The sequence below is a fragment of the Theropithecus gelada genome, chromosome 14, assembly GCF_003255815.1.
Source record: "Theropithecus gelada isolate Dixy chromosome 14, Tgel_1.0, whole genome shotgun sequence".
In the NCBI taxonomy this organism is placed as follows: domain Eukaryota; kingdom Metazoa; phylum Chordata; class Mammalia; order Primates; family Cercopithecidae; genus Theropithecus; species Theropithecus gelada.
The window spans coordinates 119,378,608-119,450,696 of record NC_037682.1 but is presented as its reverse complement, the minus strand read 5'-3'; the positions used below and the strand labels follow the sequence as shown (position 1 = coordinate 119,450,696).

At 38.6% G+C, this 72,089-nt stretch overlaps 1 long non-coding RNA gene across 1 annotated transcript; it reads right to left on the bottom strand.

Moving 5' to 3' along the window:
- Positions 1-16,114: 16,114 nt before the first annotated feature.
- On the bottom strand, positions 16,115-44,036 carry LOC112607350. Its single transcript, XR_003115765.1, has 4 exons — positions 43,859-44,036; positions 41,069-41,149; positions 38,697-38,811; positions 16,115-16,277 (listed from the first exon to the last, which is right to left on the bottom strand). It is a non-coding gene; the product is annotated as an uncharacterized LOC112607350 (long non-coding RNA).
- Between the last annotated feature and the right edge of the window lie 28,053 nt (positions 44,037-72,089).

Here is a 72,089-nt window from a genome sequence, read left to right as displayed (position 1 = left end):
TTTTTTTAGATATAAGATCTTGTCATCCAGAAGGAGGGACAATTCAACTACCCCTTTTCTAATTTGGATACCTTTTATTTCTTAGATTGCCTAATTGCTCTGGCTAGTATTTCCAGTACTATGTAGAATAGTAGTAGTGAAAATGGGAATTCTTTTCTTGTTCTAGTTCTTAGAGGAAAGGCTTTCAGCTTTTCCCCATTCAGTATGATGTTAGCTGTGGTTCTGTCATATCTGGTCTTTGCTATGTTGGGGTTGATAAAATTCAACATCAATTCATGATAAAAAACCTTTAACAAACTAGACATAGAAAGAACATACTTCATTCAGGTATTTTTATTCTCCAACATTGCAGTTTTAATCTCTAGACGTATGATTTCATTTTTATTTATCTCAGGTGTCTATTACCTTTATGAACATTTGAAGCACAGTTATCCGGTAATTCTAACATCTATGTCAATTTTCTTTATTAGGTTTGATTGATTGATTTTTTTCCTTATTCAGGTCGTATTTACTTGCTTCTCTTGTTGTGTGTTATCTTGAATTGGATTCCAGATCTTATACATTTTACATGGTTGGATGCTGGATATTTTCTTTAAATATTTCTGAACTTCATCTTGAGACTTGAGATACCTGTGAACAGTTTGATCCTTTTATTGCTTGCTTTGGAGATTTGTTGGGTAGGAAAAGAACAGCATTTAGTCTAGGCCTAGTTATGTTCCACTGTTGAGGTAAGACTTTCTGAGACCTTTACCTAATGCCCTATAAATTATAAGGTTTTCTCTCTGTCTGGAGCAATCCAGGCAGTGTTCCCATACAGTGGGAATGTGAGCTACTATTTCTTCTCATCATTTTGGATGCTCTTTCTCCTGTCTCATGTAATTTCCTCATACACATATACTGATGAGTACTCTTTTGAATAATCAAGGATACTTTTCTGCTTGTCTCTAGTTTTCTCTCTGTGTGGCTCCCTCCTCTCTGGTATTCTGTTCTGGGAAGTCCAGTCATATTGATAATCCCAGATTTTCAGTTCTGTCTTCTCAACTTAGAATTTTTTCAGTCTTCATCTGGATTGCCTCTTCCTAAATTAAATCCTGGACACACTCTATAAAGAGTAAGGTAGGAAGGTCTTAGGCCTCAGCTCATTGCTTTCCTAGATCTCTCTGACAGATCATAATCTTTTGTTGCCTGATATTCAATTGTTCCAGGTATTTTGTCTGTTTTCTTTTTGTTTGTTTGCTTCAGGTGGCTAGGCAAAAATGACTTCTGTTACTTTTTCTTAGTGGAAAGTAGAATCTACATGGATTCCTTTTCTCTAATGGCTAATGAGTATATTTTGTTTTGTCTGTTAAATTTTTTCTTGAGGAGTTTTAAAATAATTTTTTAGTAAAAGTTTCATTACATTTAAGTTTTCAAATTTATTACACACTAACGTTCTTTATATTGTCTTTTAATTTTTAAAAACGCATGTCATCTGCAATTGTATCAAAAATTTTTTTTTATTATTATACTTTAAGTTCTAGGGTACATGTGCACAACGTGCAGGTTCGTTACATATGTATACATGTGCCATGTTGGTGTGCTGCACCCATCAACTTGTCAGCACCCATCAACTCATCATTTACATCAGGTATAACTCCCAATGCCATCCCTCCCCGCTCCCTGCTCCCCACAACAGGCCCCGGTGTGTGATGTTCCCCTTCCTGTGTCCAAGTGATCTCATTGTTCAATTCCCACCCATGAGTGAGAACATGTGGTGTTTGGTTTTCTGTTCTTGCAATAGTTTGCTGAGAATGATGGTTTCCAGCTGCATCCATGTCCCTACAAAGGACACGAACTCATCCTTTTTTATGGCTGCATAGTATTCCATGGTGTATATGTGCCACATTTTCTTAATCTAGTCTGTCACTGATGGACATTTGGGTTGATTCCAAGTCTTTGCTATTGTGAATAGTGCATTTTTACTCTTAGATTAATTACTTGAAAGTTCCATTTTGCATTGAACAATCCTGTCAACATTTTATGTATTTCATTTTCCTACTAATCTTTTCTGTTGTTTTTGATGGTTTGTTTTGTTTAATGTTTCATTAATGTATTCTTTCATGTTTATTATTTTCTTCTTTCTATTTTTCTTGGAATTAGTCAAATTTTCTAAACTATAGAAGTAACATTTTTAAGAAATACTTTTTACTTCCTAAAATAGACACTTAAGACCATACGTTTCATTTTAAGAACTTTAGCACTGCTTTTATTACAATTCATTTGAAACATGTTATCAATTCTCATATGATTTCTGTACTGACCCATGAATTACTTTAAAATATTTTAAAATAACACAAATACACAGAGTGAAGGTGAGAATGTAGTTGTCTACCTTTATTGGATTTGGTAGCTTTATTGTCTTATGATCTGAAAAAAATCTAAGCTTAAGGTTAAACATATTTTGTTGCATAGTTTTCTTAAATCTTATCAATTATTTGGTTGATTTAATCTGTTGATTACCAGTATAATTTTTTTCACTGTCTTCTTACCTCCCTTCTTTCTGATGAGAAGTTAATAGTTATTTGATCATCATTTTCTTCTTGTATGCAACGTGTTGTTTTTCTCTGACTGCTTTCAAAATATTGGTTTGTAGCACTTTGTGTGTGATATGTTGAGGTATGATCATCTTCATGTTTAGCTCCTTTGGGTGGCTGAATTTCTTCATTCTTTAAATTTCTGAATTGCTTCAAATTTGTAAACTTCAGTTGTTAATTCTTTGAAAAATATTTTTTTGCCATTCTGTATCCTCATTGTCTGAGATTTCAAATAATCATATTTTAGAACATTTAATATTGTCCCACAGGTCTCCGATACTTTCCCCGCTATTCTTTTCCTCTGGGTTCTTCAGATTGGATACTTTCTATTGATTCATCTTGATGTTCTTATGTTATTTTCATTACTTAGTTCAAACCGCCTCATAATTTTTTAGAATTTTTGGTATTGTATTTTTTATTTTTATAAATTTAAGGGGTACAAATGTAATTTTGGTCCATAGGTTTGTTGCGAAGTGATGAACTCAGACCTTTTTTTTTTTTTTTTGAGACGAAGTCTTGCCCTGTCTCCCAGGCTGGAGTGCAGTGGCACCATCTCGGCTCACTGCAAGCTCCGCCTCCTGGGTTCATGCCATTCTCCTGCCTTAGCCCCCCGAGTAGCTGGGACTATAGGCGCCCGCCACCACGCCTGGCTAATGTTTTGTATTTTTAGTAGAGATGGGGTTTCACCATGTTAGCCAGGATGGTCTTGATCTCCTGACCTCGTGATCCGCCCGCCTCGGCCTCCCACAGTGCTGGGATTACAGGCTTGAGCCACCGCACCCAGCCTGGAACTTTTAATGTATCTATCACCCAACTAACATACATTGTACCCATTAATTAATTTCTTTCATCCACCCTCCTCCAACCCCTCCACCTTTCCTAGCGTCTGTTGTCTGTTACTGCACATTCTGTTCATGTGTACACATTAGTTAGCTCCCACTTATAAGTGAAAACATGCAGTATTTGTCTTTCTGTTTCTAGTTGTTTTACTTAAGATAATGGCCTCTTGTTCCATCCATATTGCCACAAAAGACATAGTTTCATTCTTTTTTATGGCTAAATAGTAGTCTGCTGTGTATATGTATCACATTTTCTTTACCCAATTATCCATTGATGGACACTTAGGTTGATTCCATATCTTGGCTATTGTGAATGGTGCTGTAAGAAACATGCTAGTGATGGTATCTTTTTGATACAAGTATTTCTTTTCCTTCGGGTAGATACCCAGTAGTGGGATTGCTGGATTGAAGGGTAGTCCTATTTTTAGATATTTGAGAAATTTCCACAGTGTTTTCCATAGAGGTTGAAACAATTTACATATCCACCAATAGTTATACATGCTCCCTTTTCTCTGCATCTTTGCCAACATCTGTTATTTTTGTCTCTTTAATAACAATCATTCTGAGTTAGGATGATATCTCATTGTAGTTCTGATTTGCATTTTGCTGATGATTAGCAATGTTGAACATTTTTCATATATCTGTTGGACATTTGTATGTCTTCTTTTTAAAAATATCTATTCGTGTCCTTTGCCCACTTTTTAATAAAATTGTTTCTGGTTTTTGTTTGTTTCTTTTTGAGTTGTTTGAGTTCCTTGTAAATTCTGGATATTAGTCCCCGGTCAGATGCATAGTTTACAAATAGTTTATTTTATTGTGTAGGTTGCCTATTCACCTTGCTAATTATTACTTTTGCTATGCAGAAGCTTTTTAGTTAATGAAGCCCTATTTGTTTATTTTTGTTTCTGTTACTTGTGTGTTTGAAGTCCTAGTCATGAATTCTTTGCCGAGACCAAACTTGTTCAACCTGTAGCCCATGAGCCACATGCAGCCCAGGTCGGCTTTGAATGTGACCCAATACAAATTCTTAAACTTTGTTAAAACATTATGTTTCATTAGTATCTTTTATGAGGTCATCAGCTATTGTTAGTGTTATTATATTTTATGTGTGGCCCAAGACAATTCTTCTTCTCCCAGTGTGACCCAGGAAAGCCAAACGATTGTACACCCCTGGCCTACAACAATGTCTAGAACATTTTTTTCTAGGCTTTCTTTTAGTATTATTGTAGTTTCAGGTCTTACATTTAAGTATGTTATCCATCTTGAATTGATTATTGTATATAGTGAGAGATAGGGGTCCAGTTTCATTCTTCTGTATATAGATATCCAATTTTCCAATTTTCCCAGAATTATTTGTTGAGAAGGGTATCCTCTCCCCAGTGTATGTTCTTGTCTACTTTGTCAAAGATCAGTTGGCTATAGAGATATGGCTTAATTTCTGGTTTCTCTGTTTGGTTTCATTGATTTATGTGTCCAGTTTTACACCAGTACCATACTGTTTTGGTTACCATAGCCTTGTATTATAATTTGAAGTCAGGTAATGTGATACCTTCAGCTTTGTTCTTTTGCTTAGGATTTTATTGGCTATTTAGGCTCTTCTTTGGTTTCATATGAGTTTTAGGATTGTTTTTCTAATTCTGTAAAAAAGTAACGTTGATAGTTTGATAAAGATTGCATTGAATCTATAGATTGCTTTGAGCAGTATGGTCATTTGAATGATTTATGAACATGGAATGCTTTCTATTTTCTGTGCCATGTACAATTTCTTTCATCACTGTTTTGTAGTTTTGCTTGTAACGGTCTTTCACTTCCTTAATTAAATATATTCCTAGGTATTTAATTTTATTTTGTTTTATTTTTATAGCTATTGTAAATGATATTGCCTTCTAGATTTGCTTCTCAGCTTGATCATTTTTGGTGTGCAGAAACGCTACTAATTTTTGTCAGTTTATTTTGTATCCTGTGAATTCAATACATTCATTTATCGAATCTAAGAGGTGTTTTTGTGTGTGTGTGTGTGTGTGTGTGTGTGTGTGTGTGTGTGTGAAGTCTTTCCAGGGAAGAGCAAGTACAAAAGCTCTCAGGTGGGAACACAGGTGGAAGACCAGAGGAACAGCGAGGAGTCAAGAGCAGCTGAAGCAATTGCAAAGGGAAGAGTAGGACAGGAGGCACTGAGCAAGTTTTGGGGCCAGTCCTCTGGGGAGGCAGGAAGCATGAGGGATTTGAACAGAGACAGTTTAATATATAGAAATAGGGGATTAACAGGAGACTGGAGTGACAAGGGATGGACTAGTACAGGGAAAAGAGGGGCTAAAGAACACAGAAATAGTAGCTCCAGGGAGAAGTTACTGCCTGTAGGACTGAGACAGTGTACCTGTATTAGTTCATTTTCACATTGCTGATAAAGACATATGCAAGACTGGGCAATTTACAAAAGAAAGAGGTTTAATAGACTTGCCCCAAGTGGCTGGGGAGGCCTCACAATCATGGCAGAGGGTGAACGGCACATCACATGCGGCAGCAGATAAGAGAAGAGGGCTTGTGTGGGGAAACTCCTCTTTAAAAATCCATCGGATCTTGTGAAACTTATTCGCTATCATGAGAACAGCATGGTAAAGTCCTGCCCGCATGATTCAGTTAATTCCCACCGGGTACCTCCCACAAGTGGGAATTATGGGAGCTACAATTCAAGATGAAATTTGGGTGGGGACACAGCCAAACCATAGCAATACCCAAGGGAGGAACAAACCTGGAGATGGGCCTTCGTCCTAGGGCTGAGAGCTAGACCTCGTGGGTTTGCAGGATTTCCAGTGTTTCTTGATGCTCCTCTGTCTAATACATTTCTATGGTCAAGGTAAAAATGCAGTCTTCTACAGCAGGGTCTAAATAGCAAGCCCTGACCTGATTTGCCTGCATTCCAAATTGCAGCTGCATAGTTTACTCCTCTCATTTCTTAAGTGTCTTGCACAAGACAGTTAACCTCTCCGTACTTCTGTTACCTTATCTGTAAATAGGGATAATAATATTAAATCACATAGAATAACTGCTGTGAGAATTTATAAATTAATCTCTACAAAGCACTCAGAAGGATGTCGGGTGCCTAATCAGCATTCGTTCAGTGTAACTCTTATTAACATTATTGGACAGATTTCACATAATTTCTATGCCTCACAAAAATGAACAGATTTTTATGGTCATGATGATTAATTAGTTACGATAAATCTTTTGAGAAAAAATATCCTCCCCATTATGTTTTGATGCAGGGACAAGTTCAAGTTAATGCAGAGTTGATTGAAAACAGTCACTCCCTCCTCCAACCAATTAGTGGGAGTGAGTACAAGAGAGTCACATGTGACTATTCACCCACATGTGAATATTCCCCTAAATTTTTTGTGGGCATGGGCTGCTGGTTTCTGCTTGTACCCACTGGGTTAAAAAGAGGGGAAATGGAGTGAGATGGTATGGCTTGGTATCACTGGAGAAAAACTGGGGAATAATATCTATTTTAGAAAGAAGATAACTGCACAGTCATGAACCCTGGGTACAGCCCCTTAGAAGGAGTAAACACTGAACCCAAGTGCATTAGCCCTTCTCCATGCACTCCCAATCAGTGCTGCAAAAATAAACAGTTTATACATTCAATGTAACCCTAGAAGACCCCCCTCACCAATTATTTTATAAGTATTCCTCAGAAGATAAACACATTTCTCTTGCATTTCTGTCCCTGGCAGGCATTCTTCTGCTTTCAGCTATGGAAGTGGGATGGTAGCCTGCTTACCCCGGCACCCCAAGACCCAGAGCTATTTTGGGAAATAGGGTATCTATATATTTGCCACCCACTGGTGAAGCGTTTTATCTTCTTAAATTTCCGTCTCTCTAAAGCTCTCCTACCTCTCCGCCTGACTGAGTTTTTCCATCCTGGAGTATTTGAGCATGTTTGGTTGTCCATGGAGAGCACTGAGGTGGGTGGGGCCTAATGAAGCAGTGTCTGAAGTAATACTGGAACTTCTCTTCTGTTCTGCCCCATGGAAGTGATAAAATATCCGCCCTCTGTTGAATACATACTATGAGCCAGAGACTGGTGTCATTTGATTCAATTTGTATTAATGTCATGCCTGGTGAGTATTATTAACCCCTCTTTAAAAAGAGACAAGTGAGTCCAAGATTACACAGCAGGTCAATGAATAGCATGTCTCCGAAACTCCACCCACCTAATTCCAGTGCTGTCCTCTTTCTACTGTGACATGTTGATTTCCTATGAGGACAGGTAGCATGCATTTCATAATTCTCATGTGCTGGGTATGGTTCACAGAGATTAATGAGACCGATTGCCAACCATTGCAAGGAGCCAAACAGGTGGCATGGAATCAACAGGGAAGCTAAAGTTCATTTTATTAGGCAAATGACTCGAGGTCACATAGTTAGTAAAAGATAGATCTGAGGTTTGAACTCAGGTCTCTTTTCCAAAACACACTTGTTATATTGCTGCTTTGCTTTTTGAGTCAACGATCTTTTAACCCTGTCTGATCTCATCTTCTTCAAACTTACCGTGATCAATAGCTGTAGATCTGAGCACATTACTTTTTCCCCTATGAACCTAATTTTCCTACCTCACTGGGCAAATTTAATATGGTCTTGTTTCCCAACGTTTTTTCCTTTCATTATCTGGGAGGCTTTATTTTTTATTTTTTAACTTTGCTTCTTCTTAATTAAAAAAAGAGATTATATGGAAGTTTTTTCCTTTGAAGAACTCATTAAGCAACTATTTCTTCAAGGACATTTTGTCCTTTGTTAAGAGATTCTTTTAAAATATATGGAGTTTCAAAGTTCTTTAGACTTTGTGGTAAAGAACTAGATTCATTTTTATTAAGTCTTGGTTAAATATGAGTTCTGGGATAAGATACCAGAAGCTAAAACGGGTCCTGGGACTGAAAAAATATTTTGTTTTTCATCTGTACACCTTTGTACCCTTTACCCTCTGGATCATTTATAGGTTAAAGTGAGCAGGGTCTAAGAAGGGGATTGAGATTATTAATAGGTGAAATTATATCAGAAATTGTACCTGAGCTAGCTGGGAAATTGAGTGAATGAAAATAAAATGATATTATTTATAGAAACCTGACTTATAAGCTTTTTATTAGAGAGAAAGAGGCTTTCTTGAATTCAACTGAAGTTCCAACCGAAGGCTGAATAAAGGTTGTGAGGAGTCTCCTGAATAAAATATTGAGGCTTCAAATTTAATACCAACCTAAAATTAGGTTAAAACCTTTAGAGTTGACACTATGTAAAATTCTTTTTGTAGCAGCTTTACATGTAGGGTTTGTTGTGGAAGTAGTAAATCTAGTGGGTGATACTTTAAATGCCCAAATCCTTCTTCTCTCAAAACCTACTAACTTTGGGTGAGAATCAAGCCAATTACATTCTAGATCGATGTAAAACCAAATAAAAAATAGAGAAAGTTGATAATAATATTGGTTCTTGATGTCAACTCAGTGGTAACTCTACTTCTCAGTAAATAGGAACCCTTTCTTGAACTCTCTTGTAAAAGAGTCTGGGGCTGGAAAGAAAGCTCCTCATCTCCTTCCTCCACGAGTGGCACCTGACCACTTGTTTCACTTTCTTCACCCCCATTTTAGTGCTTGTCTCCCTCCCTCCCTAGACCATAACTCTAGCATTGCCCAGATGGAGCACATAACTTTTAATGTTGATCAAACTCTAACCACATGCTAGAGTTCTCTAAAGAATTTTTGGGGGATTAACTTATTAAAATCTCTTAAGACCCCTTTTGGGTAGCTAATATCATTATGTCTATTTCACACATGAGGAAATCATGACCCAGCTAGGTGAAGTAACTTGCCAAGGTCACACAATGATTAAGTGGATTTGAACAAGATTTGAACTTGAAAAATCAGATACCAGAGCCCAAATTCTAAACTACCAAGCTACAGTGCCTTAAATCGCTGTTGAATGAATGTCAGTAGTCTATATGAATCTATTACATATTGATTATTCTATACATTCTAGAATATAATTTTACATTAATTTTATATGCATCATTTTAACATGTTTGCATATATTTACATCATTCATACAATATCTACATACTATATATAGTTTATTATACATTAGGGTTACTAATATATACTGTCTTAATATTTATTGAATAAATGTGTATACATACATATATAACCTATAAGACATATGAATGTATAATTATTCCACAAATATTTGTCAGGGTGGAATATTACATATTGTTATATATAAGGTACATAATAAATGAAAGTTGCATTATTGATGTGGAATATATGAATATTAAATTAACATGAATACTTTTTGAGTGAATAATTTTCTCCTACTTGTACCTGTGACTCGTGTGTTCATCAAAAGGTTCAGGGGCATACAACATTCAGGTTGTTTTTGGAGAAGGGATGAAATAAAAGCATTTATATTCTCCATAATGACAAATAAACAACCTTTACTTCCCCAGTTCCTGAAAGAACAAATTCTTTTTATTATGGTAACTTCCTATCACTAGGGCTTTTTTTTTTATGATGACACAGCTTGTTTTCCAGGATCTTCTGGACTCTGAAGCTTTTTAAATTAATTCTTTCCACAACCTAGCAGTGACCTGTAAGATACAGGTAATGGCTTCATAACTATGATCAAATAGACTTCTCTCAAGAAGAAGCAGGATATTTAGCTGAGGATGTACCATTGCCTCTCTGTAGAAGGTCATCTGTATGCTCTGCTTGAAGGCTGAGCATACCACTAGTCTTCTCTACTAAAAGAAACCCACTGTGTATTATTCATCTTTTATTCTGACAATAAACTGAGAGACAAATAATGAAAATTAAATCCCCTACATTATTTTTCCAATGAGAAAAAAAAATCTACTGTTGTGATTAGACAATAAGCTGAAGCCAAAGACAGGAGTCTGGGAACGTCTACTCTGTTAATTCAGATTGTGGATGGAATTCAGGCAACATTCCCACATTGGAAATTGGGCAAGAGATGACCATCGGAACCAAGAATTAAGGAATTTAGAGTCCATAATTATATATTACCTCACCCAGGAACCAGTGTAGACAGATCCTCCATGAAAAAGCTCCAGCTTGCATATGGAAGGAGAGATATATATATATATATATATATGTGTGTGTGTGTGTGTGTGTGTGTTCCTTTGTTGGTCCAATGAAGTTGTTTGCATTCATGCTGTTGCTTTAAGACCCTAGCCTTTAGTGAGAGCCTCCATTTTCCCAGAACAGTTCAAATGAACATGGAATTGAAAACAGATGTGGGCTCCAGCATGTTATTGCACAAGGGCAAATGGGGCATAGGGAGGGAAAGGAGGGGGAGGTGGCAGGGACTGCGTGAAGGGACCTTCAGCAGCCCCAGGACTCTCATCACTCGAGGGGGTCTGAACTCTGAATTCCACCAGCCTGCACTCTGAAAATGAACTCTTAACAGAAAACAGATGGGAGTGGACCTGGAGTTGGGGGAGGGGAAATGGAGGGAGGCCTGAGGAGAAGAGTGTGGTGAGGAAGGCTACAGAGCAAGCAGAGTTGAGCAGTGTAGAGTGTGGGCTTGTTAACATTCTTGGTGTAAGGACTCTAAAGTGCTTGAGGAGGTGATGCGCGTTGGGGGCCACACATGCCTGGGACACCTACAGTCTCCTGCAGATAAAAATGCCTCTTGTTTTTGCTCTGCTGAAAAGCATCAATGACATTCAGAAGTTCCAAGAGCAGTGAGAATCCAGCCAGATTTTTTTCTTCGTTTTGCCTGGGAAACATCTCATCCAAACAGACCACTTGCTTTTGCAAATGCCAGTAGTCCTGATAAATCAAACTCACTGGAGTCAGCACAATCCTCATGTTACTTTCCATAAGGGCTCTGTCTGAGCCCAGGCATGCCAAGGTCCTCGGCAGCGGGGGAGGGAGGAGGGAGCAGGGCTGGAGCATCGTCTAGACAATAATACCTCCTAGGGCTTCCCATCCTGGGAGCAAGAGCTAATTCACTTCTGTCTCTTTGGACTGGCTTATCAGAGGTTTGACAGTTCCCAGACTTGAATGAACCTTTCCACTTTTTTTTTTTTTTTAAACAGCTTGAATCTCCCTGCTCAGTAAGTGAGAAGAAAAGGCAGATTGCTATAGGGCTGCGGTGAACCTAAGGAGAATGTCATTTTGGGGTTCTGCAGTGTTAGAGTTTGAGGGTGCTGCTTGCGAGTGGGGGTGGTATTTGGCCCTTGATGTACTTGTTTGGCAAGACAGCTTAAATGTTCTTGGACAGATGCACACTATGTAATGACAAAGCAGTGGTTCTCAATGGGAAAGTGGGATTGGAGAGGAGGATTTTGCCCCCTGGAGTTTGGCAATGTCCAAAGACATTTTTCGTTGTCATAACTGGAGAGAGGGTACTACTATCTTTTCATGGATAGAGGTCAGACGTGCTGCCAAATATTTTATAATCTACAAGATAACACCCCACAACAATGAACTAATTATCTGGCCAGAAATGTCAATCATGCTAATGTAGAGAAACTATATTATAAAATAATTTTTAAACCTTGTGATAGTTTGAGGACAAGGATGGTATAGATATATAAAATTCAAGGATTATTCTTGAATACTGTTTTAAGGACACAACTCTAAGATCCTACCCCACTAAAAAAATTCTTTATGATGATGATCATACAATAACAATAATAGCTATTAATTGTATTGTGCCAGGCACTATTTCAAGCACTTTATACATTAGTAAACTTGCTTTCACAACAAATTTATAAGATAGGATAGGTAAGATCATTTTCCTTTTCCTAAATTACAGAAGAAGAAACTGAGATACAGAGAGGTTTACAAATATACCTGAGCTCCCACAATTAGTAAGCGCAGGGCTGACTTTATGGGTGTTTAGCCCGTCCAATCACACGAGGCCCCATTCTCAGAAGGATTACATGTTTGGTCTAATGCTCCGCTGTTACTGTCTTGGAAGTTGTAATAATTTTATCTTTGAATTTGTGTTTTGTAATTGAAGCTCAATGTGACAGGAATGTGCGTGTGAGCAGAGGAAGTACGTGCAATATAGATGTCCACTGTTTTTTATTGCTCCAACCACACATAGTGTTGATGATGTTCCCTGAACACAGAACTCCAGTGGATCCCTAATGCATGTGAGGGCAGAGAGACTCAAAGCAAATACAAAGTAAGCATGGTGGATCTGGGACTAAGCATGGGCCCTGCAGCCCCATGAGGCCGCACTTTCTGTTCAAACCAGAACTTGCGCTGAACACAAAAAGAAGGCAGTGGCGTGTCTCTAAGGAATGCCCACACATTTTATCACACCCCTGCTTACTCACGTTATTTCCCTGTATTAGCCAACTACTTATGCTTGTAATGATGACATAGAAGGAAAGGGAAAGATAGGACGAGCCATAATTCCTTTTTCTTTTCGTCCTTCTTTACTTATCAGTAAGCCAAAGGTAGAGAGTGTTGGTAGAATGTGCACATATCGAGAAGTACAGTTGAGTTAGTTAAGTGCAGTTTCCACTGTTCTGAAAAGAAACAAAACACATGAATGTCTGAATTGTGGAAGACAAATTGTGTAATTTAAGTAATTCTGCACACAAGTTAAATGGTCTTAGATTTGCATTTAAACTGGTATGCACAATGTAAAGATGAATGGTAACATTTGTGCTAATAATTTACAATTTTAATTTTTTCTCGTAATGACACTTTACCCCTGATTTTTGGACAAGAGACCCTGCATTTTCATTTGGAATTGGGCCCTATAAATTATAGAGCTGGATCTGAGGAAGGGAGCCATGATTTGAATGTTGGCAGTGCAGACCTAGAATCAATGCTCGTATCCACAAGAATATCCATTTTCATTCTGGGATCCAATGTGATAAAAATGAGCTAGACTTTAAGAGAAATTTCTCCGTCTGTGACCAGACACCTTTCAGAGTACAACCATCACCCTTCTGTTGGAGGGGTGAGAGTAGGGTCAATTTTCTCCCAGTTGGAATTGTTGGTTTTTATGTGTGATGATTCTGCTGCAAGGACAACCTCCTGAGCAGCATGCTAAAACTGTCGAAAGCAGCAGCTGAACTGTTATGCGCTACCCTCCAATTTGTATGTTTCAGTATCACACTTTCTATTGGTCTAGAACTCTAGTTGGTCATAGTAGTACATTTAATTTACACATCCGTGTGATCCATGTGCCAGGCATTTTTACATATCTTATCTCAATTTAATCTTCTATACATTCTTAAAAGTTGACTTCTGAGTCGATAATGAGCAGAGGTCTCATAGAAGGCGATTGTGCAGCCATGATTGGAACCCACATTTGAATGATTTTCATGGCTCATTTAGTCCTGACTAGCCCTGCCTCATCTCCCCTCTGCTGTAAAGCTGTCCATGCTTAGCTATTTTCCATCAGGTTTTAGTTGAACATCTTTTGCAAGTTGAAATATTATTTAGAACATTTCCTTTGATTTTTAACAGACCCAGTAAAATTTGACATCTTTAGAAAGTTGAATTTTTAAAAGGCTTCTTAATTTACAGCATCTTTATTTAAAATCAAATCTACTGAAACAACTTAAAGAGCCCATCAGTTTTACTCAGTCACGTTTGCTGAAATAAGTATAAACAAAATGTTTTCCTCTGAAATACATGAGGGTTAAAAGTTTCTGGTAAAAGAATTCTCAAAGGGAACATTGCTTGGGGCCATTTTGATTGTGTTGGTGATACTACTGGTCTTATCTTAGATGAGAACTCATCTAAAATTGTTTAACTTTTGCTTTGAACTCTTTTTAAACTCCAAGCATAGGTTTTAAACGAGAAAGAGCTAAAGAAAGACAACTCTAAGCAAATTTGATCTTCGTCCACATTCGTACATGTCAGCATTGCTAAGATGATCACATTCATCTCATCAATGTTTACAGCCTTTGATCTAGCATGTAAAAGAATGGATACATTGGCGCACAGCCTCCCTAGGATCTATGATATGAATGTGTGTTTTACCTACAGACTCTGCTACGCAGAGGTCTGGTTCAGCATACTCGCCTCAAAACACAGGACACTAGAGCAATGGGAGGGAGGAGAATGGTAAAGATTGGTGGCACATTATACCCTTCAAAGGATACATTTCCGTCAACTCTTCAGGAAAAATCCCTGGAAACATATGAACATATGGCCTTTTAGTGTATGATGATTCCTGAAGCATAGATGTCTATGTGCACATCTTGTGTGCATGAGATCCCTTGATTTTAGTTTTGCTCCTTGCATTGGTTTATTTTTTTGCCAGCTTGTGCAAGTGAGACTAGCAGAGATGTTAGCATAGTCTAAGGAGTCATATGCTGCTGGGTTTAATTCTCAGCACCTCTACTTACTGTACTTACTACCTTTTTTCTTCTTTTTAAACTTGAGTACGGTTACCTTACCTCTCCAAAACTCACTTTCATCTATAAATGTAAATAAAAGCAATCTGTCTACACCATAAGGATGTTAAAAGACTACGTGGCAACAGTGTCAATCGACTGGCACACAGTAAGTGCTCAATAAGAGAATTCATGGTACTTATTATACTGAGGCCTTTCCATGCTGATAGCAAGAAAAATGGCATTTTCAGTTAATTTTTTCTTAAATGTGATGAACTATAATAAAATGTAACTTAACGTGCTGAAATCTACCCAATCTCTTCTGATACCAACACATTACAATACTGAAACACAATTGCCAAGATAGTATAACTTTTTTTTTCAACACTGTATTTTATTTTAAAATGACAAACATGCTTGGCCAGCTAAAACACATAATTGTGAGTTACTGGATTTATTTTTTCAGTGTAGGATTTCAGTTTATTGGGAAACTAGAAGTTGTTACATTAAAAGTAAATTCTACACAAACATATATGCAGTAATGTAGTTCTGTGATTTTTTTTCTTTTTCTTTTTTTGTGAGGGGGAAGGGGACAGGGTCTTGCCCTGTTACATGTGCTGGAGTGCAGTGGCATATTCACGGCTTGCTATAACTTCCACCTTCTGGACTCAAGCCATCCTCCCAGCCTCCTGAGTAGCTGGGACTACAGGCATAGGCCATCACGCCTGGCTAATTTTCATAGTTTTTTGTAGAGATGGGGGGTTTCACCATGTTGCCCAGGCTAACTCCAGAGCTCAAGTGATCCACCTGCCTTGGCCTTCCATAGTGCTGGGATTACAGGCATGAGCCACCACACTCAGCCAGTTTGCGGTATCTTGAACTCCTGAATTAGAGCTTGATTCATGAATATAAAGCATCCCAAATCTCTGCTTAGGGATCTTTGTAACTGACATTAACACGTAAATACTGACATTCACATTGAGGAGAGTTTTGCAGATAATCATTACTAATGTATATTTTGCCCTTTGATTTGAAATCAATAAGTTGGAAAAGCATTTGTATGTCTCACAGGGTAGTATCTATAACAGCATGGATTAACTCTTTGGTGTTAAAAAAAAGTATGGAACAGTTTTTATGAGTCCTTTTTTCCATTAAGTAATATTTACATCAGTGAAAACATCTGAATTCTCATCAGTCTGTTTAAATTTTATTATAATTAAGCACAACACATTTTCCCTTTTTTAACTGACGTATAATAATTATACACATTCACAAGGTACATAGTGATGTTTTCTAACGTATCATGTATAGTGATCAGATCAGGGTAATTAGCATATTTATCATCTCAAACCTTTATTTTTCTTTGTGTCGAGAACGTTTTCTTACAAACAGTTTTTCATGAGTTGACTGGTTTTCTAGGAGAGACACTGAATTTAGGCAGATCCGAGGAAAGTAAAATGAAAACATCAGTAGTAGTATCTCTTGATGATGCTGAAATACAAGCACAGTGAAAATTTAAACATAAGGCATTTTATTTCTGTTGATGATATTATAAAAAGAAAATCATGAATGAGTGATTCATAGATGAATAAACATTATTGTATTCACTTTTTTTTCTGTACAAAGTCCTGATTCCTGATTTTCCTTTGACCTTATGTTCTTCAGCAGCACTTGTTTTTACAATTAAGAGATAATTACTGTCCTGGACCCCTGGAAACTTGCGAACTTTCCAGAGGTCATTATAACTTAGTATCTGCTAAGTGCAGCTCGAGAAGGCCCAAATGAAACAAAACTTAGCAACTGTGTTCTTAACCTTGTTTATCATTAATCCGGAGACAAATGGCCTGTATCTAGCTTATATTAAAAACTCAGGCATTGGAGTCTGTGCACACACACACGCATGCACACTCTTGGTCAAATGTTTTGCTGAATCAGCTGAATTAAATGATTCGTGGGAGGCAAACTTCTCTGTCAGCTCCACATCAGATAATTGATGCTATTTATAATAGAAATGAAATAGGAGGCTAAAAACTAACAAAGAAAAGAATTCCTTGGAATTGCCGTTGTTTTCTTTGGAAGAAGGGAAGGAACCAGTGACTCAGTTTGGCCATACATTGATCTCATTAGAGAGAACAATGCCAACGAGTGGAGTAAAGCTGAATATCTTGCAAATAAATGTAACATTGAGACATGTTTCACAACGGACTCTTTCCTAGCAATCAGATTCATTATAGGGAAAGGGCTGTGACAAGTCCAAACAGGTGAGAAAAGAGACCAAACACAGAATGAATCTCCTTAGTGTTTTGGGGGCGGGGTGGGGGCGGAGTCTCGCTCTGTGGCCCAGGCTGGAGTGCACGACCTCGGCTCACTGCAAGCTCCGCCTCCCGGGTTCACGTGGTTCTCCTGCCTCAGCCTCCCGAGTAGCTGGGACTACAGGCGCCCGCCGCCACGCCCGGCTAATTTTTTGTATTTTTAGTACAGACGGGGAGAATGAATCTCTTCTAATCCCTTTTAACCAAACCCAAGAATCACGCCAATATTAAGAAAATGACAGAATGCTTTCCAGGTTATTAGAAATGTATTGTGAAGATGGCATTTTTGTATGACTACACAATCCAGATTATACAATATTGACTACACAATGTAGTCATAAGACTAAAAGAAAAGTTAACTATGATAATAGCTTTTATATATTAAGCAGCTTTTATTGTTTTAGATATCTTATGTAATATAAGTAAATTTATCCTCACAACAAAGTTGAGAGTTTGCAGTATCACTTCCTTTTCAATTGTTGTATAGGAGGTTTGGAGATGATAAAGATAAAAGGGAAATAATATAATCTTTAATCTACAACACACCTGAAATGCAAGGGACGTGGTATTCCTTATAAATACCCAGATGACCATAATGAAGACATATGTATCTGAAATGACTTTGGTAGAGGAAAAAACTGTTTCTTTGTAGATGAAAGATGTTTTACAGAGACTTAAATTTTCATCCTGGGCTCATTCATTTCCAAACTTGCTTTTCCATAAGGTCTGTGAAGTAAGAGACCTAGGAAGCCTCACATCCACCATTCAATGTGCCTTTTGACCCTTAGTTCCTAATCCAGTGCTGGATGGGGGGGGTGTTCTGTATCAGAACCACCCACAGGAGCTTTTTCAAAACACACAATCTCCCCATTGGTAGGACAGATTCCATGCTCTGAGAGGCAGAGAGAACCAGCTGAGTTATTGTATCAAAGGGGCTTCAGAGGAATACGAGTGTGCACAGCAAGGACAGCGCTATTCACCTCTTGTTCTTCATAACTAGAAAGCCTGATAGGACAGAGTGCTGATTCACTTCTTAGTGCCCCTTCTGACATCAGAAGGTGGGCTTTGTTTGGGCCCAGGGTGAGTCTCTCAGCACTAAAGTATTTCCTTAGTGATCTCATCACTCAGGGCCACCAGAAGACCCATTAGAAAAGCTGAGTGGCGTATTCTTACTGAACAAGCCACAGGGAACCGCAGGTGGGGGACTGGGAAACATTCAGGGAGAGATGACAGACAACCTGCGACTATATAGAAGGGCTAGAATTCTAATTTGATACATACGTCACCAGGAATTAAGTGTCCTGTTAATAGAAGACATGTGGAAGTTTCAGAGACAGAGAGAGAGAGGGAGAAAGAGAAAGAGAAAGAGATATAGAGAGAGCAAGCAACTGCATGTAGATGGCAATTATAATCTTGGTTTCAAAGACATCTTTCTTGTTTTATGACTGCTCCTTATTCACAGCTTCCTGTTCCTGTTATGAGTAAAATACGTATACTCGAATTTTGAAGATCTCGATTTGAATGATCTTAAATCCCTTTCCTATTCTTGAATTAACTCTTTTTTTCTATGTATATTGGGTACCTGCATGTGTGTATGTATGCTTGTACAGAGAGATTATTTCATTAGTCAGAAAACTTGATCTAATTAAAAACCTAAATTGCCTCTTTATAAATGCAAGAACCAGTGATACTGATAGTGCCTCTGTCACAACTGGCTTCTTGTTTTTCACATGATCTTTGTCCCTGGTGTTAGCTGGCTGTGCAAGGTCTCTTCAGCCCACTGTTTCTTGGTGAGCTCTTTATATAATGTGCCTGGTGAAACCTCTTCTGGATGTAAATAACTAGGATGTCGCTGAAACATGCAAGGACCCTTCCCTCTGGCTACTATTAACAAGGTAACAGTCTGATATTAACATTTCTTAGTATTTGTGGTATTACTTTTATCCTGTCCTGGTAAATCTGGGCATCATTTATGTACATTAATAGCTACTGTGGGACCGAATGATCACACAGTTCATGATCACTTTTATCAGTTACTGAGCTTACCTTTCATGAAAGATATTTAAGAACACATTCTATTTAATTTAGTCATCTTTAAAGTCATATAAGGTAACTGTTCAAGCCCAATTTTATAGAAAAATGAGCTAAGGTTTGGATATATTGAGGAACTTTCCTAAGACAGCAGAGCTAGTAAGTGACAGAACATTGAGTCAAATTGTGATCAAATGAACTGAAAAATTCATTCTGCTCAGCCTTAGAAAATGCAGGTCATAAATTTTATTAACTCTTCATTCAACAAGTATTTATGGAGCACAATGCCACACAATAGGCATTGTTCTAGGCACTAGATTACAGCAACAAACAGGAAGAAGCAGCAATGAGTATTCTACTCCCTACCTGAATTGCCTGATCAAAACTCTCTACCACTTTGCCCCTGCTATCCCTGGGATGTTGCTAAGCAGTGTTCAGCTTCTACTCAAAATCCATTATTAAGGATCAACAGTCATCTTTGATTTAAATTCAGTAGCTGTGATTTCCTATCAGCCCCTTCAGAGGAGGATACTATCATTCCCACAGGGTTCCTAGAATTTCCCATTTTTACATGCCCTGTGATTGCAACTTTCAGTTCTGCACAACCAGAAAAGTTATGAATGGTACATTTTCTCCATTCTTTTCACTCTTTCCACCTCTCCCTCTCAACAGGGACAGCTGTTTTCTATTACAAAACAGGCTGACAAGGTGCTGGTCTGGAGCAGAGTCTCTTTGGCAGGTAATTTTGATGAGGCCCAGAGGTAAGGGGGTGGGTGTCTCTGATGGGTTTCCGGTCCTGTTATCAGCCACGTCCAGCAACCCCAGACACGGCTGCTGTCTGTACCTAGGGCTGATTTCTGGCTTGGAGCCCATGCCTGCTGAGAGCATCAGTCATTCATCAGGGCTAATCCTTTAACTTTTTCTACTTAGGCTGAGGAAGCCTGGGAATGAGGCAAACATTCAGTCTCCCTCTAGCAGAGAACTTGGTCATTGAACACTCAGTGGTAACCCTACCGGTTCTGACTGGGCACTCATACTTTGATTTTTTGGTGGTGGTTGTTCTCGTTTTAGAAAAGTAGCAATTCTAAGCAGTAACAAATAGACTTAGTACAGAGAGAAAGTAAATACCATGTGAGAAAAGACTCCCCTCGACAGCGAGCTATCTGCAGAAGAGAGGATCCAGTGATGTTTCTTTGCACAGGGAAGTTTTCTCTATGGCTTCAAACTAGACGTTATATTGCCTTTGGTTTTCGGGAAAATACAGGTATCTTAGCAACAAGGCTCAACTAAAACCTACTCAACTTTGTAACCTGAGTCCTATTCTACTTACTGCCCTTCTAATGGGTGCTTCCAGAAACTAGCTTTCCCCTGCACTCAACTTTACTGTTTAGATGGAAAAAACACAGCTGCAAAAGACCTAGTAAGATTTGTCATTAAGAAAAAAATTGTTCTTAGTCTTAATTGGCTTTGCTAGATTAGGACGCCGTTTTTTTCTGAAGAACACCAGATGTCAGGAGACTTGGTATGTAGTCCAACTCTGTGATTAACAATAACATTAATAATAACAAAACATAACAGAAGCATTTAGCATTCAGTGACATTTAACACTAACAATATCAAGCTATTACTCTGTGTTAATATGGACTAATGTATGCATGTAACATACATTGTGTGATTTAAACTTCACAGCTCTGACAAAGTAGGTGTTATCAGCATTGTCTCTCTTTTACAAATGAAGAAACAAAGTCTTAGGTGAAATAACTTGTTCTAGGATAATACTTATTAAAATATGAAGGTAGAATTTATACCCAGATTTCCCAGCTTTATCTGTTTTCTCATGTGGAAAGTAGGGATGGGGACAGGGATTAGAGCATGTTTATAAGTTTCCTCAAAATGCCATCATCCTTAAGGAAAAGAAAATTACAGGATATTGTATCAGGCTCTAACATATTATATGAAGCTCACATTAGTAATGGTGGTGGTAATGATACCAAGTGGATTTACAGAGTTCTAAATAACTTTAAAAAACTTTCATTTTATTACTGATATGAACTGAATGTGACCCCCTCAAATTCATATGTTGAAGTCCTAATTTTCATCATAATGGTATTGGGGGGTTAGGCCCTTCAGACACGAATTTAGTTTAGGTAAGGTCCCAAGAGGAGACCCATGATGGGATTAGCACCCTTATAAGAAGAGGAAGAGACAAGAAGGAGCTCCGTCTGTCTGCCATGTGAGACTGCAGCAAGACAATGGTCGTCTGCAATCTAGGAAGACAGCCCTCACCAGAAACCATGTCGCTGGTACCTTGATTTGGACTTTCAGCCTCCAGAACTGTGAAAAATGGATAAATGTCTTTGTCTAAGTCACCCAGTCTATGGCATTTAGTTGTAGCAGTCTGGGGAGAACAATGAAATTACCTTATTTGATTGCCACAATTAATCACCTTTCCAAGATGGTTAGAGTAATTACGACTCTTTTATTGTTACAGACAAGAAAATTGAAGCTCAGAGGTTTACTTGCTCCAGACACATGCCTGCAGGTGTCTTTGCGTGTGGCTCCTAGCCTTGGTATTCGCCCATCACTGTCTGAGTTTACAGCCTGTGTGTACAATGTATTCTATACAGGAGCTATTCTAATGGGACTTTAACCACAAGTATGTACCCGGTCTCAGAACTCTCCTTATGTATGCAAATCTCACGATGCCGGTTTCAGATGGAGCTTACCGAGGCCCTCAATTCATAGATGGGTTGTAACAAAAAATTACATAGGACTTCGTACTTTTTTTTTTTCAAAGGGAAGTTTTCTCCGGAATGAATAATGACATAGAGCTTTGTACTTTTATTTTACTTTACTTTTTTTATTTTTTGAGACAGAGCCTCCCTCTGTCACCCAGGCTGGAGCGCCGTGGTGCGATCTCAGCTCACTGCAACCTCCGCCTCCTGGGTTCAAGCGATTTTCCTGCCTCAGCCTCCTAAGCAGGTGGGATTACAGGTGCACACCCACGCCTGGCTAATTTTTGCATTTTTAGTAGAGATGGGATTTCACCATGTTGGCCAGGCTGGTCTCAAACTCCTGACCTCAGGTGATCCACACACCTCAGCCTCCCAAAATGCTGGGATTACAGGCATGAGCCACCATGCCCAGCCTGGACTTTGTACTTAAAATTATGTAATTTTCGGAAATTTGAGTAGAATCCTTTTCCAGAATCAGAAATTTAAGCTCCTGCCAAGAACGTTTTTCTCTCCGTCGCTCTTGCTCGGATGCATAAAAGCTCCTCAGTACCCAGTCCTGACTGCTCTTTGGGCTTAGGAGAAATCCCTGCTGAAGAGCCACTTCGACCATGAGGGCCTGAGAGTTGTCCTGGACAGAGAAGCCCAAAGGTCCAGAGTGCCCTGAACATTCTGCACAGCTACCTCTCTGGGCTCTGACAAACTGGCTTCTTTCGGTGGCTGTCTGGAGATGTACTCCTTGGAGACCAAAACTTTGGGATCCAATAGCTACCCTGATTCTATTTCCATGCACATATTTGGGGGAAATTAAGTCTTCATTAGTGAAGTCATTTGAATGACCTCTAACATACTGAGCATCCTAATCACCGTGGAGGTGAGAGAGATAAAAGGAAGGCAGGCAGGAGAATCAGTGTTAAGGGAGCTTCTTGAGCTGGAGAGGTTGTGTTTGCTCCCATTTGTCCTCCTTCAGGCTGTCCCAGAACACTAGTGATGAGCTTTTCACTGGATGTGGCTGAGACACAGCAGCACCCACATCACCACTGTGCCACCCACCCCTTCCCACCATTTTTTCTCTTACTTCACAAAGCACCTTTAGTTGTGGGTCTGACCCTTGACCCCAAACTCTGAACCAGAACTCACTGAGTCCTTCAGGTTCTCTTTGAGGAATCTGCATGGCCATGAGGGTTCAATGACAGGTACTTTTTGGTCTGGGCTTAATTTTCTTGTAATTTGTTTCCCCTACCTGGACATAGTATCCTTGGGGAAGTGCCCTTCTTAACCAACATAGGCACGAGGCTAAGTGGAAAAATTCCATGTCATCCCCAGAGGGTCCCCCCGCCTAGGGGAGTAAGCGAAACTTGGCGTTGCAAACACCTACACTTCCTTCACACTATAGGTTACAATTCTGGCATATTTGACTCATCTACCTCTCTCTTATTCAGATATAGATAAAATGAATGCCAGGCAGTTAGCTGTGTGGGAAGGGTTTGGTTGAGGCTATGAGAATATAGAATATTTCACAGATTTTTCAAGTGATAAGGATTGAGCATATGACAGGAGTAGAGTAAGGGGTACATTGAAAATGTGGACTGTGTAGGGTCATGGGATCACTAAATGGTGAGACATCCACACCCACAGATACCAAATGTCTCCAGAACTGGGCTTTGTACTTATTTCTTCTTTTGTACAAATCCCTCTATCATTTTGTCAGGTTTTATTTGTTTATTTTTTTTGCAACTTTATATGATGTTGCAGAGTCAGTAACATTCATAGCATTAAAACTAGACTTTACGAGACCAAATAGTACCCTTTGAAGTTCACTTTTAAGTGGTTTGCCTTCAGGGACTCTGAATTGGCCCTAACATCTTCAAGACATGTATCCTTGGTGAACCTTAAATTTCACAACTAGAAATCTAGTTCTTTGGTTTCATAAATCTTGACATTCTAATGGTCGTAAGGAACTTAATGACGTGTTCAGGTCTTAGAGTCAGAACAATCTGAATTCAAATCTCTACCAAGCATGTGATATTCACCTTCATTTGTAAAATGAGAATAATGAAGTATTACCAACCTCTAGTGTTATTTTAAGAATTAAGTAAGGGAGTTTTTGAAATGCTCAGCAAAATGCCTTGTTATTGGAGTCAACGGTGTTATCATGCTTGCCATTCTCCCCATAGCCAAACCTCAAACTATGCCAACCAAGCATTACTCAAGTCCAAAAGCTGTATTCACACCAGGTTGTATTCACGTTAGATTTGACTAACTTCAGTGATAGCATCTTACTGCCTCCTGAGATTGCCAAGTAATTTTTCAAAATTGTAATTGCTAGAGAATTCTTTCTTAATTTGAGGCTAATCTTCTAATACCCATATATGGATTTTCATTAGGGACCCTGGAGCAAAAGAATGCAAGTCAGTGACAGTTGTTCTAGCATCTGAGAGAATTTGTGTTGATGGACTCCTTTCTTCCTTCTTGTTCTCTCACTTGTTCCAAACATGATGTGCTTGGGTGCCCTTACCGCAGTAGCTGTTCTGCTTGTGAATATGCTACTTCTTGTTGTTGGTTGTTGTTGTTGTTTGAGACAGATTCTCGCTCTTGTCGCCCAGGCCTGGAGTGCAGTGGCACGATCTCAGGTCACTACAACCTCTGCCTCCTGGGTTTGGTCTCCCACATAGCTGGGATTACAGGCACCTGCCACCACGCCCAGCTAATTTTTGTATTTTCAGTAGAGACGGGGTTTCACCATGTTGGCTAGGCTGGTCTCGAACTCCTGACCTCAGGTGATCCAGCCGCCTTGGCCTCCCGAAAGGCTGGGATTATAAGCATGAGCCACCGCACCCGGCTATATACTACTTCTTTAAGCTCCTTTTTAAATTCTCTAGGTTTGGAAACCCTGTAGTCCTCACTAAGCTCCTGAATTTAGGTATTTTCCCTTAATAAAAGAAAAAAACAGTTAATTAATAAATACTCATCCATTACCAAAATGGAACAACTGTTAATACTTTTCCAATTTTCTTTACACTTTTTTGGAGGCAAAGAAAATAATAGGTAAAATTGAGACCCCTGTGATGTCCTTCCTAATTTGTATTCCCTTCCCTTCCAGAGCTAGCGATTAAGAAGTATTTGATGTGCATCCAGTTCTATATATGTACCCTTTAACTATAATAGATGCACATATATAAAAAATATATAAGTTTATACATATTTGCAAAGCTATATCATTCATTTGCATTATTTAAATTAAATACAGTACATGCAAAGTTTTCTAACTTGCTTTTTCATTCAGTATAATATTTTCAAGGCAGATTCATCACAATACATACGTAGGTTATTCTTTTTAACTGCAGTATATTTTATTATATGAACACATGTGATTTATCCTTGTATCTAACTATGTGTCTTTATTCACTACCACCTGACCTTTGCATTACTTCCCCTTTTTGCTACAAGATTGTTGTATGGGACATCCTGGTATATAGTTATCTCTACTCTGTAAGAGTTCGTAGATTTTATATAGGCCAAACACACACACAGGGAAGCATTCTCACCTTGGATCGCTGGGCTACAGAGTATAAATGTTTTGGGGTGATGCCACTGCTCTTTGTGATGGTTCTATTAGCACACTCTCATCAGTATTAAATGAGAGTTCCGATTTGCTCTCATTCTTGGCTAAATATTGATATTTTTGACTATCTGGTGGATTTTAAAGTGTGTCTAACTTTTTAAAAATGTTCCTGATCATTTTTATAGGTGAGCATGTTTTCACTTGCATTTTACATATACAGTTTTCCATTTCATTTGTCATTTTCCATGAATGACACATGAAAATACTTTGCCCATTTTTCTATTACATTCTTTTATATTTTTGTATTGAATATATTTATTTTCATATTCTGAGTGTAGACTTATATGTACTGAACATATTTCCTTTCAGTGGCCTTTAATTTTGTTTTATATACCATTATTTATGCATAACTTGTAAGTCTAAATTGGTCAGGTTTATCAGAGTTTTTCTTTATGATTTTGTCTTCTTGTGTCTGCTTTAATAAATCTTTCCCTGCTCTGAAATCTTAAATATGTGCACCTATATTTTCTCCTAATAAAGTGTTTTTAACATTTATATTTTAATTTATTTTATTAATAATATGAAATAAGAAAAACCATTTATGCCTACTATATATGCAAAATACATTTTATGTATATGGGTAGACAGCTCTCCTAGTGTCATTTACTAAATACTTCATTCTTTTACTTTGCTAATTATATCTTTACCCGTATCCAATTTAGATTTTGTTTCCTCTGTCAAGTTTTTATTTTAATGACTGTATTTTTCACTTTATGATTTGGGATTGGTTGGTTTTATCATCCACCTGTGTTCAGTATCTATGTCTTTTGTTCCATGACACCATTTTTGTTTTATGAATTTTCACCTCCAGTTTTTAAGGATCTTGAAGATTTTAATGTCATTATTTTCAATATTGTCAGGAGTGAATTTTTGTCTGAAATGCTTTATTTTGCAGGCAATCTCTTCTGAGTCTTTTTCTTCATGGCCTTTGTAATTTCTATTTGCAAACTAGTCTTGTGTAAGGAGATGTTTTTCCTCTGCCTCTCTGTATTTTCACTTCCCTGCTTTCCCCTGGGGCCCCTTTCCCATCCTCAGCAGGGCAGAACCATTCTTTCCATCATTGCCCATTCTGCCCTGTGACTGGGATGGCAGGAGCCAGGCCATGGGCCAGCAGACCAGCACTTGAGTGACACAGCTTTGTGTAAACTATGGGCTCGGCCTCCTCTTTTTACCACTACGCCCTGTGCCAATGAACTTGGTTTTTGTCCTATATAGCATGTGGGTTGTTTTGAACACTATGGTCCCTAGGAGTCAAATTTATTGCTTATGTATTTTAGTTATTTTCTGGCCAACGATGAGGTTTCTTTCATTTTGTAAAACTAGTGTGTTTTCTCTTTTCACTTGAAATATGATTTTGCAGCATTACATATTCGGAGGATATGCACTGACCGGAAATTGCGTATGGTGTATTTTTCACTTTCTTTGACCACTGCCAAAAAAACTGTCTTGCAAGAAGTAGAAACTACTCTGATTAATCAATCACAGTGAATGAAGGGATGAGTAGAGCAAAAGCATCGCATTACCAATTCTCGTACAGTGGTCTGGAATAGACTGGAGCAGTGTGTCCTCAGCTTGTTGTAGAGATTCAAGTTTTTTTGTTTTTTGTTTTGTTTTGTTTTGTTTTTGAGACAGAGTCTCACTGTGTTGCCTAGACTGGAGTGCAGTGGCATGATCTCGACTCACTGCAACCTCTGCCTCCTGGGTTCAAGCGATTCTCTTGTCTCAGCCTCCCAAGTAGCTGGGATTACATGTGTGCACCACCACACCTGGCTAATTTTTGTATTTTTAGTAGAGATGGGGTTTCACCATGTTGGCCAGGCTGGTCTCAAACTCCTGACCTCAGGTGATCCACCCGCCTTGGCCTCTCAAAGTACTGGGATTGCAGGCATGAGCCACTGTGCCCGGCCAATTTAGTTTTTTTTTTAAGGGTTTCAAAGTTGATTCTTATGCTCAGGAAGGCTTGGGAAGTGCAGATCTAAAGGAATGTGCTCTGGGTGAGGAAGTCAGAAAGCATGATGTTCAGCTCTATTTTTCTTAAAATCTAAATTTTATTGGGCCAAGTCCTCTGTGGGCTCTGATTCTCTCACATGTAAAATGAAAGGGCTATATTGTATAGTCGCTGAGAACATTTTACATACTGAATACACTTAATTCTTATACTAGTGAACCACCCTTTTTTTTTTTTAATTAATTTTGGCATCCACACTCTACTCGTGATTTGGATTGAGACTGTAGTCAATTAAAACCTCAGGCCTTTTTCCATGTGTTGCTCTCAAGCCAACATCTCTCCAGTCTGCAATTAGTTTTTACATGCAGGTAAGGACTTGGTATAATTTTCTGCCTAAATTTACTTTAATATTTGTAAACATTTTTAATGCACTATAATATGCATAAATATAAATGAGCATATTCCGGGAATATATTTGCTAATTTTTTACCAGCTACACCTGTGCATCCAGCACCCAGCTAAAAGAACAGACTCTATGCACCACCCCAGAGCCCTTCTTTGTATTCCTTTCCAGATATTACCCATCTCCCCATGAGAAACCTCTACTATGACTTATAACACATTTGTTTGCTCTTTTGGGCTGTATCTAGAATCACAAATATATACTGTCTTCTTTTGTTTAATATTGTGTTTTTGACAATTGTGCATCTTGGTACATAGATTTATAGATCATTAATTCTCATCGTTGCGTAGTATTCCATGGTGTAAAATACACCATGCTTATCCATTGTACTGATGGTGAGCATTTGGGTAATTTCCAACTTTGGCTACTATGAATAATGCTACTATGAAAGTTCTAGTAAACGTATTTTGGTGAACATAGGTTTGCACTTCTCTTGGGTATATAACTAAAAGTGATATTACTAAGCAATAGTTCACTTACATATTTAGTTTCAGTAGACACTGCTACACTGTTTTCCAATGTGGTTGACTCAATTAAAGCTCCCACACACAGTGTATCAGTCTTCCAGTTGCCCCACCTTTTTGCCACATTTAGAATTTTTCATTGTAGTTATTGTAGGTTGTGTGTTGTGGTATCACATTGTGGTTTTAATTAGTAATTACCAATGATTAATCCAGTTGAATGATTTTTTTCACATGATTATTGGCAATCTTGATGTTATCTTTTGTGAAGTATCTACTCGAGTCTCTCATGCATTTTTTCAATTGGTTATTTGCCTTTGTCTTTTCAATTTGTTTTAGGACTTCATCTATTCTAGATATAAATCCTTTTAAAATATATTTATTGTAAATACGTTCTCCTGCTCCTGCTTTTAGCAGCCTCGTGGGAATTAGGTGAGAAATAGTTCTGAGAAACAGGATGGTGGTGAGGGTTAGCCAGCATGTGGTGCCTGGCTGGAAAGGGCTGGCCTGGGCAGGATGCTGATGCCAGGGCAATGTGCTAACTTAGGGCCAGAAGTGTCAGCGAGCTCTGAGAAGTGGAATGGAAAGGCAGGAAAGAAAAATGTTTCTTGCCTTTAAATTGCATGCAGGGCTGACTAAGAGTAATTAACCATGTTGATTTGTTTTTCCATAGAAGTACTAGCAAAGAACAATGAACGTTTCCATTACCCTCGCCCCCTCAACTTGTCATGCCAGTCACCACGAGTCACCCGGCTTTCCCCAGTCTCAGTTTCTCCTCTTCATAGAGGGAGATGGGTGGATGGCTGTCTCGTCACTCTCTCTGCTGGAGCCTACTGCAGTTGTAGGGTTGTAAAACTCAAATGAGACTCCATGACCAGAAATGAATTATCTTCACTGCATCTCAGAAGACTACTCTGTTACCCTCTTCAACCTCCACACCTTTATGTGTGAGGCTGAATGTGAGTGTGTGTGTGTGTGTCAGAATTTAAGACCAATCTACCAGAATGCAAGCTTGGCATTGAAGGATATTCTCTGGAGAGAGGATCCATGATAGTGGAATCACCCCAGCAGAGGCTGAGGTGACAAACATTGAGGGGGGACATAGAAGAAGTGTCAGGGGAGGTAGTATAGAGTGTACGAAGGGTTTTTCGACTCCTGGTTTTATACAAGAAGCTGGCTGTGTGCTCACTCCACATGGGAAGTGCATCTGGCCCTTTTTGCACATCAGTTATTAACATCTGCCTGTTCTTAGACTGAGTATATTTTAACACTATATTTACATGTACTAGTGCTGATAATTTTTTTAACTGAAAAAAATTTTCTGGAGAAAATGACATTAAGGTTATTTTTCCTTTATCAATTTAGTATCCAGAGTTAAATCACCTCAATTTAAAAAAAAAATTATTTTACTAAACTTGTTTTCATCTGGACAAATCCTTTTTAGTGTAAATTTTACAAAAAATGTCTCATTTGAATTTAAATCAATTTTTACCCATATGCAATTGTAAACTATCTTTTGTGGCCATAACTGCTACAAAGTCCAAATTTTGTGTCTAAAAATGTTAGATCTAAATTTCTGAGGATATTTTGATATTTTAACAAATATTATTGTCATCAATATTTACTGTGTATAATTTTACTTATTTTCAGTCTATCTAAAATGATTTCTATCAAGTTTATTTTTTGTCTGTTTAATCGTAAGGTGATTCTTTGCTCAATGTTTCATTTCAACAATTCTACTGTGTGGAGTTTTAGCTATTGTTAATTTCTTTGTGTGTTGATTGCTTCTACTATGCTTGATTTTTTTTTTCTTTTTTGAAACAGAGTCTTGCTCTGTCACCCAGGCTGGAGTACAGCAGCACGATCTCGGTTCACTGTAACCTCTACCTCCCAGGTTCAAGTGACTCTCCTGCCTCAGTCTCCCAAGTAGCTGGGATTACAGGCATGCACCACTACACTCGACTAATTCTGTATTTTTAGTAGAGATGGGGTTTCACCATGTTGTCCAGGCTGGTCTGGAACTCCTGACCTCAGTTGATCCACCTGCCTTGGCCTCCCAAAGTGCTGGGATTACAGGCATGAGCCACTGCACCTAGATGCTGCTTGATTTTTTTTTTTTTTAATAATGTGTCAATTGTGTAAATGTTTACTTTACCAGCTAGTTATGATTCTTGACTTAATTTTTTATCTGTAGTGGCAGGTTCAAACTGTTCACATGAGTAAGTTTTACTTTTACTTTTCTAAATCTGCATTAAAATGGCCTTGTACTTGAAAAAAAATCTTTTTTTCTTCTTTAGAAATGCATGTTCCATATTTCTCTACACAGATACAGAGGAGAGGGAGAATATATGTTCCTGTGGTAAGCAATCCCTTACACATGGAGCCAAGGTAGAAAGCAGGCAGGAATGATATGAAATCTGAAGTGAGGACTGGCTCTGAGAATAGCCATGTCTAGTGGCGGCTGTGACAGACCTACTAACCAGAGACAAGTGATGTCTCAGCTTGTAAAGAAGTCCTGACTTTTTAATAATTGCTATACTGACTGGCATGAGATGGCATCTTACTTTGGTTTTGATTTGCATTTCTCTAATGATCAGTGATGTTGAGCTTTTTTGCATATGTTTGTTGACTACATAAATGTCTTCTATTGAGAAGTGTCCATGTCCTTTGCCCACTTTTTAATGGGTTTTTTTCTTCTCATAAACATGTTTAATTTCCTTGTAGATTCTGGATATTAGACCTTTGTCAGATGGATAGACTGCAAAGATTTTCTCCCATTCTGTAAGTTGTCTGTCCGCTCTGATGGTAGTTTCTTCTGCGTGCAGAAGCTCTTTAGTTTAATTAGATTCCATTTGTTAATTTTTGCTTTTGTTGCAATTGCTTTTGATGTTTTTGCCATGAAGTCCTTTCCTGTGCCTATTTCCTGAATTGTGTTACTAGATTTTTTTCTAGGACTTTTATAGTTTTGATTGTAAATTTAAGACTTTAATCCATTTTAATTTAATTTTTGTATATGGTGTAAAGAAGGGGTCCAGTTCCAATTTTCTGCACATGGCTATCCAATTCTCCCAGCACCATTTATTAAATGAGGAATTATTTCCCCATTGCTTGTTTTTGTCAGGTTTGTCAAAGATTAGATGGTTGTAGATGTGCGGTCTTACTTCTGAGTTCTCTATTCTGTTCTGTTGGTCTATGTGTCTGTTTTTCTATCAGTACTATACTGTTTTGGTCACTGTAGCCTTGTAGCGTAATCTTAAGTCTATTTGTGGGAATGTAAATTAGTTTAACCATTGTGGAAGACGGTGTGGTGATTCCTGAGAGACGTTGAACCATTAATACTATTTGACTCTGCATTTTCATTACTGGGTATATACCCCGCAAAATAGAAATCATTCTATTATAAAGATACATGCACATGTATGTTCATTGCAACATTATTCACAATAGCAAAACTATGGAATCAACCCAAATGCCCATCAGTGATAGACTGGATAAAGAAAATGTGGTGACCAAGCCCGGTGGCTCATGCCTGTAATCCTAGCACTTTGGGAGGCCGAGGTGGGTGGATCGCGAGGTAAGGATATCCAGGCCAACATGATGAAACCAGGTCTGTACTAAAAATATGAAAAATTAGCTGGGTGTGGTGGTGTGCACCTGTAATCCCAGCTATTCCGGAGGCTGAGGCATGAGAATCACTTGAACCTGGGAGACAGAGGTTACAATGAGCCGAGATTGTGCCACTGCACTCCAGCCTGGCAACAGAGCGAGACTCTATCTCCAAAAAAAAAAAAAAAAAAAAGAAAGAAAGAAAAGCAAAAGAAGATGTGGTACGTGGTACATATACACCATGGAATACTATGGAGTCATAAAAAGGAACGAGATCATGTCCTTTGCAGGACACAGATGGAGCTGGAAGCCATTATCCTCAGCAAACTAACGCAGGAGCAGAAAACCAAACATCACTTGCCCTCACTTATAAATGGGAGCTGAACAATGTGAACACATAGACACAGAAAGGGAACAACACACACTGGAGCCTGTCAGAGGGAGGGGAAAAAGCATCAGGAAATACAGCTTATGCATGCTGGGCTTAATACCTACGTGAGGGGGTGACAGGTGCAGCAAATCACCATGGCACACACTTACCTATGTAACAAACCTACACATCCTGCACATGCACCCCATAACTTAAAATTTTTAAAAAAGAAAGAAATTTCTCTTTGTGCTGAGGGGAATTCAGCAGGGCTGAAGCAGAAGCCAGGGCTCCCTGCTGAAGCCACAGTGCATATGTTACATGTTTGGTGATTTCCCTAGTAATGCACTGTGTGGAGAGGCTAAAAACTCCATTCTCCTTTGAGATCCCCTTGCTGCCTTATCTTTCCAGGCTAAGTCAATCCCCCATTTCCTCCAAAATGTGTGTTATATTCTGAAGTGGAAATACTCTGAATTCCACTTGCAGCTAAGGGCTTACTTGAGCATAGAAGAGGTTAAGTCTTCCGACTTAGGTCTCCTTTGCAGTTATTTGAAAAAAATCAGAAATGAGGATCTCCTTGAGCTCAGGAGATTGGTTTCCCAGGGGGACACCCAGAACCAGATTCCTGCACTGAGCAGCCTTTGCGTGGCTTCCCATGACCTGCTGCTATCTAAAGAATTTTTAAATACTCAAAGAATGCCTTCTTGTTTCTAGTGAAAAATAATTCAATGTTTGAGGGATTTATTACTCAAGCCTGAAGGATAAACCTCTGCATTCTTCATTTTGGACCAAGGTGCTCTCCCAAGAGCCTCTCAGCACCCTTGTTTCTTCTGGGCCGTACATTTCTTTTTTCAATAAGCTTCCGAGGCAGATAAGGAGAGGCGACCTCTGTCTCCACCCACTCTTCTGAAAGGTGGAGTCCAGGGAACAAGTCTCATATTTATATGAAATTAAAATTACACATTCGTTATTTAAAAAGCATTTATTGAGCATCTGCTATGTGCAAACTATTGTTCTTTATGTTGTGAAAAATACAAAAAATAAAAACCCAAAACAGAAAACAACCAATCAGAATATATTATCTCTTTCCTCAAGGAGACAATACAGGAGAGAGGAAAAAGATGAATAATGTCACATCTCAAGCCAAAAACCTGGACACTACCTTGTGAATTCCAAGGGAAACATTCAAGGGTATGGAGAAAACCCAAACATGCAAGGGCAGAATGTATACTTTATTTATCTCGGGGGTAAACAAAGACATGGAGGTAAAGATACTTTGTAGGATAGTTCAGCCTGAGTACACAGCACACATGTTGTGGTGTGTTGGGAAATGAGGTTGAAGGTTGAAAAGGGTAGACTGAGGCTATGCTGTGGCATGTTTTGGATACAGAATAATACTGTCCTGCCCAAAGTCAGCATTCTTTGATTGCATGAAGAAAGTGGAATTTTATGATTAATCTGGTGCAGTTAGTAGGAAATCAGAAACAGGAAACCAACGCAGCATGCCCAGTGATGATAATTTTAATACACATATTAACTGGTTAATCTTCCTAAGTATTTATAATATATAGGGAAGACATTATTGTCTGCACTTTACAGATGAATGCATTGAAGGTCAGAGGGGTTAAATGACTTGTTAGAAGTTACACATAAGGGCCGGGTGTGGTGGCTCACGCTTGTAATCCCAGCACTTTGGGAGGCCGAGATGGGTGGATTGCCTGAGGTCAGGAGTTTGAGACCAGCCTGGCCAACATGGTGAAACCCTGTCTCTACTAAAAATACAAAATGAATGAATGAATAAATAAATAAATAAGTAAATAAATAAATAAATAAATAAATAAATAAGGCGTGGTGGCGCATGCCTGTAATCCCAGCTACTCGGGAGGCTGAGGCAGGAGATTTGCTTGAGCCCGGGAGGCAGAGGTTGCAGTGAGCCAAGTTCGTGCCACTGCACTCCAGCCTGGCCTACAGAGGGAGACTCTGTCTCAAAAAACAAACAAACCAACAAACAAAAAAACCCAAAAAGTTACACATAAGATAAAAGGACCAGCCTTCACTTAGACCCAAGCTTCTTTACTCTCTGTGTGTCTTTGGTATACCAAGTCCATCTTGTTCCAGAAAGAACTAATCAGACCTCTTCTAAAATGTTCTGGAAAATTTAAGTTTTTGCAAACATAAGGTGGCTCTCGATCTACAGAGGTGGGAGGTGGGCATCATTATGCAAGATATCTTTGCAGAGGTGTTTTAAAAGCAGAGGAAATATATGCTGACTTTCTGAATTCCACCTTTTCATTTTTTAGGCAGGGTCTGATTCTGTCGCTGAGACTGGAGTGTAATTATATAGCTCTCTGCAGCCTTAACCTCCTGGGCTCAAGTTATCCTCCCACCCCAGCCTCCCGAGTAGCTGGGACTACAGGTTTGCACCACTACGCTGGCTAACGTTGGCATTTTTTGTAGAGATGGGGCCTTACTATGTTGCTCGGGCTGGTCTCTTATTCCTGGACTCAAATGATTCTCCTGCCTTGGCCTCCCAAAGTGCTGGGATTACAGGTGTGAGCCACTGTTCCCAGCCTAAATTCTACTTCGTGAACAGTCCTGTCCATTTCAGTGTCTTATGATGAAGAGATTTTATTTGAAGGCTAGTGAAAATATAGCGGAATTCATTCAGTGCTGAGATACTTCCTGCTAGTGAGTGATTTATAAAGGCAAGTTATTTTTCTTAGACCAATAGCGTGTGATTGAACAATTATTGTAACACTTCTGTGTTCATAGGTCCAAAGTTACAGCTTTCTTATTGCTAGAGGTGGAATGTCACATCATTTAATTTGGCATCTGATAAGTTTACCAAGTTCTATTCAACATAACTTTTTTTTGTTCCTGGCTTCATTTATGATGCAAGGGATGGTTGGGACTCCAAGAGGAAAAATACAAGGGATGAAGGTTTGGAGATAGGTGCATAGAAGCTGTGCTGGCTACTGCTGCACTCTCTGCTTCTTTACAATGGCAGCTACTCCAGACAGTCTCCTGCCTTAGGAATGCACCATAAAAGAAGCAGTTATTGGTTTTCATTCTAGCCTATAACCTTTAAACCCCAATGCATGCTTGTCATACCTGGGTGAAATTTCTCAGCTCAGCAGCAGTACTGATTTAAGCATAAGTGGTTCTGCAGCTCCACTTCATTAGGCTGGTGAATAAGTTGCCAATCTTCTTGAGGCACTTCAACTCCATCTCTGTGGAGACCCTCTTGGAAAATCCCTCCAGTAGGGTTGAGGGTGGTGAGGAAACCCTCCCAATGGGAAGGAGAAAGGCCAGAGCACTTTTCTCATGTTCTTCCTACTCCAACAACTCTCATTTATGAATTCCTTTTAGATTTCTGGCCTTTGGTTTGTAGAAACTGGTTGCTTCTCCAGAAGCTGCCTGGCTTCAGAGGCACAGGACTAATCCTACTATTTTTTATTAAGCCCTAGAAGGTATATGTTGTAATTCTAAGATATTATCTTTAGGAGAAAGGGGCAATTATCTATTGCCCCTTAATTTGGGGCTGAGACAAAAGGAAAATTCTATTTAATATTCTGTTTAACATTCTTTTTACTCCCAGACCCAATATAATGTATGACATACAGTAGAGGTCTATTCAATATTTATTTAATGGAGGAATGGGTAAATGAGTGAATAAAAGAATGATCAAATAATTAAAACTGGAGAAAAAGGAAAATCATTAGCTGAATGACCTGACTCATGGTCCCTCATGAAATTGTGAGCAAGGTGTTGGCCAGAGCTGCAGGCATCTGAAACCTTGACTGAGCTGGAGAATCCATATCCAAGATGGTGCACTCACAGAGCTGATGTCTCCGCCACGTGGTTTCTCCATAGAGCTACACACAGTGTGGCAGGTGGCTTTCCTCAGAGCCATAGTCAGAGACAGAGACTATATCAGAAGCTGCAATGTCTTTTATAGCCCAGTGTTGGAGGAGACATAATTGCCATTTCTGACACAGTCTATATTTCACACAGGCCAACTCCAGTATAATGTGCAAGGTGACTACACAAGAGTGTGAATAGCAAGAAGCAAGAATCATTGAGGCTTATATTGGAGGCTGGCTACACCATAGCAGACTATTCATATGTCTTAACCCTTTGAAAGCTCATAAATTCAACAACACAGAAAAAACAGACCAGTTCCTTGAAAACCACCGGCCACCCAAACTCAGCTAAGATGATTTGCCAGTCTGAATATTTCTATAACCATTCAGGAAATTCAATTTGTAATTAAGATGTCCTGAGGAAGAAATGTCCAAGTCCAGGTGGTTTCACAGGAGAGTGCTACCAAACTTTTAAGTATTGACACCAATTTTAGATAATATTTTTCATCTCATTTTTTGAGACTAGAATTACTCTGATACCAAAAACTGAAAAGAAAATACAAATTTTAAAAAACAAAGAAAACTATAGACAATTATTCCTCATAGCAAAAATCCTCCACAAAATATTAGCAAATCAACTACAGCAATGTATAAAATGAATTATACACCATGACTAAGCAGGCTTTATTCCAACTATGTGGGGCCGATCTAACATTCAAAATTGATCAGTATAATCTGCCATATCAACATGTTAAAGAAGAAAAATCACAAGATCATATAAATCAATATAGAGCAAAGCATTTGACAAAATTCAACATCCATGGATGGTTGAAAAAAAAACTCAGAAAAATAGGAATAGAAGGGAACTTCTTCAACTTACTAATAAGCATCTTCAAAAACCCTTTATCTAACATCAAACCTAAGTGTAGATGACTTTCTCACCAAATTTTCTCCTCAAGATTAGGAACAAGGTAAGGATATCTATCCACTAATCTTAATCAACATAGTACTAGAGGTTTCAGCCATTACAATAAGGCAAACGAAACAAACAAACAAAAAGGTTGGAAGTTTCTAAAGTAAGAAAATTGTCCCTATTTTCAGATGACATAATTATTTACATAGAAAATTTCAAGGTACCTGCTCCCCAAAAAGTCCTCAAGTTTTCAGAATACAAGATCAGCGCACAAAAATTAGTCACATTTCTGTGTACTAACAACAAATAACTGAAAATCAAAATTAGACACATAATTCAAAACACAATCTTTTACAAAATAACTGCAAAGAAAATGAAATACTTAGCTATAAACTTAACAGAATATGTACAATCTCTTTATGCTGAAAATTATAAAACGCTATGAAACTTAAAGAAGAGCTAAATAAATGGGAATACTGTGTTTATGAATTGAAAAGACTCAAAATAATACAATTGTCAATTCTCCCCAAATTGATCTATAGGTATAATATAATTCCTATCTAAATCTCAGCAAGACATTTTGTAGACATATACAAATGTATTTGAAAATTAATATGAAAAGATATATAGCCTAGAAATGTGAAAACAATCTTGAAAGTAAAGAATAAGGTGGGAGGAAGCACTCCACCTGATATGAAGGCTTACTAAGGCTGCAGTAATCAAGACAGTGTAGAATTGGTGGAGAGACAGACATAGATCAATAGAAACAGAGCAGAATAGATAATGCAGACGCAGACCTAAATATGCCCATATGATTATGTAAATTAAACTTTTTATTTTGAGATAATTATAGATTCACATGCAGCAGTAAGACATAATACAGAAAGATCCCATGTAAGCTTTACCTAGTCTTCCTCAATGGTAACATCTCGCAAAACCATCTTATAATATTACACCAGGATATTGACATTGATACGGCCAAGAGATAGAAGAGTTTTGTCATCACAAAGATTCTGTATTGCTCTTCTGTAGCCACAGTTTCCTACCACCTCCCTCAGTCTTTAAAAATTATCAATCCATTATCCATTTCTCTAATTATGTCACCTAAAGAATATTGTATAAAGGAAATCAAATAGTATGTAGGCCTTCAGGGCTGGCTTTTGTTTTTTCTTTCACTCAGCCTAATTCCTTGGATACAAAGTTTTGCGTGTATCGGTAGTTTGGTTTTTTTTTTTTAATCACTGAGTAGTGAGTGTTTCGTGCTGTGGATGCAGCACAGTTAGCTGAACCATTCATCTTTTGAAGGACATCTGGGTTGCTCTAGTATTTGGTCATTATGGATACAGCTGCCCTAAACATTCATATACAGGTTTTAACCACCATATTGAATTAGGTTGAACAAACACATATAAGGAAATGTTCCCATTTGTAGAAATATCTTTAGTAATTATAAAATATTACTGAGATATTTAAGAAATTACGGAGAAGGGAAGGTGTTCCAGAAGATTGTAAGCACTCTTCTCTTTAATCATCGTGCTTCTCCTTTAAACTCTTTTTTTATTCAGATGTCCCTGACACCCCATCCTTACCTAACCTTCCTTGAGACACCTTATCTCTTTCCACCAGATACTGAAGTCTGCGTGTTTAGCTCCCTTCTCGTGCCTCTCAAATTCCAGTTAGGAAAAAGAAGGATGGATTCTGATTCTGTTTGGATTGATGAAGAAAAGGAAAAGAAAATGGTTATCTCCAGAAGTTCTCTGATTTTCTCCTAAATTCCTAAACTCAAACATAGTTCACCAACATTGCTATTAATTTCCTTCCAATGATGAGTATCTAGCTTGAATAAAACAGTATTATCCATTTATTAACACGACTTTTGCCTTTTTTCTTGTGAAGGAATAACCAAGATTTAGTTATTCTAAAAGCATAGATACCCATATCTTGGCCTTAAATTCATTTTAAGGCTTTATTACATTGACTAAAAATGCCTTTGTGTGAGTTTTTTAGATAAATGGCACAATGCCAAAAATTCATCTAGCATCTGACATATAGATTCAACTCAATAAACATCTGATGAATTAATACTCCGTTTTATTTTTTTTATTTTTAGAGCATAGTGGAGATTAGGGAGAGAGTGAAAGCAATTTATAGTGCCACCTGAGGCATGGTGAAGGAAGCAGGAAGCTGTTTACATATATTTTAGAGATCATATGTGAAACTAGGATTGGATTTATAGAGATGATAGATTATCATACATGTCTTCACAGAGCAGAGAGATGGTCAAAGGATGGAACTATCAGGTTGATAGACACAGGCCATCTTGTGAAAGATCTTTCCAATAATGAGCTATTTAAAACTTAGAATCCGCTGATTTTTGAAGTAGTAATCTACCCATCATCAGGAATATTCTACTAAAAACTTCAGCACTAAGGGAGAAGGTATTGTGGCATTGAGTGAAAAGTAGAGCGACATAATCTTGAAGGCCCATGCAGTTCTAAGATTCTACATGTTTATGTCCCTTGATTTTAAAAATTCTGTAATTTTTAAAATATTCAAAAATGTGCATAAATGTGGACTTGTGAACAAGTTCCTATTAAAATATTCCTATACATAATGCCATTGGAAACAAAGTCATCTGCTCAATCACCAAGTGGTCTGGGCATCTTTAACTAAATAAAAACTAGATGCATGAAGAAAACATCGACACTGACTGGCAGAAGTGTAAAATCTGCTACAAACTCTGACAAATTTCAGAGCATTAACTCTATTTTGCAGAATCCCTAATGTTTTTATTGAAAAGGGAATAGTCTTTAACTCATCACTAGACTAGTTGTTATGGTTAGTCTTCTGAGTTAACTCAACTGAAAAGCAGGTTATTTAATCAAACGCTTGTCTAGGTGTTACTGTGAAGGTATTTTGCTGATGCAGTTGTCTTTAAGTAAAGGGTATTACCCTTGATAATGTGGATGAATGTCATCTAATCCACTGAAAGCTGAACAGCACAGTAAGTTGAACCATTGATCTGTTGAAGAATAGCCTAAGGGCTATCCTGGAGGAGGAATTCTGTCTCAGGGCCCCAGCATCAAATCTGTGGCATCAAATCCTACCTGAGTTTTCACACTGTGAGCCTTACATATGCGTTTCAGATGTGACAGTCCTCACGACAGTCCTCACAACTGTGGGATGAGGCAACTACTCAAATAATCAATCAAACAAACAAAGGTGAATTTACATATTCTCTTTGTTCTTTTTCTATGGAGGAGTCTGACTGATACACTACTTCTCTTATGTCCACTACTGAATTGCCTGCCTTAGGGAGAAGATATTGTGATTTGATTGGTAGATTCCAGAATGTACTGAAGTCAAAATCATGATTGCATTAAAATGGTATAGCTCTCTTTCCCTCCTTTATATTTCTTTTGTGCCATACCTTCATTTATGCAAGCATTTTTGCAGTAATTCATCTTTATGTGGTGGCCTAATTCAAGAATTTGGTAAGATTACTCACTGTCAGACATAGAAAAGATCTTAGAAATCAACCAAGCCAAACTCTCACTTAATAGACATGGAAGAGAGAGAGCAAAATGATTGCGATTGCTAGTACTGGGCTAAGCAGCCATGTTTCACACACATGGTTTTATCATTCTACTCTGCCTTCCTCTTCCTCCTGCCAGTAGTCTCCTCTCTTCCTGAGAAAATGAAAACTGACTGATTTTGCTACCATAGGGTAAACCAAACTAGCATCTGGAATTAGGACAGATGATTATGGATGGAGTATATGAAATCATGAGGAACAGAAGTTGCTGCGTTCTGTTCTGGATTCCTACTATGAACAAAGGCATTCAAGTCTCCAAAATTAGGGTGACCAGCCACATCCTTTGATTTCTGGAGCCCTCTAGGAACTCTGGCACAATCAAAGCTAATACATTACATTGAATTCACATATGGTTCAAATATGTACCTTTCTCTGTCCAAATCTAAAGCATCCAAGAAAGAAAAAGATCTTTTGCATCCAACAGCAGCTGTAGAATTTGTTTCCTCTCTAAATATAGTTTCATTTTTGAAATAAAACCAAGAGATTAACCAACAAATTATGATATTGGTACAGAGAAAGCGAAATGCAGTGTCTTAGATTTGATGCTGAAGTGGGACATTGGCTTTCTTCTTGGAAGTGTGACTCTTCGTTGTATATGGTTGTGAATACTCTTTCAGCTGGCATTTTATACCCTAATGTTAGATACTCAGTTTTTATTGGGGAGCATGAATTTGGGTTATGAGGCAAATAAATAGTTGTTCTTAATGCCTGGAAACAGATTGAAATGCAATGTTATAGATCTTACAACATTTTCCTACAGAGGTTAAAAATATTCAGAGATTCCTGGGTTTTAGTCGCATGAAGTTTTGTGCTAATGCCTTTTTCTCAATTTTGCACATTAAGCCAAAGAATAAATGAATGACTCTAAATTAATGACTAAAAGGTTTCTAGACATAGTACCTCATTGGATCTTGATGTTAACCCTATGATGCACATTAGGCTGAAAAAACTAAGCTAAAGTAGAGAGTTTTGTGATTTTCCAACATCAGTTAACTAGTGATCAGCAGTGTAGGGTCTTAAATCTGTTTTTTTGTCTCTAAATGTCATGTCTTTTGATTAAGATTTTTGGCCATATAGATTATGAAAAAGAAATGTTAAGTTAAACAGTGGAACCACTCTATTTCTTATTTATGGTTTGAGAAAGATTGACTCTCCTGGAATTTAATTCTCAATGTCTAAATTTAAGATCAAGATTTCTAATGAAGTTTTATTTTTATATCTGTGGAATGCACGTCTGCCATAAATGTTGAGCAATTTCCACACTGTTGTAAGCAATGAATGTGAAATTCAAGTGCTTCCGTGATTTATGCCAGGTTGTTGGCATTCAAACATGACTCACAACTCCAAGCCAGCAGTTCTAAATCTCAACAGTCCCACCTTTCAGTTGGGGAGTTCCCAGGGTTAATGGTCTTTGGAGCCAGTATGCTCCCTGAATTAGCTTTGAAGGTGATTCATTGCTCTGGTATGAAGTTTGAGGACAAGCCAGTTGAGGTGGATTCCATTCAGCACCCAGTTCAACAGAGAACACAAGACTGATTCAAACCCTGGCTCTCCCACCTACATAAACGTTACAAAATCAACAAACATTCACTTTACAATAATTTGATTTGTATTTTTAATTCAGTCACCAGTTATCTACATTGGACAACGTGGAAAAGAAAAGTTGACTTGCTTATTACTGTTGGCCTATGCTGGCAGGAGGGTTAATCTTTGCCCAGAAAGTGTACACCTCACAGCTGAGTCACTCTATCTGTCTAGAACACTCCTCAACACTTATGCTGTTACTTGTCTGAAGAAGTCTGTTTTTCATCCTCTGTTGTGATGAATGCCCATATTTTTACTCAAACTTGAGCCTTTTTTCAACCAGTAAAAATAAACCTTCTTGTCCTAAATAAAAAAGACCACCTCAAAAGATGGCTCAAAAGGAGTCCTGGAAATCAAGTAGCACTTATGCAGCATGATTTGCTTGTATTACTATAAGTGACAATGACTCAAAATCATATGGATTAAATTTTCTTGCAAATAAATACAGGCTCACTAATATGGAGTTCGGTTTGTATTTTGCCAAAAATACAGCAACATAATAAGGATTTGTAGCCTTTCTTAAACCAGAAGGATCTGCTGTTCAACAGTAGAAAGTAAAATGGATCACAAATATGAAACGTTCCAATAGATATCAATAAGGCATTCTGAATTCTTTTTAAAAGTTAGGCTAGCTGTTGATTTTGATTATAGTTAAAATTTTGCAAATGCTGTAATTTTTAAATTAACATAAACAAATACTGTTGTGGTTAATTAAAACATTTCTTTTCTCATTAAAAGGCATTGCCGGTAAAGAAACTAGGGACAAATATTTAAGATGAAAAGGGACCAAGAGCAAGTCACTGACAAAGCAAAACAAGAATTGAAAATTTCTTCTTCCAAGTCCCTTACTCAATCTTTCTTTGCCTTCCAACTTCATGCTAGTGATTATTTTAAAGATAACATGATATTAACAGTAATACATATGATGAAAATAGTACTAAATGCAATAATGCAACCTTAACTAAATGTAATTTAACATCCATGCTTAGAAATGGATTACTTAACGATTCAATAGTTGGACTAGTCCAGCTAAAGTATATGCAAAATACGGTTCTAAACTGGAGAAATCATGATTTGAAGATAATTGATAAGATACTGCTTTTCTCAGCCATATCACCAGTTATATGCAAATAACTATAGGTTATAGTGAATAATTCAACTTCATCTGGATAATGCTGCACAAAACTCTAGAGAGGAATTGTAAAAAACAAATGTTTTTATTTTTATAATTTTGACTAGAAGCCAAGCCTTACAGGATTTTGCTTGGAATTATATGCTGTTATTTGCAAGCAAAGAGTTCCCTAGGCTTTTAGATTGGCAGAGCTAGTAAAATACTGTTCATCTGAGGCTATTGAATCTTAGCATTCTAAAAAGTTCCAGTCTATTACTGCTGCTAAACTTAACCTCAGGTGAGCCACACCACTGAGGCATGAGGTTCACTATTCTTTCCAGTATACGAAGTGAAAGTTCCTTCTGCCTGTAGTGTGACGAACACACTCAGACAGGATCAACCCGAGGAAGGCCAGTCCTTTAGTTTTTCATTGATTTACCAATTATTATTTTAGTGCTTACTAGGTATGCAGGTACAGTGTGAAGTCCAAGCAATGTTTTTAGTTCCAGGGAACTCAAAGTCTGGTAGTGGAGAGACATGCTGAAATAAATAATTATGGTCAAATATGAATTTTATAATAGAAGTAGACACAGAGTGCTGTGATCTTTCAGAATTCAGAATGACCAGTTATTTGAGATTGGAGTTGGGGTGAGGCTATATCAATTGTCTAGTGCTGTGTAACAAATCATTCCAAAACAAAGAACCTTCAAACAAAAGGTATTGTTCATGATTTTGTTCTGGGATCTGGGCTCAGCCACACAGTTCTTCTGTTGGCATCTCTTGGGATTACTCATGGTGTTTTGGCTGCAGCCAGAGGATCCAAGAAAGTTTCCTTCACATACTTGGCAGTAACATGGAATTTGCAGCTGAGTGTCTTGGCTCTCCTCCATGTGGCTTTTCCAGCATATTGACCCAGGTTTTTAATATAGGGGCAAGAGCTTTCCAAGAGAGTGAGAACAAAAACTGCAAGGCCTCTTGAGGGAAACTGGGCAGTCACACAGTGCCACTGCTACTGCATTCAACTGGTGAGAACAATTAAATGGGCCATTCCAGAATCAAGAATGGGGAAAACTGTCTCTACCTCCTAATGGGAGGAGCTGAAAAGAAGTGGCCATTCTAAATCACAAAGGTTTGTTAGGGAATATGTCAAAGCAAGCACTCTTGAACTGGGTCTTAAAAGATTTGTAGGTGTTTTCTGTGCTTAAACGTGTGTGTGTGTGTGTGTGTATGTGTGTGTGTGTGTTGGGACAAGGGATATTCCAGGAATGGCAGAGGAAACATTCCAAACTCAGTGATTAGCAGGAACAATGGGTGGTGCAATATTTGTGAAACTGCAAGTAAATGTACATGGATGAATATAGAATGCATCATATCCTCTGGGGTAGGGGTAACCTGAAGAAGAATGATGGTGAAAGGAGTAAGAAAAAAATGGGTCTAGAGAGGCAGACTGGGCAAATATTGTGAAAGAGTTTATGTGAGCGATTCAGTGATTTGGAATTTATCCTGTCGGCACTGGGCAACCAGGAATCATTTACACAAGTTTCAGGACTTTCTGGGAAGTCACTGAATAAACATTTGACAAACAAATAAAACCAAGTTAGTGACAGAATTTAATTTGCCATCCTTGAAAAACATTTGATAAGATTAAGAAGACCTTATAATTCTCCAACTGACCTCTGTGTCTTGTTCAGTCTGGGTCCCTGAACTACCAGTAGTAGACAGATCCTCAATCTCATGGTGGCTTCCAACGTCTTTCAAGTGGCAATCTAACTAGGGAAGGATGACAACTAGGAAAAGATCTTGAACAGGATACTTGGTTTTACACAACCGGTGTGCTTATTTGGAGTAGGTCTGGAGGTCTGCTCAAGATTAACAGTGGGGATGCCAAGAAACAACATGTTGACACCAGGACTGAGGAGCCCCTGTGGTAATGTAGGTCAACAGTTGAAAGTTAATGTTGATGTTGATAATTGAATAATAGAAACTTTTCCTTAGCTTAAAAAAACTTTCTGAGTAATTATAGACTCAGAGTGTTGTGCAAAAGAGTACCTAGGAACCCGTGCACCATTCACCCAGCTTCTCCCAAGCATGACATCTTATTATAATGATAGTACAACATCAAACAAGGAAATTGACATTGGTACATTGCTGTTAACTGGACTATAGATCTTAGTTTTCAGTACTTTTACATGTATTCATGCAGGTGTGTATGTATGCGGTTCTGTGCAATTTTGTCCCATATACAGATTCATATAATCATTATCACAATCAAAATACAGAATTCTTCTATCACTACAAAATAACTCCTTCATGCTACCCCTTTATGTTTGTACCTCCTGTATTTATTTATTTGTGTTTCTATAAAGGAATGTCTCAGGCTTGGTAATTCAAAGAGAAAAGAGGTTTATTTAGCTCATAGTTCTGCAGGTTGGACAAGAAGCATGGTGCCAGCATCTGCTTCTTGTGAGGGGCTCAGGCTGCTTCCACTCATGGCAGAAGGGCAAGGGGAGCTGGCATGTGCAGATTATATGGCAAGAGAAAAATCAAAAGAGAGGGAGAATGTGCCAGGCTCTTCTTAACACCCAGCTCTTGAGCAAACTCTTTCAGGAAATAAGAGAGAGAACTCACTCATTACTGCAAGGATGGCATCAATCCATTCAAGATTGATTCATCCCAAAGAACAAACACCTCCAATTAGGCCCTACCTCCAACACTGGGGATCAGATTTCAACATGAGACCTGGTGGGGCCAAGAAAACCATATCTAAACCCTAGTACCCCTATTCCTCTGCGTTTGATTTCATAAATGTGATGGTGTCGGAATGATTGTATTGGAGAAGCATGCCTTAAGACACTAGAATCTGTTTTCTGGGAGCTTTATGGATTACATTTTATGAGTTACACAAAGTTTTGTTTTATTTTCAATCCTGACACCACCTAGCTTAATGTGTGTGGGTAAAGAACTGGATAATTTAAATTGGTTCTAAGTTTAAAGACTTGTTTTGCTTGCATGTTATTCTGTTGCTTAATGAGATTACCCCATGATCCTTTCTGCCCTTCCATCTCCCCTAGTCCACCAAAAAGATCAATCTCAAAATTTACTCTATCTTCCTTTGCAGAGGTCATTGCTTTAGGTATCACTACTCTCTTCTGAAAGCCCAATTAAATACACACATATGATGTGGTTTGGATCTGTGTACCTACCCAAATCTCACATTGAATTATAATACCCAATGTTGGAGGTGGGGTCTGGTGGGAGATGATTGGATCATGGGGGTGGTTTCTCATGAATAGGTTAGCACCATCCTCTTGGTGCTCCTTTCATGGTAGTGAGTGAGTGCTCAGGAGATCTGATTGTTTAAAAGTGTGTAGCGCCTCCTTCCTCTCTCTTTTGCTCCTCCTCCAGTCATGTAAGTCACCTGCTCAAGCTTTGCCTTCTGCCATGATTGTAAGTTTCTTAAGTTTCTTGAGGCCTCCCCAGAAGCAGAAGCTGCTATGCTTCCCGTACAGCCTGAAGAAGTGTGAGCCAATTAAACCGCTTTTCCATATACATTGCCCAGTCTCAGGTATTTCTTTATAACAGTGTGAGGACAGACTAATAGAATATATATTTATACAATATGTAGTGTATCTGAGATACAATTATCATGACTTTAGAGGTTCTAATCTATTAATTAAAAGCTAGTGGAAATAGAATGATTAAGTGATTAAGGACAGGAGAGAAAGTGATGACAGATACAGTGATGGTAGTGATTAAGGATGATACAGATCAAAGTCTAATTTAGTATCATCCAGACACAAAATAATCCTAGACAAAGTTATTTGATATGGATTTTGGCTATTGTAAAAAATATTTCATTGTGAATTAAAAATATGAAGGGCCTACCTTTCATTATTTTTGTCAGCCTCTCTCTTGTCTCTCCATTAATCTGTGGGTTTATTGACTGTTAATGGAAGAATATATCCCAAGACGAAAGTAGCACACTTTTTTTTTAAAGAGTATCTTAGATAACTGAGACTTGACTATTCCTATTGTACGACAGAATGCTATGTGAATTAGGATGCTGTAAGGGAAAGAAGAAACACTTAAATGGTCTAGTATAACATCTTTATTTCACAGTCTACGGAGATAATGTGACTGTGCTGGTTACAAATATTTTAGCCAATTTTAATATACAATTCCTGTTTCAAAACCCTATGAATCAGTTATAGTCTGACTTATACACTCACACAAGATATACTACAACTCTATTTATTTTATTTATTTCCAATCAATTCCTCAAGAAGCCACCAGGAGACTTTTCATTTGAAAATGTTGAAGTTGGCATCTTCCTCAGGACAGAAGTAAATGAGAAGGCTCTTATTGGAATCAGCCCTAGGCCTGGACATTTCACTGGCTGGGGATTAAAACTCACTCACAATGCCATGGTCAGGACACAGATTCTTCCTCGTATCTAAATAATCCTCACTTACCATAAAACTCTCCCCCAAATAACTGTTTTGGCAAAAACTTATTTAATTCAGAGATCAGTAATTAAGAAGAACAAGTGCAACATCTATAAAATAGCATTATAAAACAAACAAAATATAGAGAAACTGGTGAATTTATAATGTTCAACAGAAATATGTGGCTATAGATCAAAATCATCTTAAATATTTCTCGTGATTTTTTTAAAAACAAATACTGTAACAAAGCAATTGAATCTATAAAATAAGAATACAAAGTAATGACACAAGAGTCAGATGACTATACACTAGAAAGACGTGAAATGTGAGTATCAAAAATTTTTTAAAAAACAAATATTTAAAAATGTAAACATAACAGAAATGAGTGTGAAAAAATAAGGCACACAAAGGGAGAAAAGACACTTCCAATAAGACAGAAGGCAGGAATGGTAGATGTAAATACAGTAAAATGAAACTAACATAATCTTAGTATGAATGATAAAAAACAACATGTAGAGAAGGCAGAGAAAGCAGATTCAACATACACATAATTGGGAGTCCAAGAAAATGTTCAAATAATCAGCTTCAGGAAAAAGTTCAAAATGAAGTCTAGCATATTTTAAAAAACTAAACAAAGGTTTAAAAAGCCCAGATTTTTTCAGGACTGACAACATTGAGACAAGTATCATTAAACTTGATTTGGAAGAGATTTTTTTTTTCTTTTTGGACATAGCCTCGCTCTGTCACCCAGGCTGGAGTGCAGTGGCATGATCGTGGTTCACTGCAACCTCTGACTCCGGGGTTCAAGTGATTCTCCTGCCTCGGCCTCCCCAGTAGCTGAGATTACAGGCACCCACCACCATACCTGGCTAATTTTTGTATTTTTAGTAGAGATGGTGTTTCAACATGTTGATCAGGCTGATCTCGAACTCCTGACCTCAGGTGATCTGCCCGCCTTGGCCTCCCAGAATGCTGGGATTACAAGTGTGAGCCACTGCACCCGGCCTGGAAGAGAAATTTTTTTGTACAACTATATAAAAAGACTTGTGTATTCATATGGGAAAAATAAAGTTAGAACATTACCTCATGAATTATAGCCAAAATAAATATATAACTGGCTTAAATATTTAAATGTAAGATACTAAATTATTAGATGAACCATGGAAATACATTGTAATATTGTGGTTCCAAAGGCCTTTTTAGGGAATTAAAACTAAAAAGACTAACACATTTAAATACATTTTAAAAATCACTGCATGACAAAAATCACCAAAATAAATAAGTTAATAAAGTTACTAATCAAGTGAAAAAATGAGAGAAACAAATTTTGATCTCCTAACTCAGAGAAAAATAACATCTCTTAATCAAGAAGTAACATAATGGGAAAATGAGAGGCAATTTAAATAGATAAGTCACAGTAGAAAAAAAATACAAATGGATATTCAACCTAACCAAAAATATGAAGTGTTACTTTGAATAAATTAAGTAAAAATTCAAACCTAGGGATTCAATCTTTCATCTATTAGACTAGCAAAAGTTTAATAAGGTGTGAGGAGATAGGACACTATGGCTTATACTTTGTTGGTTAAAGTATAACTCAAAAATTTAAAAAAAACCAAAGCTCAAAGCACAGAACAGTGTGTAGAATGCTATTTGTGTGGAAACAGAATAAGATTTCATATATTTGTATATAATATATATATTATATATAGAATATGTGTGTGTGTGTGTGTGTGTAGTTATAATGCATACCGTATCTTTGGAAGCACTAACAAAACTCTAATAATCCAATAGTTTCTTGAGAGTGAAACTGGGTGGATTGGAGAAGGGGTTGAATTAAGACCTATTATAATATGTTCTTTTGAAATACTTTAGTTTTTCTCTCTGTAAATTTATTTCTTATTAAAAATATAAAAAATGTGTTGTATTTATTTAAAAACTTGCACTACTTCTCTCTTAAGCCTTCTCCTGTCTCAAGAACCCTAGAGGCTTACTCTTCCCCGAGGTGGAGTCGGGGTGCGTGCCTGTTGGGATGAGGGTAGGTACGTACTTCCAGTGGCAGATGTAGACAGAACGGTCAAGCCAGCTCCGTCCTCTACACTCAATGCATAGTGTATGCATTGAAGATATGGCACCTTCCCCAGGGTGCACTTACTGACTCACATATATCGCAGGGCATTCATGGGGCTCAAACTTGTGCTCAGGGTTATAGCTCTCTGTAGCTCACAGTCACCATGCTCAGCCTTTATGCTTCAAGATGAAGTTATTGATGTTGAGGCAGGGACTGGAAACGTTTCCAGTGTCAGCCACACACTGAAGAAACTTGAAAGCCGCTCAAACACATAGATGTCTAGACCGGGCCTGATGCGAAGACTCGACACCCACCTTTATCAACGTAAATTTAATCCCCAAACTTCAATGTTCTGCCTGCCCCTGGGCTTTGGTCACAGCCCCTCAGGTGTGACCTGGTCTATTGTGACGGGTCTGCCTGGACTGTAATGATGAGAAATGATACTATGCTTTCCTGTCCAGAAGACCTCAGCCTCTTTTTGCTAGCTGGTTCATTTTATCCTCTAGATCTAAGCAGTGTGTATGGAGGGGCCAGGGAGTATTTTCCAACTCGCCCAAAATAAGCAAACAACAGGCAAGTAAACAAACCAAAAACTCCAACAATGACAGTAGTCAGATGATTGTTTCTCAACAGTCGTCAGATCCACCTTCATTGACAGCTTGTGATGCTGGAGCTGGGTCGTGTCCATGTTTCTACTTCTCCAGTGGAGAGTGCTGCAGGAGTGTCTGTTCTCAGCCTTCTCCATGGCCAGCCGTGTGGGGCACGTTCAGGTTGCCAGACCCAGGCCAGTGATTCCCTGCCCACAAGCACCAGCCAGCTGCCAACCCAGTAGAGTATTTCCTGCTTGTTGTTTTCTACCCACTACCCTTGGCCTGGCAACTGGCATCACCTCTGGCGTGGAACAGCCCAGCAAATGTTCCCCCCATCCAGCAGGCTCTCGTCACACCCTCAACAACATGCTCTGAAACCCAGCCTCAGAGATGGGAGTCCCCTTCCTAGTTTGTTCCTTTCTGGGGGGCTCTACCTCAGCCTTAGAATATTCTCCAGAATTTTCCTTCTTTCTTTCTTTTTCTTTTTCTTTTTTTTTTTTTTTTTTGAGACAGAGTCTTGCTGTGTCGCCCAGGCTGGAGTGCAGTGGCCGGATCTCAGCTCACTGCAAGCTCTGCCTCCCGGGTTCCTTCTTTCTTTCTTAGTAGCTAATCTTCTACTAACAGTTAATACTTTGCTAAAATTCACAGTGCAACTTGCTATAGGATTTCTGTCTTCATCCAAGGTAATATGCAAACTAACTAGGTGGAAGGCCTTTGTGCATTGTTCTTCCAGGACACTGAGCATCAATTTGCTTTACATTTGCTTAATTCAGTGGGGCCTTCAAGCTTTATTCCAGGTTGTCCTAACTATATGGTGCAAAGAACGTGGTTAGGTACTTGCACTAAAGAAGAAAGAAAGAAAAATACATTATGAGGAATTTAATTACTGTATTATAGGGAATTTAACTATATTAAGTTGCTGAGATCTGGCAATATGTAGGAGCTTGGGGATCGGTGTGTGGTGGGTGAGGGTCAGAATTTTCTGCTGACTCTTACCAGCAGCAGTATGCTGTTTTGTACACAGGACTATCTGCTTTCCATTCATTTAATATGACTACTAGGTAAACTTTATCTCTGCAACTTTTCATATGAATTGAATTAGGAAAGTAACGTGTCACTTTTCAAAACCTCACAACAGTGGTGACGGGTGCCTGAGATGTTTGATTCATCCTGTGAGATTCATCTGTGAGATAAAACACAGAACCGTGGCAGTCCCTCGTGGTGCTGTTAGGAGCAAGGCGGAATGAGACCACAGATTTGAAAACAGTTGAAAAACGAGTACTTTACCTGCTGTGCCTAGTGGTTTCTAACATAGCTGGAAAAAAATATAAATGCTTTCTGTTTGTTTCTTCGTTGCATTTTCAAGATGGTCCCTGAATAGAGACTTTAATGAGACATTGAAAGAAATGCTGAGAGAGTTTGAGCGACCAAATGCCATAATGAACACTGGGGCCTTCCATTTGTCAATCTTCCAAATCTAACGTAACGTTTTCATGAGCTTATTGAGCTATCTTGCACTGGTTAGAGCTATATTCTCACAGAAAACCTTGCTATTGATGATCTTAGTTTGGAATCTTGCCCAGCCTTGACACCTATGTTTTTTCTTTTTTAACAAGACCCTTGTCCATGGATCAACCAACCATGGGTTAGAGAGGAGGTTCTGAGACATATTGTACTTTCAGCCAGTGGATAATTAAGATCACATGTCTATCTGTGGGGTGAGCTGTGGGTTTGTTGGCCAAATATATGCCAACCACATGTGAAACAGGATCTCCCTGCCAAACACCAACCACAGGAGGCTGTCGTTAATAATTTCATGAGTAGACAATATGGTGAGATGAGTCCCAGCTCTGCATGCGCTGGGTTTCAGGAGCAGCTCTGGACAATGGCAGCTGTATTAGAAAATCTCCCCTGCTCATAGATGTTGTCATAAACTGTACGCAATGGATCAACAGCAGCTGTGAGGAGGATTAAGTCCCTCGTCAGCTGTTGACAGGGAGATCTCTGGCTACTTTTCAAGCCTGCGAGCATGACATTGCCCAAAGGCTAAAAGGCAGGTTTTGAGCTCACTGAATGTCCCAAGTCCTCCAATGATTCAGGAGGTGTTGCAGAAATGAGAGTGGCTCAGGCAGGTCTCCTAGGCTTTCCTAAGCATGTCAATCCATCCCAACCTTCCACCCTCATGCACTGTTGTTGCTGTGTTTGGCTGATTCCATTTTGATGGTGTCTCGGCTCATTGCATGCATCCAAGTGTGCAGCAAAATGGCCTAAATTTTATCTACTTCATTTAAAAGAGAATGATATGAGAATGGGTATTGATGGCGAGAGAGCAAAAAAATCACCCTGCAAAATGTCATCATCCCCATTCCATTCAACTCACTTTTAAAAGGTAAAAACACAGACGTCTTCACTGAGAAATTTCCCCAATGTCCATCATGAGTTTCTCTTCAGTGGGATCATTTGAAGCTACATGATAGAGACCAGATTCTTGGCACAGATCAGCGTATTTCACATAGAGACCAATTCTTCACCAGATTGTGTCTTCCAGTTTCAAGCAAAATTAGTATGGTTTAGCGGAGTTTTCCTAGCAACTTACCTGTCTGACTACTTCTGTTCTCTTAATGACTAAATAATAGGGCATTCCTTGTTTAAGCTTTGTCATATTATTTTCTGAACACTTATATCAATATCCTGAGCTCCTAGTTGGCACTTAGTAAATGCTCAGCAATGTCTACTGGCCTAGTGAATGTTAATACTGACCCTGAGCAATGTAAGGACCTGCCATTCTGCTCTTCCAACTTTCTGATTGTTTGCAATATCTCTTGAACATAACCTAATAAAATGTAAGGAACAAAGGACTTAATATCGCAAAGTGGTTAAGAGCACAGAGGTTTCAGGATCACACCTGAGTGTGAATCTCTGGTACAGTCTTGACTATACAACCTCTGGTAAGTTATTTAAAATTTAAGTGTCCCCAGTATCCTTATCTGTAAAATGAGTTTAGTATAACAATAGATCATAGAACTTTGTGAAAATTAGATAACATAAAGTGCCTGACATATAATAAACACTGAGTATATATGAGCTATTAGAGTTGCTAACATTAGATCACTCATCTAGTGTAGGATACCATATTCCAGTCATTTTTAGATTGATATCATGGAAGTCTGCCATGTCATGTTACCCACGATGCCTGGACATGAGAAAAGATGTGGTATGTGCTTTCCCCAATGGCATTTACTTACTTACTTACTTATTTATTTATTTATTTATCTATTTCTGAGATGGAGTCTTGCTCTGTTGCCCAGGCAGGTGTGCAGTGGCCCTATCTCGGCTCACTGCAACCTCTGCCTCCTGGGTTCAGGCAATTCTCCTGTCTCAGCCTCCCAAATAGCTGGGACTACAGGCACGTGCCTCCCTGCCTGGCTAACTTTTTTTTTTTTTTTAATTTTTAGTAGAGACGGGGTTTCACCATATTGGTCAGGCTGGTCTCGAACTCCTGACCTCAGGTGATCCACCCCCGCCTTGGCCTCCCAAAGTGTTGAGATTACAGGCGTGAGCCACTGCACCTGCCCCCCAATGGCTTTTATTGGTAAGGACCTTTGAACTCTTTAAGGAAAGCACATTATAACAACTGAGGCATTCCCATCATTTGTGGCACCAGCAATAGCAGCAAAAGTCAAAATAACTAACAGGGTTCCCGTCACATTTTAACAACCTTTAGAAGGCAGTATTTCTAGACAGTTGTCACGTCACCAGGTTTTTTTTTTTTTTTTTTTTTTTGCAACAGAGTATGGTAATGTACTTAGCTGTAAGGCTCTTATTTTCAAACAATTTGCATCATATTCATCTGTGTTAGAAAAATGGAAATAAAAAAATTTGAGTCAGCTAAAACTGATTGTCTCCTTTCATTGGCTTATGGGATTCCACTCCACACAGACAACTACAATGCCAGCTGGTATTTCAGCTGGAAACATCTGCAGGACCATAAATCTTTTATTGCATAATTGTTTTCCTGTTAAATTAAGTCCCCTCTTTCTGTTAGTAATTTTACTCATTGAAAAAAAAATGTGCTATGGAGAGTGACAGTCATGAACATAGATGGAACAGAATATTAAATTACAGAATAAAATATTGAAATAAGACAATTATTGGATAATTAGGGCAAAAACTAAATGTATTTGTAACTTTCAGGTAATCAGAGCTAAAAAAGCATAATACAATCAAATCAGTTTTTAACATGTAGATACTACCTCTTATTTTTGTTATAGTTTCCAATAAAATCTCCCAGTAGCACAAATTATTGATAGTAAAATCATTGATTAGTGATAGTAGATAGATAACTCATAATTTTCATCTGACAGCTATTTGACACAACCATGCAGGAATATAATTTTATCATAAGAATATAGAATTATTTGATATAGTAATAGTAATTTAACATGATAGTCATATAATAATATAATAGGATTGATTTATGACAATACACTTATGTATTATAATACATAATGCCAAATGACTTTATGGTAGTAAGGCATCCATTTCACTGACGACTCTCACTTTCCATCTAATTTATGTCTTAGAACAAAAAGAATGCTAATCATCCTTGGGTAGAGTAATTGATTAAGTACTGATTGAGTTTCACTGAAGGCTAACTTATTTTTTAAGGCCCCTAAATATGATGGTACTATAGGGAGTACTATTGAAGTGACTTACTGTCCAACAATCAAGAATAAGCATAATTGCTGAACCCCCTCCCTCCAATAGCTTTATGATTTTGGAGAAGAGAGAAGATGAAGTAGGGAAATATCTCTAGAACAGCATTTATTAAAAGTGAGCTTTAGAGATCATTTGCATCTAGATTATCCATAGGGTGTTTGATAAACTCACAGAATCTCAGACTGAGATGTAGACTCCATCTTTGGGCATGGCTTGGATCTGTACCTTTCACAAGCTACTTAGGAGACTCTTTGGTACATTAATGTTTGAGAATTCCTGACCTAGAAAGTCATGAAATTGGGGAAAACAGGTTTATCAGGCCTGTAATTCGTTAATCCTCGGAAATGCTTCCTGGAACCACTAGCATTGGTTAGTAAACACAAACACCTTGGGGTTGCCAGTATCTAACTGAAGATCTAATAGGAAGGTTAAGAATGGTACCATTGCTATTAGCACTATCACACCCTCTACCAGTCCCATGTGGTAAATGCTGTCCAGAAAACTCAAATCCCGAGGAAAGCAGGCATTATTACATTTAATCTCACTTCTTAAAATCACCGGGCCAAGTAATTTGGGATTATACTCTGGAGTGCAAAGCTCTTTATTCGGTTCTTATGTTTTTGAAGTCCAATATTCAGATAGATTCCTTTTTCCACCCTCTCCCTATAAAGAATTCAAATCCTAAAGAAATGTGGAACACATTTCTTCCCAGCCTAATGAAAACCAGAATATTTTACAAATTGTGAATCCACATGTGGGAACTCAGGAGTTTATATACCGATGTGTGTGAATGTATGATTGTGCAAAGAATTAGACTCCGTTGCAAACACCATCTCAATAGTTCTGCTCACCAAGATCCCTAAGGCCTTACTTAACATTGCATTTTTAATTTACATTACCATTAAAACCTTTTATTGTGTTATTTAATTCAAGAAGGTAGCTGAATCCATCAAAGTTTCTCGTAGATTGACACATGCTCTGGCAATCCATGGAATTGTCCTTCATGAAGGTTTTCGTTACCTTGTGTTTCTATTATTATCTGCAGACATCTTTCTGTAGTCTGTGATACATTAGGAGTTCAAAAAGAGAAGGTGACTGCAAATGTGCTTTACAGTTTGACCAGATGTGTAGCCAGTGTCATGAAATACATCCAATTATACTATAAATAGAGGGCAGAGGCTTACTATTTACCACTTGGTGATTAATAAAATGTGCAGAATGCTGAGACATATCTCACTCCCTATTACTCAATTACTATAACCACTCTTCTTCCAGAAAAAGACAAGTCTTGCAGATGTTAGAGAATGGATTTCATAGTGGAAGTCTCTTTAAAATAGCCTGAGAAAATGGAGCTTAGATTGCAAACCAGAAGAGGCTGGATTTTTCTTCTTTTTTTCCAAAAGTAATAAAACTGCAGACAATAAAGATATTCAAATAAATAAAACAAATCTCTGATTTCATTAAATATTCTCTAAATCTGAAGGTAGAAAGCTACACATATATTGTGAAAAATTTGCTCTTGCAATTGGGCTACTGTATTTCCTATAAAATTTACAGCAAAAAATATATTAATCTGTAGTTGTTAAGAAAATTATCTGTCTTATGTGAAAAGTTTTCTACCTTCTTTCTCCCTGTGGTTTCAGGTTTAGACAGTAAGGACATTTCTCTATTTCAATTTCTTGTAGGCTCACATCCAGTAGAATGTGAATCATGTCTTGTATCATGTGGGAAAGCTACTAAGTTAATTAAAGTAGCTAAGAAATAGGAGAGGGCAAGAAAAAGAATATATATGTATATATTATTTTATAGACAATATATTTATTTTAAATATATAAATGTAAATATATATATTTATCTGATGCATACTAGAAATTAAAAATCCAGAGAAATATATAAGTTGCATTTTTGGGTGGCTGAATGAATGTATACACTTTGTTGATGAAGTGCTTTCCACTGTAAACTTTAAGCCAGGCACTAACCATTTGCCTGCTCCCACACTGAGACTCAGGGCAGGCATGTAAACAGAAGTGCAAATTTCCCAGAACAAAATTCCTGCTGAGGATGCGGGGATTATTTATCTAAATTCAAAATAAATCCACAGTCTATGTTTCTCTAACAGCCTGGGCAGACATTCACCCATTCTCTGCTCTCCCACCACCTCAGTTTTTTTTTTTTTCCTGATAGAATTAAATATTGTCATTTTCTGAACATGATGATTGATGCTTGGGTATTTCTTTCCTGTGGCTGGCCTTGGCTGTACTGATCTCTCACTTCCCCAGCTGTTTCCTATGTAACTGTTACATAAGATTACTTTTGCCTCTGCTCACTCCTTTACGGGGGAACCGTTGTGGTTCAGTTGCTTCCAAATGCATTTCAGGGCAAGGCAGTATAATAGAAGCAGGAAGAGATGGCTTTTTGAATTGGTGTACAGCAAAGCCAAGTGGAAAGTAAAGAAATTACATAATAGATTTGAAATATGTTGAGCAATATTTTGGAAAATTCTGAACTGGGGAAGACTTTTTGCTTATCTTCATTGGATTTCTACTATCATTGACTTCAAGTGTTGTTTAAGACATCTCTGATATTTAAAGATGATATATCTGAGTGCGAAGACTACTGTGATAAATTCAGTGATTTACAGCCACTTTCTGTTAACTATTTAATTATATCTTCCCACTTCTTTTGTGTGTTTCTTTATCATATAGGACATTTCCAAGCACTTGGATATAGTCACTTGTGGCTGAAACTCTAAGACCTGACATGCTTTAAGAGTTGATGATGGATGAGGGAAAAGATATTTGTTCAACCCTTCATATGCTTCTGGAAATAAACAACAAAATAGATGGACAAGAAGAGAAGAGACAGAGAGAAGAGGAGGAAAAGAAGAGGAAGGAAGGCAGGAAGGCAGGAAGGCAGGAAGGCAGGAAGGCAGGAAGGCAGGAAGGAAGGAAGGAAGGAAGGAAGGAAGGAAGGAAGAAGGAAGGGAGTGGGGAGAGGAAGAAAGGAACTGTGTCAATATGCTTATGGTGAAAGTTTCCAGAAATAACCACCATATGTGGCTACATGAACCACCCCTGGGACTATTGCCATTTGGTTAAAAAATGAATATGTTACTTGAGTAAGGAACACAGTCTCAAGTTCTGATTCAATAAATTGGCATTAGGGTGAAAAATACCCATTAACTTACGTTGCTGCCTTCTCGTTAAAAACAAAACAAAACAAATGATCCCATAGCATTGACCTCTGGGACTCAGTATAATCAGATTTCAAAATATCTTAGGCTTGAAGGCTCCCACCATTTCCCTCAGAGACTATTTCATCATCCAACTGATCTAAAACATAAGGAAGTTTTTCCCAGTTATTATTCCCCAAGTTCCTTTTTTACTAAATGTCATCCTATTATTTACACTATTCCATTGTGCTTTATTTTTATACCTTGTATTTTATAGCCACCAAGGACTGGATGATGGCTGGTCATCTAACCCTCTTTATGCAACCTGTTGCCAAGAGAACACAAAAGAGTTATTAAGTTGTGCATTTTGGAGGTTTGTAAACCCTACTCATAAATCAAGAATCCTTCAGGACAGGGATATGATAAAAGGAAAAACTGCCTTTTACATTCACTTTTCTTTTTTAGTTTCAAACCCTTCTACCAACTGAGGTGCCTGCCAATGTTCTGATAGATAGAAACCCTAGGGTGTGAATGAAAGAGCCATAGCCTGTCAGGGTAGGAAGGAACCCTCCCTAAACATGATCTAGACCAATCCCTTCATTGCTAGGAGCTTCTCACATATTCCTGTCAAGTCATCATTCATACTTCACTAACAAGGGATACGAATGGAGAAAGATAACTCCATAAAATAAGCAAATTTCCAGATACAAAGGCACAGTTCTCATCTTCCATGAGATGGAGCCACATCCCCTGGCTTAAAGGAACAACAGAAACCACAAAACTCAGATTCCATGCATGCCCTTTCACAGACGAGGAGTTCTAGAAATTAAACGTCAACCTCATTTAACTCTCATATCCTTATAAGGTAGATTTATCTCCATTTCAAAATGAGAAAATAGGATTAGAGAGTGAATTAACGTGCCCATGTTCTCACAGGCTTTAACTGTTGGAGTCACAGTTTGTGATTAGTAAGGAGCTCCATGACACGTTTCACGGGATCACAACTTGAAGATTACACCTCAGGTTGCAGAACAAATGCCTAATTATCCATCAGACCAGTCACAGAGATAGTCGTATTTGTTTCTGTGATGAACAGCTAATTCTTACTTCAATATTTACTGAAGACCTACTATGTGCTTGGCAATTTTTTATTACTGGAGGTACAGTTGTAAATGAGAAGATAAGCATTCTGTTCTCACGGAACTCACTCTAAATAAAATGAATATATAGGATGCATAGTTTATCGGACAGTTACAAGTACTGTACAGAAAAAATAGAGTGAGAAAGGGAGGTGAAAAAATAACTAAAGAAATAAACAAATATATGTTTATCAAGCCATTTTATGTGTGGAGGAGAAAAATGGAGGAAAGAAGAGATCTAGGTGGGGCTGGAGTGGTGATGGAAGCTTTCTCTCTGGAGATAGTGTTTAGACCAAGACTTAGAGAAGATAAAGGAGAAGGCAAATATCTGTGGGATGAGCCTTGAAGGCTGAGGAAAAAGCAAGTGCAAAGCCTCCGAGGTGGGGAATGTCCAGCCTGTCCAAGGAAACCCAAGAATTTTGTCCCTCTGAGCGAAGTGAACTATGGAGGCTGCAGTGGAGAGTGTATCAGAAAGGACTGTGTATATCCTGTTGCTCTTTGTAGGCTCTGGTAAGAACGCTGATTTTAATTCGGTGTGAGATGAAAAGGCATTGGTTAGTTTTGAGTAGAATGACATTATCTGGGTTACATTTTGAAAGGATCAGTCTGGTTGCCGTTTTGAAAATGACCTGCAGGAGGTCAGGGGTCAAAGAAGGCCAATTAATATTTAATTGCTAATTATTATTTCAACAATAACAATAGACATTTATTGGATAGTTTGATATTTACTTTATACCCATTATCTCATTAATTTTCACAGTCTGAGGGGTGGCTATCGTCCTTATCTCCTTTGTGTAATTTCTAGTTGAAGTTTCATGGGATTTTTGTGACAGTTGATTCAACACACATGAGAGCGTGTGTGTGTGTGTGTGTGTGTGTGTGTGATATTTGACTTGAATATATTTAGTTTTGAAATAATTTTTAATTAACAGTATCAATGTATTCGAGATTGTCACGCCAATTCATATAGTATTTGGAGATGCTTAGAACAACAGTGATTGTCAACCCTGGGTATACGTAAAAATCACTAAGGGCTTTTAAATTGTCTTGTCTCAGAGATTCTGACTTAAGGAGCTGCTGGTGGCCCAGGCATCTGTGCTTTTGAAAGCTTTTTAATGTCCATTCAGAATGGAAAAACACCGTTAAGCGGACCTCCAATACCTGAAAGGACAAAGCATCAAAAATATCCCCAAATAGTCTGATTTTGAATGACATTATTTTCAAGAAGTAAATGTATTGCAGTCAAATTTGTGGACTACCTCTCACATGTTCACCAGGACATACTGTGTGTATTTTGCAGGTGAGCTTTCTTCTGCCTTCTTCTTTTGCCTCCATTTCTTTACCCTCTTCAAGTAAAATTGTGTCTGTTCTTATAAAGTCCATACGTTTTAAAATACATTAAAAATATAGTACCTGAACACTCAGCAGATAATTCTTAATACATATTTACCTAGCTGCATGAACTAACTCAATTTTTTATGAAAGAGAAGGAAATTAAACAATAATTCCACAAATCATCAGGTTTCTATGGAGAAATGTACAGAACTTTCAGACTAGAAAATATGGCACTTAAAACCGGGGGTGTAAGGGGAGGGAAGGGATGGTTATGGGAGGAGGATTTTCTACTTTCCCACAGTCTTTCTTTCAGCCCAGGCTATTTATATAACGATATTGCAGATAGCTACTTCTTGTCAAAACTGGGGCTCAGGCAACAGCTCAGTGAGGCTGGGGAAGGTCAAGACCACAAAGCCACAAAGAAATAGCCTTAGGGACAAGAGAACTTGTGAGGCTTGTGCAAGGGATCAGAGTCAGGGCAAGGATTTCTAGAAATGGGCTAGGATTCTTCAATAAAGGCCCACTGCTGTAGCAAATCATGCCAACATTTCAGAAGCTTAATGGAGCAAGATCTGCTTCTTGTTCATATGTGTGTGCAACCTCAGTCCATAATGGTGGAGAAGTGATACTTTGTCCATTGTATCACATTTGTTGAAGTGGGGACTCAGAAGTCCCCCATCTGCTGACTCAATGGACTCCAGGGAGTTGTAGTTATCCAGATTCTCTTCAATCTGCTAAACCATGAACAAGCAGAGAGAAGATCGTGGGATTCTGGGGGCCACGCCAGAAACTCTTATATATAAGCTTCACCCTTGTTCCATTGGTCAAATCTAGGTCACATAGTGCCACCTCATAGCAAAAGGAAGAAAATGAAAAATGGTAGAATTGTCTGCCACAGGAGCTCGGGGATGTGCAACTGAATGGTAATCTTTTTCGAAAGCTATTTCAAATGTGTTATCATTTCAGAAATTTCAAATGTTAATATGTCTGTTTCAGGAAATCACAGATAACTGATCTTTCAACATGACATAATCAATTATCACATTTGAACTGAGAAACAGGGTCCACATTTTTAAAACATTTTGTAAAAGTATAAAGGTAAAATAAATTTACTCTGTGCAAAATTAGGTGACGGCATTGGCTGCCTGATAGGGGAGACGTGGGCATCTGGGGGAAGCAGCATCAGCTATCTGGGATGGAGTCAAGTGGAGAGTGGAGTCCAGGGTCAGGAACTGAAATGTGGGGAAAGTAGGACTTAAGGGAGTCCTAATGACACCCCTCACTCTTACTCCAAGCCAAGAGGTGAGCATTGGCTCACCAAGAGCCAAGAGACTGAATCAGGAGATGGGTGTTTCACTTTGCCCAGGCTTCAGTGATTGGATGGAGTTGAAGTGAGCAAAGATTCAAGTGGGTCTTTACTGTGCCATCACGTCTTTAGGTGGCCACGCTCTCCCTGCCGCTCTGTGGCCTAGATACTGGTTCTCCTGAGTGCCTGAAGCCCTCTCATCCAGGACTAGTCGTGAGCACTGCATATGCCCTTTGATGAGGGCGGGTGGTGGGAGGGAGGGGTTCTGAGGCTGTGTTCTCACCTGCTCTGTGCTACTGAGAAAACCACAGCTCGCCTGTTCTCAGAAGCTCACATGGACAAACCCTGTACTGGAAGGGACTTTAATATGGTCATGATCCCTTGATATTGTAAGACAGAGAAAATCTTTCAGGGTGTGGTTTCCTGACATTCCCCATAACGAAGAGTCTACGAGCTCTGTGTGTGTGTGTGTGTGTGTGTGTGTGCATGCACGTGTGTGAGAGAATTGTAGGAAACAAACTTTAAACAAAACCATTTCTTGAGAAACATCTTGTGTAGACCCAAACATGCATTATGATATTTTGCTTTAAGCCCCATGTAGAGCTGAAACATTGTCCTGAACCTTGACTCCCCTTGGCTCACTCCCCTCATTAAGAAGTGCCCTTTCTCCCCTCATTGAGAAGTCCCCTTTTCAAAAGGGAAGTAAGAGCTGTGAGTAGCACCTATGTTGTCAGAGAGGCACAGGATCAAGTTCTACTTTGGTCTGTTTCATTGATATCCCCAACCAGTCATACAAACACCTTCTGGTCTCTAGGTTTGGAGCCATATAAATAAATAAGAAAACACTTTTTTTTTTTAAATAAAGAGATTTCTAGCCTAAAAAGGTATTACTGTTTTCTTTCTTTCTTGTCTCTTTAATTTCGTTTATGTTCCAGATATTTTTCTTATTGTTTGGAATAGAAATTTGGGTGAATTTACTTTAACATTTTGTTATAGACTTTTGGCCTTGTGATAGGAAGACAAGTTACATCTTGCCCACCAGCTAGACAGTTAGCTAGTCAATCAACCAACAGATGCTTAAGAAGATCCTACTATGTGCAAAAGCATTCTGGTAGCTACAGTAAAGTTTAAAGCAGAAAAAAGTCAGTTCTGCCTTTATTTTATATATATCTATATAATGTCTATATATACATATATCCGTATTTTATATTAACATATATGAATGTATTAATATATGCATATTTTATATATGTATACATACATACATATATGTGTACATATATGCATGTGTGTTTATATATTTATGTGTTTATATATGTACACATACAAATATGCATACTATATATGTATATGTAATTATATATAAAACATGCATAAATACATACATATACGTATATATAATTTATATCATATATAATTAATAACTACTATATACTAGGTACTTTGCAGTGTCTCAATTGGAGATACATTTCTCATTTGGAAACATGGGCAGAGACAATGGAAATTGTAGAAGTCAAGCAAAATATCTCAGCCAAATATGTTTTCCATATTTCCTTGCAAGTCTGTTCCCAGGCCTTCGCTTTCTATGTGTGCCAAAGTGACCCTGCTGGGAGGATGGACCATGCAGACAACTGGAATGACTTTCACAGTGGGACTCGGGTTTTACCCTTGTCCTTAATAACATATAAAAGCCTAGCCTGAGTTCAAAGGCAGGGAACATCAATCCTAGATAACACACATTTTTTAGGGTAGTGTGAGGAGTCAGGAATGTGTGACATGACGTTCAGGGCTGGGATGTGAGGTGGCTGCTGCTGGAGACGTGCCTCACGTTACATAAGAAGCACTTGCTTTCTCCGGAGCTGGACATCGAACCAGCCTTACGAACGCTGGATGAAGCCGTAGCCCACGCTTCTGAGGGAAGGGGGAGGTTTTAGAACACTTCAGGACATCCTGGCTGGTGGAACTCAGGGATTTATGAAAGCCTCACATCACAGAGCACAGTCAACAGGGCAGCTGAGTTTTGAAGCCAGGCATTCCAACTTAGATTTCTTTCATCCACATTCCTAGAGACACAGCCAATCCTCCTCTGTCAGGAAGAGCTGCCTCCTTGTCCTCTTCCTGCAATCCTGCCTGACTTGTCTGTATGCCCTTGACACCTCAGAGGTTACAGGTTACCTTCTCTAGAATGTGTGCTTGTTTGTTTTCCCTGACCCAAAGCTTAGCTAGATGCATATCCTGTGAACTCAGTGGCCTGCCCCTTTACTGTGTAACAGCACTTTTACCTGATCATTTTTGCTTGTCTGCCTCAGACTCTGAATTTATTCTTTGGGTTGTATCTCTAGTGCCTAGCATGGTGTCTGGCAATAGCAGATGTGAAAAAATGCTCATTCGCTCTCAGATGAATCAATCAATGCCTGCAGTCTCCCAGAGCACCAGTCTATGCTACAGTATGTGGCCTTCTGGGAGCCTTTGCCTTCAGTTCCTATGGAAACTGGGTGCTGCATTTCACTTAATGTAGAACATCTGAAAACAGGCCTGGTGGGAGGAGTCCTGGAGTGCAGGACAATGAATGGCTCATTAGTGTCAGTGAAACTTCCCTCCATGTGCAAATGTGTACACCATTAGCATCTGGCCTTGAATAAGTGGGGGACTCCAACAGATGTTCCAAAGGCTTCATGGCTAGCTTTCTCCTCATTCACAAAATTGTGTTCCTTGCTACTCCCCTATTGGCCTGGAGAACAAGGAAGTGATCTTCTGAATAACCCTAACTCTGTGTCCCTTGAAATAAACCAGGCTCCTCTCCTCACTGCAGCTTCTGGAAGGAAAGAGACGAGAGAAAAGATAGGCAGATAAGCATAAGTGACAGAGATAGATATCTATGTTGGGCACAGAGCTGCTGCTGCTGTAGCTGTGTGTGCGTGTGTGTGTGTGTGTGTGTGTGTGTGTATTTCACATTGTATTAGTTCGTTAGGACTGTTGTAGCAAAGTTCCATAAATACCTCGTGGTTTAAATACCAGGTGGCTTAATAGAATTTTGGCTTTCCTGTTCTAGAGGCTGGAAGTCTGACATCAAGGTATCAGCAGGGTTGGTTGCCGGTTCCTTCTGAGGGCTGCGAGGCAGAATCTGCTCCATACCTCTCCCCCAGCTTCTGGTAGCTTCATGTGTTCCTTGGCTTGTAGATGGGCATCTTCTCTCTGTGTCTTCACTTCATTTTCGCTCTATACATACCAGTCTCTGTATCTCCCGGTTGATACGGGGTCATTCTAGTGAGTTGTAATCCAATATTATTGGCTCCCCTTGAAAGGACCCCATATTAACTTAATCATCTGCAAAAGTCCTATTTCAAATAAGGTCACATTCACAGATAAGGGGCTTAGGATTTCGACGTCTTTTTGAGGGACACGATTTAATCCATAACACATGTTAAATTATTGCAGGCCATTTTAAAGTAAAAGAAAACTGGGGCACAGAGAAGACAACAATTTTTTTTTCTTTTTAAAAATTTATTATACTTTAAATTCTGGGATACATGTGCAGAATGTGCAGGTTTGTTACATAGGTATACATGTGCCATGGTGGTTTGCTGCACCCATCAACCCATCATCTACATTAGGTATTTCTCCTAATGCTACCCCTCCCCTTGTCCTCCAGCCCTCAACAGGCCCCAGTGTGTGATGTTCCTCTCCCTTGTTCGTGTGTTCTCATTGTTCATCTCCTACTTATGAGTGAGATGAACTCACTCATAAGTAGTCTTTGGTTTTCTGTTCCTGTGTTAGTTTGCTGAGAATGATGGTTTCCAGCTTCATGCATGTCCCTGAAAAGGACATGAACTCATCCTTTTTTATGGCTGCATAGTATTCCATGGTGTATATGTGCCCCATTTTCTTTATCCGGTCTATCATTGATGGGCATTTGGGTTGACTCCAAGTCTTTGCTATTGTGAATAGTGCTGCAATAAACACACGTGTGCATGTATCTTTATAGTAGAATGATTTATAATCGTTTGGGTGTATAGTCAGTAATGGGATGGCTGGGTCAAATGATATTTCTAGTTCTAGATCCTTGAGGAATCACTACACTGCCTTCCATAATGGTTGAACTAATTTACACTCCAACAAACAGTGTAAAAGTGTTCCCATTTCTCTACATTCTCTCCAGCATCTGTTGTTTTCTGACTTTTCAATGATCGCCATTCTAACTGGCATGAGATGGTATCTCATTGTGGTTTTGATTTGCATTTCTCTAATGACCAATGATGATAAGCTTTTTCTCATGTTTGTTGGCCACATGAATGTCTTCTTTGGAAAAGTATCTGTTCATACCCTTTGCCCACTTTTTGATGGGGTTGTTTTTTTCTTGTAAATTTGTTTAAGTTCATTTTAGATTCTGGATATTAGCCCTTTGTCAGGTGGATAGATTGATAAATTGATGATAGTTTATTTTGCTGTGCAGAGGCTCTTTAGTTTAATTGGATCCCATTTGTCAATTTTGGCTTTCATTGCAATTGCTTTTGGTGTTTTAGTCATGAAGTCTTTGCCCATGCCTATATCCTGAATGGTATTGCCTAGGTTTTTTCTAGGGTTTTTATGGTTAATTTTATAATATTATATTGAACTGAAACTGGGCCTACTTGATTTTGATCTCCTGACTTTTACATTATTTTATGCTATCAGGAGGAGAGAGAGAGAGGAAGGTTATGTCATAAAAAAGTTTGTCCATTCAATAAAATGGCAAAGCCTAAGCAACATCACATAAAAGCAGGAAAAGCCATCGTCTGTTAAACTTTTGTGTTCTTATTGGTTTATTTTTACCTCATGTTTTATTTTGAACCAAGATTAACACTACTGACTCTAGTCAAAACTTTTTTCACTCATTCATCCTACAAATCTTAATTGAGCATCTACCATTGGCTTAGGAGAATTCTAGGAGGTAAAAGTACTCCAGTGAGCAACACATATCCCTGTTGTCATGGAACTTGCATTCTGTTCTGTAGGGATGGTCAAGAAAAGGGATATCATTCATTTATACTTCTATTGTTGATATTTATATTTATTTCCTCATGGTAAAATGTCAGGTCATGAATAAGCTAAAGCCAGATAGAGGGATAGATAGCTACTGGGAATAACATAGGCTGTTAAGGGGTCTCTGAGAGAGGCTTGAGAAAACGTGGGTAGGAGCCTGTATTAGTCTGTTCTCGTGCTGCTAATAAAGACATACCCAAGATTAGCTAATTTATAAAGGAAAGAGGTTTAATGGACTCACAGTACCACATGGCTGGAGAGGCCTCACAATCATGGTGGGAGGCAAAGAGGAGCAAAGGCACATCTTACATGGCAACAGATGAGAGAGACAGCATGCACAGGGAAATTCCCCTTTATAAAAACCATCAGATCTTGTGAGACTTATATCACTATCAGGAGAACAGTATGGGGGAAACACCTGCTCTCATGATTCAGTTACTTTCCACTGGGTCCCTCCCATGACATGTGGGAATTATGAGAGCTACAATTTGAGATCTGGGTGGGGACACAGCCAAACCATATCAGGGCCAAAGGTGACCATGCAAGTAACATTTCAATATGGAGCAAAGAATCAATGCAAACCACCGAGGCAGGAGCATGCTTGGCAGGTCTGAGGATTCCAGAAAGAAAGCACAATGAGCCCTGGCACCATGATTTAATTTGGTAGTAAGGGCTACTGAGAAAGAAGGAATCTATTTAGCCAAGGAGTAGGCTCAGGAAAATGCAAGGTAAGTTGAACAGAAGAAGAGGAATCACACAGAGCATAGCGCAGCAGTTATGAAATAAGAGAAAATATCAATCACAATGATGACCCTCTTTGGTCATCAGAACCAGAACACTGAAGTTAATCATTGCATTTTCTCAGTCCTTGATTCCATAAACTAAACTGGCTACCAACTTTTGCCAGTTGTACTCTAAGATTTTCCTACTATCTATCCTTTCTTTCTGGTCACCCATCCCTGCATTTGTTAGTATTCTTCAGGTCATTTTTCATTTCCCAAGTTTATCCTTCACAATCACTAGTCATCTTCCATGTGTTTCCACTTCAGAAATGCCACTCTCTGCCCTTAAAATATAAACTTATGGCCCTTTCCCCACAATTCTGAACTTGTTACCACTACTCTGGCCAGCACATTCAAAGGCCCAAGAGCAGAGGAAGCAATTTAGGATAGAGGAGTACTGGAGGACACTGGGAATATATATCCATTAGATTGTTTCTCTTGCCACTCTGGAAGATGTTCTTGCCCATTCTTAGTCCCCATATGATCCCCGCGTGACTCCCATTCCCCATTATGACCATGCTCCTCTGGCCACCATTATTTGGTCCAGTAGACGGTGCTTGGTCAAATTGGGCCAAGTGGTATCTTTTAGATGGACAAATTAAATTAAGCATAGAGAGAGTCTGTTGCTTTTCTAAGAGTGTGGATCTGTAGTATGTACATTTTGGAAGAGATCAACCCTTTGGTCTGAAGAATTAGAGAAAACTAGCAACAAGAAGAGGGTAGGGTGGGGGGGCATGGCTGGGAAGGAGAAAGAGAGAGAGAGAGAGAGAGAGAGAGAATGCACACAATTGTACAAAATGGAGTAAAATTGAGGAATAGAAATAGACTACTGACAACACGTAAGTCAGTAGTTTAAATTCATTCCTAAACTTCATCTGCTTTGTACCCCTAGATCTTGTGGGATATCCTTTTCTTCGGTTGAACTTGAATGGTTTCCATTTTGTATGCCATCAAGGGTTTCATGAAGTCCATCCTTCTTTCAGTTTTGCCCCACCCTAATGTCTGCTACTGGGCATCCTTATGTGATAGGTTGGTAAGTTGGATGGCATCAGTTCTATACTTGACAGTTGCGTCTAAAATATACATGATTTGTTTGCTGAAGTTAAATGTGTGTTCTTAAAGTGTCTGCCATTTGCTGCACTGGAAGGAAAGAGCAAACAAAGTCTATTTTTACAGGGTGCAGTTGTGTTTTACTATTTTATAAAAATGAATGATCAAATTACAAAAGAATCATTTACAACTGTTACTGAGGGCGTTTGATATTTGAACAAAAAGATAAGACCTAGGCATGATTAAAACCTTTGTGTTTACTTTCAGTTGAAAAACCAATACAATGAAAGTAAGGCACAACTGAAAAGACAGTCTGTCAATAGAAGAGTAGAATCCCATCTGTAAATGTGCACATAAATTTTCCCAAATACATAGACACTGCATGAAGTAATATGGGGCTGGGAGATTTAGGAAGGGTCATAGAGATGAAAGGCAAGGAGCTAGCATTTATTTGGTGCATACTGGGCACCAAGCACTCAGTACATGTGTGTTTAACAAGTTATAAAATCTTCTATAAGAACCCTATTACATATGTACTAATCATCCCTTTTTGCAGGGAAAGAAATTGAGACTCAGATAATTTAAACCATTTATCCAAGACCATGTGCCTATTGGAACTAGTATTAAAACACAGATAGCTCTAATTTCAGAGTCCATGATCCTTCCCTGTCACTCTTCTGCCTTCCAGTTTCAAGCTGTATGCCCTGACCTCATGTGGAGTAGGAGCTTACAGATCACAATCAGTGGATTCTTAGAATTCACTGTGGTGTCACAGTTGAATCTACAGGTTTATCTCTACTTGGTCTCAACCAGATATCCTCCACCTACATATGCTTGACTCAGTGTGCTGGGCTTCGTGTGTAAGATTTCTTCTGGAAAAAATACTTCATTGCTTTAAGAAGTTTGAAAGCCATCCTCACAATCCACACGAGGTCGTGTTTGTCCAAGTTTAATCCCATTTTGTCCAAGTTTAATCCATTGCATCTAGGACTTTGAAAAGAAACAGATTATGACTTTCATTTAAAAATAAATAAATAAATAAATAAATAAATACATAAATAAAAGCTTAGTTTGGCCGAGTGTGGTGGCTCACACCTGTAATTCCAGCACTTTGGGAGGCCGAGGTGGGTGTATCACGAGGTCAGGAGATCAAGACCAACCTGGCTAACATGGTGAAACCTCATCTCTACTAAAAATACAAAAAAAACAAAAACAAAAACAAAAGCTGGGCGTGGTGGTGGGCACCCGTAGTCCCATCTACTCAGGAGGCTGAGGCAGGAGAATGGCATGAACTCAGGAGACAAAGCTTGCTGTGAGTCGAGATCACGCCACTGCACTCCAGCCTGGGCGACAGAGCGAGACTCTATCTCAAAACAAAACAAAACAAAACAAAACAAAACAGCTTAGTTTTTTAAAACTGAAGTGTAAATAAAGAAGATTGTCTACAGTATATGCATCAGAAAACCCCTCCTGAAACAGGGAAATCAACTTATATACAATCAGAATGGTAAGGAGAGCAAGGAGATAATCATTACATGACAATTACCAAATAACAACTTTTAAACTATAGGTACAATTCCTTTATGAAGTAAGTGTGCAAAATTACAATGGCTCTAGCTTCAAAACATTCTAAGAGTATCTAAGAATAACTACTTTCTAATTTTGAAAGGCATGCATATCCCCAAATTTAGCATCGGCAAGCAAGCAAACAAGATCTGGGTTTCTGCAAGCCACATGGTACAAACATGGTTTGGACCCGACCCACTTTCGTGGTTCTGATTTTCCCTGTGGGTAGCTGTTTTCATTGCATAATTGCGTTGCTGATTGGGCTTGGGTCACCTTAGGCATTGGACTGAGAAGCCAGGGGACACTGTTGCAAAGCCTGTTGCTTATGACAGTGGTTAACACTGAAGCACCACAGAACGGTATTCAGTATGGTGGAAGCAGTCTCAGGCCTCAGGCCAGAAGGGTGGAAAGCAGCTAACCTGGGGAGGTTTCGTGGTATTGATTTCGGAGTAACAGGAGAGGAGGAACTAAAGGCGGAATACGCATGTTAAAGTCCTGACCACCTAACCTCTCAGATCCTCCATATGAAGTGGCATTCATAAATTAAGTTTATAATGAGGTTAATCATCAAAATGTTGTATTTAAAAAATAGGCCGGGTGTGGTGGCTCATGCCTGTAATCCCAGCACTTTGGGAGGCTGAGGCGGGCGGATTAGCTGAGGTCAGGAGTTTGAGACCAGCCTGGCCAACATGGTGAAATCGCATCTCTACTAAAAACACAAAAATTAGCCAGGCGTGGTAGTGGGTGCCTGTAATCCTAGCTACTCTGGAGGCTGAGGCAGGAGAACTGCTTGAGCCTGGGAGGTGGAGGTTGCAGTGAGATGAGATCATGCCACTGTACTGCAGCCTGGCTGACAGCAAGACTCTGTCTCAAATAAAAATAACAATCAATGACATAATGCATGCTCTTGTTTCTTTCCTCCTACTATATTCTTCACACTGTACTTTTTGTTCAATGTCTCTGTGTCCCACTGGACTGTAGTTCCTCGGGTCGAGTATAATGTTGTTCTTGCAGGCAGCTATGTATCTAATCATCAGCCCAATGCCTTGTACAGAGATGTACCTGGACACACTTCTGCTGAATGAATGAATGAATGAATGAGTTTAACAGTATTTTGTTAAGTATAAAGAATTGTTACTTGAGCTTTTGCCATTTCTTGACTGCTAACTGGTTAATTTCTTATCCAGAGAAAACCCTCCTACTCAAAAGTTGTTTACAGGGAATGACGCCCTTGAGTCACATCACAGTGATAAAATATGTACTCGACAATCCCTCCTCACCCCCAAACTGGCCTTTTGCAATCTCCACCGCATGATAATCTTGTGACGTCTAGGAAACAGCCCATTCTGTAGAGAATAAAAAGCTCTGTCCATCTCTCATTGTTCCTCCTTATAACCTTCCTCTCCTGCCCCGGCTTCTCACCCCCATCCTTTTCTATTTTCTGCTCCCTGATCCATCTTGTCCCCAGGCCACTACTTGAAGTGTGAGCAGTCTC